This window comes from Struthio camelus, chromosome 19 (genome assembly GCF_040807025.1).
Source record: "Struthio camelus isolate bStrCam1 chromosome 19, bStrCam1.hap1, whole genome shotgun sequence".
NCBI lineage: Eukaryota > Metazoa > Chordata > Aves > Struthioniformes > Struthionidae > Struthio > Struthio camelus.
The window spans coordinates 10,339,017-10,407,998 of record NC_090960.1 but is presented as its reverse complement, the minus strand read 5'-3'; the positions used below and the strand labels follow the sequence as shown (position 1 = coordinate 10,407,998).

Below are 68,982 nucleotides of genomic sequence, written 5' to 3'. Positions count from 1 at the left end.
TTTCCCCTACCCAGCTTACTCAGGTCTGAGGGGCTCTGGTGGGGCCAGGCCAGCCCCTGCCCCCCAGGGGAGCTGGTCAGGTTGAGACCAGCCCCCGATGCCCACCACTGCCCTTAAAGGCAAGGTTTAGAGGCTTTCACAGGCTTAAACTCTCTGGGCATGCTTAAGGTTAACTTTGAGTTACTTAATTTCTTCCTAAGTAACTCAAAGCTAGGCTGAGTTCCTTAGGTCATTCTTAAAGAACTTTACTTAAAGAGTCTTAAAGTCTCTAAACCTTGCCTTTCAGGCAGTGGTGGGTGTCGGGGGCAGGCCTCAACACGATTGGTTCCCTTGGGGGCTGTGGCCCAATCAGGCTAGCGAGCAGAGAGGCCTCATGAGCCCTAAGTGAGTTGTGTGGGGACAAAAAAGCCTTGCAGAATTTCTGTCCCCACACAACTCACTTAGGCTAGGAAGCAGAGAGGCCTCACGAGCCCTGATTGGCTCCCCTGGGGGGTGTGGCCCAATCGTGTTGAGGCCTGCCCCCGATGCCCACCACTGCCCTTAAAGGCAAAGCTCAGAGATTTTAAGTAGCTTTAAGACTCTTAAAGTAACTCTTAAAACTCTTTAACTCTTTAAGAGTTACTCTTAAAGTCTCTGGGTGCTCTTAAAGTTACTCTAAGAATCACCTAAGCAACTCAGCCTACCTTTAAGAACTTCTTAAAGGTAGGCTGAGTTCCTTAGGTGGTTCTTAATTTCTTCCTAAGTAACTCAAAGTTACCTTAAGCATGCCCAGAGACTTTAAGACTCCGAAAGCCTCTAAACCTTGCCTTTAAGGGCAGCAGCGGCAGGCCTCGGCCCAGACCCCTACGCTCCACAGCCTCGGGGCTTTTGTGGGGGCACAAAAAAGCCCTACGTAGTGTCTGCCCCCAGGCAAAGCACTGAGGCCAAGGAGTGCTCGCTGCTTCCTTGTCTTCCTGGCCTTCCCCGCTGCCTCCTGCGCTGAAGTGGGTAGGGCAGGGCTGGAGCTGGGCTGGCAGGGCCTGTGCGAAAATAAAGTGCCAATCTGTGTGGGAGGAGAAACAACCCCTTTGGACACGAGCTCTCACCTACTGCAGCGAGATGGCCATGGCTGCCAGCTGCCCCCTCTTAGCTCCAGTGCTGCAGCAGTGAGCTCTTCCCCGAGGAGGGAGGGAGGGGGAATGCATCCTTCTGCAAGCTGTTAGCAGGGATTAAAGGAGACCACACACAGAATAAAACATATGTCACCTTGTCTCAGCTGTGGCTTGCTCCAATTTTTATTTCCAAGAGCCAAAACACCTTAGTGCAGAGCTACCGTGCCGAAGTCCTGCTTTGCTCTTCCTGGGGAGCAGAATGGGCTGGCAAACGCAGGCTGCGGCTTCTGCAGCAGCTCCTTGAGTGGGGGGTAAATGAAGGCAAAATCCAGTTCTCGCTCCTTCAGGGGAGGGGGGGGGTCTGGAAAAGGTCACTTCCTCATTGCAGCTGGAGTCTGAAATGGTGGCCCCAAAGAGCTGGTGGAGGGTGGGCAAGAGGTGAAATGCCAGTTCTTCCCAGCAACGAGCACGTAGGGAAAAAAAAAAAAAAACATATATATTAATGAAGAGCAGGACCAGGCATTCTCCCTTTCTCAACACTAGGGCCCAACCCAGCATTTCCCCTCTACCTCGTGGAGCAGGCGTGCTGTTCTGTGCACTGGGACTGTGCCCCCAGCCCCAGCAGGGCCCAGGGAGCCCCTTCCCCACACTGGCAGCATCGCTAGTGTTGCACTCACGGCTAACCCAGGGCAGCACAAGTCATGCCCGGATGGCCAGGCCTGGTGCTTCAGCCCGGCCAGCCAAAAGCACTCCCAGTCCTGCCAAAAAGCGCAGGGTGTTGGTGGCAAAACTCTCCCCATCTTGCGGGGGTTGCAGGGTCCCCCAAGCCCCCTCGGCGTTTAGCTTCAGGCACTCACCCGACAGCTCCTCCTACGCAGGGAATCCTCCCTTGCTCCCCATATCTGCAGTGCTGTGCTCCTCCCTGGGGCCTTCTGGCGCTTCAGTGCATCAACAGAGCATTGCTCCTGCTGAAAATAAAACAAAAAACCCACAAAACACCAACCAAAACAAACACATAAAACACCACAAAAACAACAAAAAGGTTTTCACGAATAAACGCGAGCAAAACTGGGACAAGACCATCATGGCTCTCCCCAGTGCCCCACTTCCCAGCTCTGACTCCCGCCCTGCAAACTCCAACCTAACAAATGCTGGCCTGGACCTGGCTCTCTGCCAGCCAGAGGAGGAGCCAGGAATCATAGCAGCTCCCCAAAATGACTTGCCTGGCAGCAGCAGAGGGCTCCGGGGCACCCCGAAAGACAAACTGTGGGCTCCGGGGGAGCGTTTCTCCATCTCCCAACCCTAACCCTAGACCTTGGTCATGCACTGAGTCACAGCCCAGATCTCCCTTCCAAAGCACAGAGGTGAAAGGGTTCAAAGGAGACATCTTTTTTGGCAGCACGCATCCCTTCCTTTGGCAGCTCTGCTCCAACAGGTGCCCCAGCACTGCGCCGCAGGCACGGCCACCGGCTCTGGCGTGCTGGACCTCCAAAGTAGGAGGCCATCAGGCAGCAATCTGCTTTTGCTGAAGGGACTGCATTCCCAGGGCACAGCTCCGCTGGGAAAAGGTGATTCAAGGGGCAGCTTCTGCCATCAACCCTTCCCTGCTCATAGCTGCAGGGAAACTAAAGCGCTAGGAATAACCTACCTAACTTCAGCTGCTGCCAACCAATGAAGGGAACAAGAGGAAGAGCTGAGGTGGAGGTTTGGGGGAGCCTCCTGCTCCTTGGCCAGTGCCCCCCACACACTTGTGGCTGTGGGCACAGAGCTGCAGGGAACCTGGCCTGGTGGAGGGAGGCAGTCCTTGCACAGGCATTTGGCGGGGAGGGGCAGCTTCCAGCGCTGGCCTTTGGATAAGAAGCAGAACGGCTTCGTTTCTTGCCCGGTTTGTTCTTTGCTTACCAGGTTCCCTGGCCTCTAATGCTAGGGTCTGCAGGGAAAGTAAGATTCAGTCGGCTGTTCCTACTGCTGCTGAGTGTCCTCCCTGGGACATGTTGTGAGGGACGAGGAGATGATGGGCAGAAGGGAGGGCTCCAAGGGTTGCGGCAGAGAGGGCCGGAGCCAGGGGAGATGCCTGGAGCCGCCTTCAAGTCCCAGCAACATGACACTGATGTCTGCAGCCTGACAGGGAGGGGAGAGAGCTTAGTTAGAGCAGGACCAAGTCTCCCTCTTCCTCCTCCTGCCACTGGGCCCTCAAGAGCAGCGCTGGCTCTGCACCAGGCTTTTACTGTGGACCAAAAGTCCTTTCACTATATCTTTACGCTGGATCATTAAGTACACTAACACCGCATTACACATTTCCTCACTGAGGAGCAAAACCCTTCACAACAGAGCAGCCCAACACACAGTCTCCGGGATGAATTTGCTCCTTCTCTACTTGCTCGCAGCCAGCCTGACCAGGGATTCCTCCCTTGCCGATTCACACCAACTCAATGGCTAATGGCTTCAAATGACCGCTCCCCATCCGTCCCCACTCTCCCCGCCCTTTCTCAGCTCTGCCACACTCTTTGTGCAAGGCCTCAGGTCCTTCCTCCCACCTCTCTGTTTTGGCTCCTCTCCCATGAGGTGACAACCAGTAACAACTCTTTCGGCCGTGAGCTTCTGCTTGCAAACTCTCCCAAATGGAAAACTCCTATTTGCTGGGACCACAGGAGGGGAAATCGCCTTCCTGCTGGACCCGGCCTCCTTCATTTCCCCCTCTCCTTGCAGAAGGGATACCTTGAATCTCTTTGCCGTTGTCTCCTGCCACCCCACTGCTGGGCGTTTTCAGAAACGGCAGTCAAGCTCCTCAGGCGTCAGCGCCTCCTACAGAAACAAAGAGCACAAGGCAGGACTCAGCACCCCTCTGTCACCTGTACGTTTGCTGTCGCCTCCTCTTATTCCTGTCACCCCAACGGTCACCATGACCCCAACAGTCATTGTCACTTCTCCTCTTCCTCCTTCCCCCCCCCCAGCTCTCCTGGGTATCCCCTGCCACACAGCTCTTACCACGGTCATGGTTCGCAGGCATCGGCCCCCTGCCCCACTACAGCTGGGCAAAGCGCATCCAACATGGGCCTTTCGCAGGGCCCTGACAAGTCCACATCTCCAAAGAGGATGCAAGTCCATCCAGAGCCTATTAAGCTTTGGCAACACCCCGAGCCTGTTGCCATGCAGTTGCTTTTCCACAAACGGTGAGAAATATTATCACTGATTTGCTTGATGGCCTCCTGGGAAGGCGACACAGCTAAGCGTCAAGCTGGAGAGGTGTGCGCACACACACAGGGATGTAGCAGAGGGATGCACCGAGAGATGGGCTGGTGCCCTCGGTCCTCTCGCACCATGACCAAATCCCAGCCTGTCCTGAGCGCAGCTCAGCGCTCCCAGGGGAGCGAGGCCCCTGAGTTCATGGCTTGCTCTCCCCTCCTCTGAGGGAAGGGCCTCCCATATTGAGTCACAGGAAAAAAAACACTCATCCACGAAAACAAAGTGCTGCAGAAGGCAACACGGCAGCTGTGGTACCCGTCCCCCCATCCCTACTCCCTCCCTCCACAGCACACAGTCCTTAAGACCCTGAAACACCCTCTGCAAACGAGCTCACGAAGGCAAGGCCAATGCAGCGACCAGGCTGCCTGAGCAGCAAGGCTGTTTGCTCTGGAGTGCAACAGGCTGGGGCAGGGTGGGACAGCACTGGCATGGGACCCCAGCCTCCCTGTGGTGTCACATGCCAGCCTGGGGATGAGGCAGGGACTGCCAGCCACAACGAACTTTAGGAGAGAGAGAGAAGCTGTTGAGGGGGAAAGCAGAAACTAGGTTGTTCATGCCATATGTTTGGGAGACGCTCATTTTCTACACTGGCAACAGGGGAGGCTTCATCAGAAAAACGTCCCCCTCCAACTCCCTCGAATGTACGTGGTAACTGTGCTACAGCTCACACGCAAGGGCAAGTCAGTAAGCCCCCATCAGACAATATTTTTCCCAGACTACAAGAAAGGGCCACTGCAAAGCCCCAAACAGCCCAATCACACTTCAACCCAGGGCCAGAGGAACGAGACTTTATTCTGAAAACGGAGTCAGTCTCAAATCAAAATCATTCCAATAGAGGGAAGAGACAAACAGCAGGAGCAGCGCAAACTAGTCCTGGAACAACTACACCAGAATCACTGCATTCCCAAACCCTTTGGCAATGGATTCCCTTCAAACATCTGGTTCATTTTCCCACCTACTAGTTGCCCCAAATGTAAAAAAACAACAACATCAACAACAACAACAAAAATCAAAAATAAAGCTGTAGCTTGTCTGGCACCTACCTCAAAAGTTATAGTAAGGATCCTGAGTGCTGCTGGTCTCTGCGTGGTGCCAGTGATATGAAAAAAGGCTCTTCCTGCCATAGGGAGCTCAGTACTATTTCTCCTTCTTCTTCATGTGCAAGAAGACAATGCTGAACATGAAGAGGTCTACCATCACGGAGAAGGCACCGGCATAGTACGGATATGCCGAGAGGATAAAACGTTCAGACGGCGTGTGCTGGAGGGGACACACAGACACCTAGAAAAGGAGAGAACATCTCTTGAGTTTGGCACTACCCCAGAACAGATGAAGATAATCTCTCGCACGCAGCTAACTCCCTCTGCTCTCTAGTGTCTGTTGCTTCCCCTTGCATGATAAATTCCCACTGTACTTACCTGCATAGAAGAGTACAGGTGCATATAACCCAGTCTGTTATAATCTACTTTACATTGAAACACTCCATAGACATCTGGCAGCTTGAACTGCATGCTCTATTTGCTCCCTAAGACAGACAAAGCAGCCACGTTTAACTGACACAGAAAAACAGGAGGAGAGAAGCTGTGGAAATCTCCTCTTTGCAACAGCTCTTCCCTCCTACAAATACTGCCATGCCAAGAGGCAAGAACATGTAAATCCGAGGCTGGAGAGGCGAGAGAAACTTACCACTTCTCTTCAAGAAAGTCTGGACAAATGGATCAATGCGGACAAATTCCAGCTGAATATCGCCTCCATCAAAAGGGACCCACTTCCCACCAGAGAGCTTTCCAATAACGATGCTGCACTCCTGCAACAAACCCACAATGCATTAATATTGCATAAGACTAATACCCGAAAAACGGACATTAAAGACAAACAAGGCCGGAGCATGATGCTATAGAAGTCAGAAATTTCAAGGTGGCGAGGGAATTCTCCCAAATTTCTTTTTCCAAAGCAGATTAGGTATGTTTGCCCTCTTAGAAACACAACTGAGCTATCAACGATCAAATCGGCTCTCAGTGGCCAAAAAGCAAGCAGACATAGACTTTAGAGACATGAAACAGCTCCAACTATACTTTTCAGCTCCCTAGGCAGCTGAAGCCGGAAATTATCCTCTCCAGTAAAACAAGTTTTATAGTTACAATCTTCAAAGGCAATAAGATGTTTGTTCCAGCTTGCCACATGATACGCCCCGATTTTACTTTCTACAGCAAAGTCTGAAATCTCGGTACTGAAAGACAGACAAGTAATGACCAAGTAAAAGCTCCAGAGCATGCCCAGCCACCAGGCTCAAGTTTTTTGCACAAGGGTTACTGAGAAAAAAAGAAATCACTATTGAACATCAGCAACATTTAACAAAGAGGTCACAAGCTTCTCCAGACCAAGACACTTAATGTGTGACTGCAACCACTGCCAGCTCTCTCAGCACCGACTCATGAAGGCACCATCCAATGGAAATGATAGAGTTCATTCAAAGATCTAGCTCTCCAATTTTTAATGGGTGAAGCAAAGACAAACCTGCTTCCATGTTTCTTGCTGACCAAAGAACAGGAGCATGTTCCAACCCCATCATCTGTGGCCTTACCACAAGATCAGTGACAGTGCAGGCGTTTTCCCTGGCCTGGCTCCAATATATCGTAGTTATGCTGGTCTATGACAGCTGTCCTTTCCTCATCAAGCTCTGTCCCACACTCGCTACCCAGTTCGCACAGGGGGTACCCGGCAGGACAAAACAAATCCTCAGTTATGCAGCGTGCTCAGAAGGACGCAATGTCGATCTGAACAGTCAGCATCAAAAGCAAGTACAGCCTGCAGACATGCGCTCAGCACCCTATTAGCCAAACCGCTCGCTTTCACAACCTCCCTCAGCTAAATTCCCATCAACAATGTCGCTGAGGCAGTTTTGTTGTCTTATCCCAAGTCTGTCACTCATGCCCTCCAAGAAGTTTCAGTACAACCCTGAGATTCACAACAAGAAACTGAATGCACAGAGGACCATCCAGTTAAGGTTCCCTTTCACAATATTATAGTCAGTACTTTAATGGTTTTGATGACACAGAAAAAGTTCTCTTTTCCTCTCCAGGTGTGAATTCCTACAGCGCATCTGTAAAACACAAAGCTAAATGGCTCTGGGCTACAGACCAACGAGGTAGCATGTTTTTTTGTCATCAGCTTTCTTGCAGTAGCTCAAAGAAGGGGGAATAAGCTATCCACTCACTGCAGGAGATAAGCATGCAAAGGTACCTGTTACACAAAGTAGCTGACGCACACTGATTTGTTCATGACACTGGCTTATCTGACATGACACTACTTCATCTGACAAGCATTTGTACTCGCCAATGTCTGAGCTGGCAGCTACGAGGACACTGCCACCACTGTCAATGAAAGCAGTCATGGTCTCCATATTGATGTTTCTGCCAAAATCTGAAAACGCAGACATTCACCCCTCTATCATCTGCTGCAGCCCACATCTCAGAAATAAGCCTAAGCTTCCACAACTAACACCACAGCCGCATATCAAATCGCTTTTATCATGGCTAGAAGAACCATTAGTACAGCAAAGGCCTGCCAGGAAGCTCAGTTAATCTTAACTGTACCCACAGCATCATTTCATCTTGGAGAGCTGCTACCAGCTATAAGAAAGGCAGAACAACAGCAACAATGCATAACTTTATCAATATTCATAAAACGCTCTGAAATCCCTTTTCAAAAACGCCACTAGGCTGCAACAGAGCTCAAACAGAGCTTTTTCCAGAGCTTTTCCTTCACCTATTTACCTTGCACAGATGGCAAGAAGACGATCAAGTTATCATACAAAAACTCTCCGTATTTTATAAGGGACAGGCCAGCCTCATCAGCCACCCAGAAGGGGAGATCAAAGTCGCGCTCTGCATCAGCAAGACAACGTTGACCACTGTAAACATGTCACAGGCCAAAAGAGAAAAATCACCCCAGTGTCACAGCAGGCGCCACATCCCGAGTTCTCCATGGGTTGGAGGCAGAAGGATCTTCTGGGAGCGTCACGGAGGCGCCCACGGAGGAGACGACATGGGCATCAAGCACCCGAAAAGCCCCTTTGTTGCCATCTCTGTCCCCCTCACCTTCTGCTCACGCCATCGGGCCCGGCCTGGGCACCCCGACCGCCTCCCCGGGCCCAGCCCGGCCACCCCGAGCCCTACCTGCCAGGCTGCACAAGAAGAGCGAGTGCGTGTCCCGCAGGCTGCCACTCTCCAGCAGCGCGAGGGTGCGGGACCTCCCTCTGCCCCGGCAGAGACCACGCCAGAGCCAGCGCGACGACCGCCATCTTCACCACCGATCGCAAGCTTCTCCCCGGAAAGAGGCAGGTGCAGGGCATCAATCAGGGGCGGGCAGAGGGCAGGCGCCGTCCAATCGCCGAGGGCTAGCTCACACTGCCGACCAATCAGCGCTGGAGGAGGGAGGGAGGGAGGGAGGGAGGCGGGCCGGACGCGGTAAAGAGGGAAGCGGGAGGAGATCCCGTGTCCCAGCAACTGTAGGAGCTGTGGAGTGGCCACGCCACGCCGCGCCGCGCCGCCTCTCCGCCGAGCTGCGGCACCTGGCGGGGGAAGGGAGCAAAGGGAGAGCCGGGTGTCGCGTGAAAATGCTGTTTATTGGGGTGGCGGGAGTGATAACCCCAGGTTTTGAGAGCAAAAGCTGCCCCGGCTGCTCGGGCGCGGTGCAGGGCTGCGGCCTCGGCTCCCCTTGGTCGCTGCTTGGTGGAAGAGCCGTGCAGGGGCAGCCACGGCAGAAACCTTTATTACAGCGGAGGGTGAGGCCAGGATGTTCTGTACAGGGCACGAATGCGGCACGAACGTGACACTGAAAAAGCAAATGTGCAGGGAGATACTGGGTTACAGGGTTTCTTCCCCTCCCCAGAGGTTACAATAAGAGCAGGACGGTTTGCTGTCCCTTGCCGCAGAGGCGGAAAGGGGATGGATGGCAGGCAGCATGTGCTGACCGGACAGAGACACCGTGCAGGGGATGGAGAGACTTGCGGGCCCTCATATGACTCTGGAGTTGTTGGCACGGAATTAAAAGTCCTGGAAGCAGGTTCAGCTCTTTCCACGGTCCTTAAAAAGCAAGGTAGGAGTGTTCCTTGCGGAGGATTGCTGCCACCGACAACCTGCCATCTACTGAAACGCCAGAGGTGGTTCGCTACGAAAGTCTCCAAAAGCCACTAGTTGGGGGCCTTATGTGCAGCCACCACAGTCAGAAAGGGTCACTACCAAAGCTGCCTTTCCTTTTTTTACACTGGGTTTTGGCAAACAGCATGGTGAAGTTGACCGATTGGAGGCGGAAAGGACGTGCCAGGGGAATCTAGAGAGCAAATGCCAGAGAGGGTGACAACATGCTGGAGGTGCTGATCTTGTTTGAAGGGATATTCAGGCCAGAGGTGGGATTATGGTATGCTAGAAAGGAAAGGAACAGCTTGTCGTTACCTGTCTAATTAGTTTGGATATAGAAATGCTTTTTGGTGTTCCCTGCTCCATTCAGACTTTGCCTTGGCCTGAGCCTTACGGGCTCTGTGGCCTTGGGCTGAGGTCTGTGGGCTCGGGTGGCTTTGCACGAGTCTATGCTGGGTGAAACATCTTTGTGCAGAGCTCTGTGGGCCTGGATGGACCTGTACTGGTCTCTGGCAGCTTGGAGAGCCCTGAGCCAGGCTTGGCGGCCTCGTTTTGGGCTTGGAAGCCTTGTTTTGGGTTCTGCGGACTGGGGTAGCATCAATCCGGGCTCTGCGGCCTCGTTGTGGGCTCTGTGCGGCCTCGCACGGCCTCGTTGTGGGCTGGGGCAGAGTCGTTCCGGGCTCTGGGGCCTCGTGCAGAGTCGTTCCGGGCTCTGGGGCCTGGGGTGGCCTCGCTGTGGGCTCTGGGGCCTCGGGCAGAGTCGTTCTGGGCTCTGGGGCCTCGTGCAGAGTCGTTCCGGGCTCTGGGGCCTGTGGCGGCCTCGCTGTGGGCTCTGGGGCCTCGTGCAGAGTCGTTCCGGGCTCTGGGGCCTCGGGCGGAGTCGTTCCGGGCTCTGGGGCCTCGGGCGGAGTCGTTCCAGGCTCTGGGGCCTGGGGCGGCCTCGCTGTGGGCTCTGGGGCCTGTGGCGGCCTCGCTGTGGGCTCTGGGGCCTCGGGCGGAGTCGTTCCGGGCTCTGGGGCCTGTGGTGGCCTCGCTGTGGGCTCTGGGGCCTCGTGCAGAGTCGTTCTGGGCTCTGGGGCCTGGGGCAGAGTCGTTCCGGGCTCTGGGGCCTGTGGCGGCCTCGCTGTGGGCTCTGGGGCCTCGGGCAGAGTCGTTCCAGGCTCTGGGGCCTCGGGCAGAGTCGTTCCGGGCTCTGGGGCCTGTGGCGGCCTCGCTGTGGGCTCTGGGGCCTGGGGCGGAGTCGTTCCGGGCTCTGGGCCCTGTGGCAGCCTCGCTGTGGGCTCTGGGGCCTGTGGCGGCCTCGCTGTGGGCTCTGGGGCCTGGGGCGGAGTCGTTCCGGGCTCTGGGGCCTGTGGCGGCCTCGCTGTGGGCTCTGGGGCCTGGGGCGGAGTCGTTCCGGGCTCTGGGGCCTGTGGCGGCCTCGCTGTGGGCTCTGGGGCCTCGGGCGGAGTCGTTCCAGGCTCTGGGGCCTGGGGCGGAGTCGTTCCAGGCTCTGGGGCCTGTGGCGGAGTCGTTCCGGGCTCTGGGGCCTGGGGCGGCCTCGCTGTGGGCTCTGGGGCCTCGGGCGGAGTCGTTCCGGGCTCTGGGGCCTGTGGCGGCCTCGCTGTGGGCTCTGGGGCCTGTGGCGGCCTCGCTGTGGGCTCTGGGGCCTGTGGCGGCCTCGCTGTGGGCTCTGGGGCCTGTGGCGGCCTCGCTGTGGGCTCTGGGGCCTGTGGCGGCCTCGCTGTGGGCTCTGGGGCCTGTGGCGGCCTCGCTGTGGGCTCTGGGGCCTGTGGCGGCCTTGCTGTGGGCTCTGGGGCCTGGGGCGGAGTCGTTCCGGGCTCTGGGGCCTGGGGCGGAGTTGTTCCGGGCTCTGGGGCCTGGGGTGGCCTCGCTGTGGGCTCTGGGGCCTCGTGCAGAGTCGTTCCGGGCTCTGGGGCCTGTGGCGGCCTCGCTGTGGGCTCTGGGGCCTGGGGCGGAGTCGTTCCGGGCTCTGGGCCCTGTGGCGGCCTCGCTGTGAGCTCTGGGGCCTGTGGCGGAGTTGTTCTGGGCTCTGGGGCCTGGGGCGGCCTCGCTGTGGGCTCTGGGGCCTCGGGCGGAGTCGTTCCGGGCTCTGGGGCCTGTGGCGGCCTCGCTGTGGGCTCTGGGGCCTCGGGCGGAGTCGTTCCAGGCTCTGGGGCCTGTGGCGGAGTCGTTCCAGGCTCTGGGGCCTGGGGCGGAGTCGTTCCGGGCTCTGGGGCCTGGGGCGGCCTCGCTGTGGGCTCTGGGGCCTCGGGCGGAGTCGTTCCGGGCTCTGGGGCCTGTGGCGGCCTCGCTGTGGGCTCTGGGGCCTGTGGCGGCCTCGCTGTGGGCTCTGGGGCCTGTGGCGGAGTCGTTCCGGGCTCTGGGGCCTCGGGCGGAGTCGTTCCGGGCTCTGGGGCCTCGGGCGGAGTCGTTCTGGGCTCTGGGGCCTGGGGCGGAGTTGTTCCGGGCTCTGGGGCCTGTGGCGGCCTCGCTGTGGGCTCTGGGGCCTGTGGCGGCCTCGCTGTGGGCTCTGGGGCCTGTGGCGGCCTCGCTGTGGGCTCTGGGGCCTCGGGCGGAGTCGTTCCGGGCTCTGGGGCCTGTGGCGGCCTCGCTGTGGGCTCTGGGGCCTGGGGCGGAGTCGTTCCGGGCTCTGGGGCCTGTGGCGGCCTCGCTGTGGGCTCTGGGGCCTCGGGCGGAGTCGTTCCGGGCTCTGGGGCCTGTGGCGGCCTCGCTGTGGGCTCTGGGGCCTGGGGCGGCCTTGCTGTGGGCTCTGGGACCTGTGGCGGAGTCGTTCCAGGCTCTGGGGCCTGTGGCGGCCTCGCTGTGGGCTCTGGGGCCTCGGGCAGATTCGTTCCGGGCTCTGGGGCCTCGGGCGGAGTTGTTCCGGGCTCTGGGGCCTGGGGCGAGCTCGTTGTGGGCTCTGGGGCCTGGGGCGGAGTCGTTCCGGGCTCTGGGGCCTGGGGCGGCCTCGCTGTGGGCTCTGGGGCCTGGGGCGGAGTCGTTCCAGGCTCTGGGGCCTCGGGCGGAGTCGTTCCAGGCTCTGGGGCCTGTGGCGGAGTCGTTCCGGGCTCTGGGGCCTGGGGCAGCCTCGCTGTGGGCTCTGGGGCCTGGGGCGGAGTCGTTCCGGGCTCTGGGGCCTGTGGCGGCCTCGCTGTGGGCTCTGGGGCCTGTGGCGGAGTCGTTCCGGGCTCTGGGGCCTGGGGCGGCCTCGCTGTGGGCTCTGCGGCCTCGGGCAGAGTCGTTCCGGGCTCTGGGGCCTGGGGCGGAGTCGTTCCGGGCTCTGGGGCCTGTGGCGGCCTCGCTGTGGGCTCTGGGGCCTCGGGCAGAGTCGTTCCGGGCTCTGGGGCCTGGGGCAGCCTCGCTGTGGGCTCTGGGGCCTGTGGCGGCCTCGCTGTGGGCTCTGGGGCCTCGGGCGGAGTTGTTCCGGGCTCTGGGGCCTGTGGCGGCCTCGCTGTGGGCTCTGGGGCCTGTGGCGGCCTCGCTGTGGGCTCTGGGGCCTGGGGCGGAGTTGTTCCGGGCTCTGGGGCCTCGGGCGGAGTCGTTCCGGGCTCTGGGGCCTGGGGCGGCCTCGCTGTGGGCTCTGGGGCCTGTGGCGGAGTCGTTCCGGGCTCTGGGGCCTGGGGCGGCCTCGCTGTGGGCTCTGGGGCCTGGGGCGGAGTCGTTCCGGGCTCTGGGCCCTGTGGCAGCCTCGCTGTGGGCTCTGGGGCCTGGGGCGGAGTCGTTCCGGGCTCTGGGGCCTGTGGCGGCCTCGCTGTGGGCTCTGGGGCCTGGGGCGGAGTCGTTCCGGGCTCTGGGGCCTGGGGCGGAGTCGTTCCGGGCTCTGGGGCCTGGGGCGGCCTCGCTGTGGGCTCTGGGGCCTCGGGCGGAGTCGTTCCGGGCTCTGGGGCCTGGGGCGGCCTCGCTGTGGGCTCTGGGGCCTCGGGCGGAGTCGTTCCGGGCTCTGGGGCCTGTGGCGGCCTCGCTGTGGGCTCTGGGGCCTGTGGCGGCCTCGCTGTGGGCTCTGGGGCCTGTGGCGGCCTCGCTGTGGGCTCTGGGGCCTCGGGCGGAGTCGTTCCGGGCTCTGGGGCCTGTGGCAGAGTTGTTCCGGGCTCTGGGGCCTGTGGCGGCCTCGCTGTGGGCTCTGGGGCCTTGGCCGGAGTCGTTCCGGGCTCTGGGGCCTGTGGCGGCCTCGCTGTGGGCTCTGGGGCCTGGGGCGGAGTCGTTCCGGGCTCTGGGGCCTCGGGCGGCCTCGCTGTGGGCTCTGGGGCCTCGGGCGGAGTCGTTCCAGGCTCTGGGGCCTGTGGCGGAGTCGTTCCAGGCTCTGGGGCCTGTGGCGGAGTCGTTCCGGGCTCTGGGGCCTGTGGCGGCCTTGCTGTGGGCTCTGGGGCCTCGGGCGGAGTTGTTCCGGGCTCTGGGGCCTGGGGCGGCCTCGCTGTGGGCTCTGGGGCCTCGGGCGGAGTCGTTCCGGGCTCTGGGGCCTGGGGCGGCCTCGCTGTGGGCTCTGGGGCCTGTGGCGGCCTCGCTGTGGGCTCTGGGGCCTGGGGCGGAGTCGTTCCAGGCTCTGGGGCCTCGGGCGGAGTCATTCCGGTCTCTGGGGCCTGTGGCGGCCTCGCTGTGGGCTCTGGGGCCTCGTGCAGAGTCGTTCCGGGCTCTGGGGCCTGTGGCGGCCTCGCTGTGGGCTCTGGGGCCTCGGGCAGAGTCGTTCTGGGCTCTGGGGCCTCGTGCAGAGTCGTTCCGGGCTCTGGGGCCTGGGGCGGCCTCGCTGTGGGCTCTGGGGCCTGGGGCGGAGTCGTTCCGGGCTCTGGGGCCTGGGGCGGAGTCGTTCCGGGCTCTGGGGCCTCGGGCGGAGTCGTTCCGGGCTCTGGGGCCTGTGGCGGAGTCGTTCCGGGCTCTGGGGCCTGTGGCGGCCTCGCTGTGGGCTCTGGGGCCTCGGGCGGAGTCGTTCCGGGCTCTGGGGCCTGTGGCGGCCTCGCTGTGGGCTCTGGGGCCTGGGGCGGAGTCGTTCCGGGCTCTGGGGCCTGTGGCGGCCTCGCTGTGGGCTCTGGGGCCTGGGGCGGAGTCGTTCCAGGCTCTGGGGCCTGTGGCGGAGTCGTTCCGGGCTCTGGGGCCTGTGGCGGCCTCGCTGTGGGCTCTGGGGCCTCGGGCGGAGTCGTTCCGGGCTCTGGGGCCTGTGGCGGCCTCGCTGTGGGCTCTGCGGCCTCGGGCAGAGTCGTTCCGGGCTCTGGGGCCTGTGGCGGAGTCGTTCCGGGCTCTGGGGCCTGTGGCGGCCTCGCTGTGGGCTCTGGGGCCTCGGGCGGAGTCGTTCCGGGCTCTGGGGCCTGTGGCGGCCTCGCTGTGGGCTCTGGGGCCTCGGGCGGAGTCGTTCCAGGCTCTGGGGCCTGTGGCGGAGTCGTTCCAGGCTCTGGGGCCTCGGGCGGAGTCGTTCCGGGCTCTGGGGCCTGTGGCGGCCTTGCTGTAGGCTCTGGGGCCTGGGGCGGAGTCGTTCCGGGCTCTGGGGCCTGGGGTGGCCTCGCTGTGGGCTCTGGGGCCTCGGGCGGAGTCGTTCCAGGCTCTGGGGCCTGGGGCGGCCTCGCTGTGGGCTCTGGGGCCTGTGGCGGCCTCGCTGTGGGCTCTGGGGCCTGGGGCGGAGTCGTTCCAGGCTCTGGGGCCTCGGGCGGAGTCATTCCGGTCTCTGGGGCCTGTGGCGGCCTCGCTGTGGGCTCTGGGGCCTCGTGCAGAGTCGTTCCGGGCTCTGGGGCCTGGGGCGGCCTCGCTGTGGGCTCTGGGGCCTCGGGCAGAGTCGTTCTGGGCTCTGGGGCCTCGTGCAGAGTCGTTCCGGGCTCTGGGGCCTGTGGCGGCCTCGCTGTGGGCTCTGGGGCCTCGTGCAGAGTTGTTCCGGGCTCTGGGGCCTGTGGCGGCCTCGCTGTGGGCTCTGGGGCCTGGGGCGGAGTCGTTCCGGGCTCTGGGGCCTGGGGCGGAGTCGTTCCGGGCTCTGGGGCCTGTGGCGGCCTCGCTGTGGGCTCTGGGGCCTCGGGCGGAGTCGTTCCGGGCTCTGGGGCCTGTGGCGGCCTCGCTGTGGGCTCTGGGGCCTCGGGCGGAGTCGTTCCGGGCTCTGGGGCCTGGGGCGGCCTCGCTGTGGGCTCTGGGGCCTCGGGCGGAGTCGTTCCAGGCTCTGGGGCCTGGGGCGGAGTCGTTCCGGGCTCTGGGGCCTGTGGCGGCCTCGCTGTGGGCTCTGGGGCCTCGGGCGGAGTCGTTCCGGGCTCTGGGGCCTGTGGCGGAGTCGTTCCGGGCTCTGGGGCCTGGGGCGGCCTCGCTGTGGGCTCTGGGGCCTCGGGCGGAGTCGTTCCGGGCTCTGGGGTCTGTGGTGGAGTCGTTCCAGGCTCTGGGGCCTGTGGCGGCCTCGCTCTGGGCTCTGGGGCCTGGGGCGGAGTCGTTCCTGGCTCTGGGGCCTGTGGCGGCCTCGCTGTGGGCTCTGGGGCCTGGGGCGGAGTCGTTCCGGGCTCTGGGGCCTGTGGCGGAGTCGTTCCGGGCTCTGGGGCCTGGGGTGGCCTCGCTGTGGGCTCTGGGGCCTCGTGCAGAGTCGTTCCGGGCTCTGGGGCCTGTGGCGGCCTCGCTGTGGGCTCTGGGGCCTCGGGCGGAGTCGTTCCGGGCTCTGGGGCCTGTGGCGGCCTCGCTGTGGGCTCTGGGGCCTCGTGCAGAGTTGTTCCGGGCTCTGGGGCCTGGGGCAGCCTTGTTTTGGGCTCTGGGGCCTCGGTTAGCCACATTTTCGGCTTTGCAGCCTCGTTTTGGCCTTGTTGTGGGTTCTGTGTTTTGGGGCAGCCTCATTTTGGGCTCTGCGGCCTCGTTTTGGCCTCTGCTGTTTTCAACAACCGTTTCACAGAATCACATAATTGTTTAGGTTGGAAGGGACCTCTGGAGATCATCTAGTCCAACCTCCCTGCTCAAGCAGGGTCCTCTAGAGCATATTGCCCAGGATCACATCCAGGCGGGTTTTGAATATCTGCAGCGAAGGAGACTCCACTACCTCTCTGGGCAACCTGCTCCAATGCTCTGTCACCCTCACAGTGAAGAAGTTTTTTCTCAGGTTCAGATGGAACTTCCTGTGGTTCAGTTTCTGCCCATTGCCTCTTGTCCTGTTGCTGGACACCACAGAGAAGAGATTGGCCTCATCCTCTTGACACTCCCCCTTCAGATACTTGTACACATTGATGAGATCGCCTCTCAGTCTTCTCTTCTCCAGGCTGAACAGGCCCAGCTCTTGCAGTCTTTCTTCCTAGGAGAGGTGCTCCGGCCCTCTAATCATCTTTGTAGCCCTCCACTGGACTCTCTCCAGGAGTGCCATGTCTCTCTTGTCCTGGGGAGCCCAGAACTGGACACAGTACTCCAGGTGAGGCCTCACCAGGGCTGAGTAGAGGGGCAGGATCACCTCCCTTGACCTGCTGGCAACACTCTGCCTAATGCACCCCAGGATACCCTTGGCCTTCTTGGCCACAAGGGCACACTGCTGGCTCATGGTCAACTTGTTGTCCACCAGCACTCCCAGGTCCTTCTCTGCAGAGCTACTTTCCAGCACTTCAACCCCTAGCCTGTACTGGTGCATGGGATTATTCCTGCCTAGGTGCAGGACCCTGCACTAGTCTTTGTTGAAGTTCATGAGGTTCCTCTCCGCCCAGCTCTCCAGCCTGTCCAGGTCCCTCTGAATGGCAGCACAGTCTTCTGGTGTGTTAGCCTCTCCCCCCAGTTTAGTCTCATCAGCAAACTTGCTGAGGGTGCACTCTGTCCCTTCCTCAAGGTCATTGATGAATACATTGAACAAGACTGGACCCAGGACTGACCCCTGGGGGACACCACTAGCTACAGGCCTCCAACTTGACTCTATGCTGCTGATCACAACCCTCTGAGCTGTGCCATCCAGCCAGTTCCCAATCCACCTCACTGTCCACTCGTCTAGCCTACACTTCCTGAGCTTGCCTATAAGGATGTGATGGGAGACGGTGCCCAAAGCCTTGCTGAAGTCCAGGGAGACAACATCCACTGCTCTCCCCTCATCTACCCAGCCAGTCATTCCGTCATAGAAGGCTACCAGATTGGTCAAGCATGATTTCCCTTTGGTGAATCCATGCTGACTACTCCTGATCACCTTCTTGTCCTCCACATGCTTAGAGATGACCTCCAGGAGGAGCTGTTCCACCACCATTCCAGGGATGGAGGTGAGGCTGACAGGCCTGTAGTTTCCTGGCTCCTCCTTCTTGCTCTTTTTGAAGACTGGCGTGACGTTGCCTTTCTTCCAGTCCTCAGGCACCTCTCCTGATCTCCAGGACCTTTCAAAGAGGAAGGAGAGTGGCCTAGCGATAACATCCACCAGCTCCCTCAGCACTCGTGGGTACATCCCATCAGGGCCCATGGATTTATGGATGTCAAGTTTGGACAAAAGATCTCTAACCTGATCCTCCTCAACCAAGGGAGAGTCTTCCTTTCTCCAGCCTTCCTCTCTTGTCCCCAAGGTCTGGAATTCTTGAGGACTAGCCTTAGCAGTGAAGACTGAAGCAAAGAAGGCATTCAATAACTCTGCCTTCTCTATATCCTTTGTTACCAGGGCACCTGCCCCATTCAGCAGCGGGCCCACGTTTTCCCTAGTCTTCCTTTTGCTATTGATGTATTTGAAGAACCACACACCTTTTCCACATTCTGTGTACTTCCTTCTTCTGTTGGAGTTTTGCCAGGAGTTCCTTGCTCATCCATGCAGGTCTCTTGCCCGCTTTGCTGGACTTCTTCCTCAGAGGGATGCACTGCTCTTGAGCCTGGAGGAGGTGATGCTTGAATATTAACCAGCTCTCTTGAACCCCTCTTCCTTCTAGGGCCCTACCCCATGAGATTCCCCTAAGTAGGTCCCTCAAGAGGCCAAAGTTAGCTCTCCTGAAGTCCAGCGTTGCAATCCTACTCATTGCCCTGCTCCTTCCTCGCAGGATCCTGAACTCCACCATCTCATGGTCACTGCAGCCAAGGCTGCCCCCAACCTTCACATCTCCAACTAGACCTTCTTCGTTCGTTAGTACAAGGTCTAGCATTGCACCTCTCCTCATTGGCATCTCCACCACCTGGGTCAAGAAATTATTATCAATGCTTTGCAGGAACCTCTTTGACTGTTTGTGCCTAGCTGTGCTGTCTTGCCAACAGATGTCAGGGTGGTTGAAGTTTCCCATGAGAACCAGGGCCTGTGATTGTGAGGCTACTTCCAGCTGTCGGTAGAAGGCCTCATCGATGACTTCCTCCTGGTCAGGTGGCCTGTAGTAAACCCCCACAACAGTGTCACCCATGTTAGCCTGCCCTTTAATCCTTACCCATAGGCTCTCAACTTGCTCTTCATCCACTCCGAGGCAGAGCTCCATACATTCTAGGTGCTCCCTCACATAAAGAGCAACTCCACCACCTCGCCTTCCTGGCCTGTCTTTCCTAAAAAGCACCTAGCCATCCATGACAGCATCCCAGTCATGTGAACTATCCCACCATGTCTCTGTAACTGCAATGAGATCATGGCCCAGCGATTGCACACAGGTCTCTAACTCTTCCTGTTTATTCCCCATGCTGCGTGCATTGGTATACAGGCATTTCAGAGAGCTGGTCAAGCATGCAAGCTTCCCAGGAGAGGTGCTAGAGGATCCTCCATAGCCATGTCCCATGCTGTCTCCCCTGGTTGTATGCACCCGCTGGAGGCATCCTGACTTGAGCGGTGTTTTACTGACTCCCCTGCCACTACACCACTCCCCTTCCCCCATCTTGCCTAGTTTAAAGCCCTCCTTACCAGGCTGGCCAATCTGTTGTCAAAGACTCGCGTGCCCCGCTTGGTAAGGTGGATCCCATCGCTCCCCATCAGCTGTTGATCTTCAAACAGGGTCCCATGGTCATAGAAACCAAAGCCCTGTTGCCAACACCAGCGGTGCAGCTTTTCCTTAGCTCTACTGTGTTTTACCTGTCTATACCGGTTTCTGTTTGCTCTTCTGTCCTCATGCCAGGCTCTGTGGGCTCTTGCACACCTTTTCCGGGCTCTCAGAAGTTGTTTTGGGTTGTGTAGCCTTGCATAGGCTTGTGGCCCGCTCTCTGGGCTTGTTTGGCTCGTACTGCTCCCTACATGCTTGTTTCTGGTTCATGTTGTTCTCATATGGGCTCTTCCTGGCCTCTGCTAGCTTTTGCCCTTCTTTACCAGCTCGTACGGTCTCAGACTGGGCTCTAATGGTCATACTGGCTCTTGCCAGGCTCTAAGGTCTTTTATGGGCTCGTGCGGGGCTCTACCAGCTCATACAGGTTCGTTCTAGGTTCTCTGAGCTCCTTCAGGCTTGTAGAGGTCTATATGGACTTCTACTCATCTCTTTAGCATTGTATAGGCCTGTGTCCAGTTTTACTGGCTCGTATGACCTCGTACTGGGCTCTACAGACCCATATGGCCTCCGGACTCTATGGGCTCGTACGGGCATGTGCCAGGCTCTACATGCCCGTATGGTCGTCTGCCAGGCTCTTGAGGCTTGTACATGCCTGTGTCAAACTCTGTAGGCTCGTTCCGGGCTTTATGGGCTCACATATGCTTGTGCTGGGTTTATGAGCTTGTATGGGGCTGTACTGAGCTGTGTGGCCTTGTACAGGCTTGTGTTGGAGTGCACGAGCTTATATAGGTCTGTTCTGTGTTCTGTGGGCTTGTATGGGCCTGTATGGGGCTCTGTGGGATCATCTGTGCTTGTGCTGGGCTCTAAGGGATCGTACCGTCCTGTGCTGGGCTCTACAGGCTTGTATGGTCCTGTACTGAGCTCTGTAGGCTTGTACTGGGCTATACAGGCTCATCTGTGCTTGTGCCAGGCTCTGTGGGATCGAACGTGCTTGTGCAGGGCTCTGTTGGCTCGTATGGTCCTGTGCCAGGCTCAGTAGGCTTGTACGTTCTTGTGCCGGGCTCACACGGGCTCATGTGGGCCTGTGCTAGGCCCTACTAGTTTGTGCCAGTTCTCACCGGGCACTAAGGGCTCATACTGGCCTGCACCAGCCTCTAAGGGGCCATGTGGGCTCATGCTGGTCTCCATGGGCTTGTACGGACATCTGCCAGGTACTGCAGTCCTTTTTTGGCCTGTACCCAGCTCTGTGGTTTTTTAGGGGTCTGTGCTGGGCTCTCGGTTCCTAAGGGTTCATGCCAGACTCTTCGGGCTTGTTTCAGCTTGTGCTGGGCTTTACAGCTTGTACAGGCTTTTGCCACATTCTACAGGTTCATGTGGTTTCGTGCCAGGCTCTACGGAGTTGTACTGATTTGTACAAGGCTCTATAGGCTTATTCGGACTTTTATCGGACTCTGCAGCCTCATATAGACCCAGCTATATGAGGTTGTATGGCCTCCTACTGGGCTCTGTGGGCTCATACAGGCCTGTGCGAGGCTTTACAGGCTTTTGCGGGATTTGTGCAAGGCTCTCCAGGCTCGTGCTAGCTCATGCTGGGCTCTACAGGCTCTTATGAGCTTGTACTGGGCTCATGCTGTGCTCTTCAGGCTTGTATGGGCCTGTACTGGACTCTGCAGGCTCATGCTAGGCTCTGCAGGCTTGTACAGGCTCGGGCCAAGCTCGTGCAGACTTGTGCCAGCTCTACAGGCTCATACCCAGGGAACTACAGGCCAGTCAGTCTCACCTCCATCCCTGGAATGGTGGTGGAACAGCTCCTCCTGGAGGTCATCTCTAAGCATGTGGAGGACAAGAAGGTGATCAGGAGTAGTCAGCATGGATTCACCAAAGGGAAATCATGCTTGACCAATCTGGTAGCCTTCTATGACGGAATGACTGGCTGGGTAGATGAGGGGAGAGCAGTGGATGTTGTCTCCCTGGACTTCAGCAAGGCTTTGGACACTGTCTCCCATCACATCCTTATAGGCAAGCTCAGGAAGTGTGGGCTAGACGAGTGGAGAGTGAGGTGGATTGGGAACTGGCTGGATGGCACAGCTCAGAGGGTTGTGATCAGCAGCATAGAGTCAAGTTGGAGGCCTGTAGCTAGTGGTGTCCCCCAGGGGTCAGTCCTGGGTCCAGTCTTGTTCAATGTATTCATCAATGACCTTGAGGAAGGGACAGAGTGCACCCTCAGCAAGTTTGCTGATGAGACTAAACTGGGGGGAGAGGCTAACACACCAGAAGACTGTGCTGCCATTCAGAGGGACCTGGACAGGCTGGAGAGCTGGGCGGAGAGGAACCTCATGAACTTCAACAAAGGCAAGTACAAGGTCCTGCACCTAGGCAGGAATAATCCCATGCACCAGTACAGGCTGGGGGTTGACCTGCTGGAAAGTAGCTCTGCAGAGAAGGACCTGGGAGTGCTGGTGGATAACAAGTTGACCATGAGCCAGCAGTGTGCCCTTGTGGCCAAGAAGGCCAAGGGTATCCTGGGGTGCATTAGGCAGAGTGTTGCCAGCAGGTCAAGGGAGGTGATCCTGCCCCTCTCCTCAGCCCTGGGGAGGCCACAGCTGGAGTGTTGTGTCCAGTTCTGGGCTCCCCAGTACAAGAGAGCTACTGGAGGAAGCCTAGTGGAGGGCTACTAAAATGATTAGGGGACCGGAGCATCTTGCATCTGAGGAAAAGCTTGAGGGAGCTGGGCCTGTTCAGCCTGGAGAAGAGAAGATTGAGGGGCGAATCTCATCAATGTGTATAAGTATCTAAAGGGAGGGTGTAAAGAGGATGGGGCCAGACTCTTCTCAGTGGTACCCAATGATAGGACGAGAGGCAACGGGCAAAACCTGAAACACAGGAAGCTCCATCTGAACATGAGGAAAAACTTCTTTCCTGTGAGGGTGACAGAGCACTGGAACAGGTTGCCCAGAGAGGTTGTGGAGTCTCCATCCTTGGTGATACTCAAAAGCTGTCTGGACAGGGTCCTGTGCATGTGCCCTAGGTGACCCTGCTGGAGCAGGGGGATTGGATTAGATGATCTCTAGAGGGGGATTGGACTAGATGATCTCTAGAGGTCCCATCCCATCCAATCATATTCTGTGATTCTGTGAAACAATTGGAGCCAGTGCCTCCATGCAGTGCCTGTGCTGTCTTGTGGTGACACTTACCATAATACTTCTTTGCTTGCAAACACTGATTGGCAGGTCTTTACGTTAGCCAGCCTAGGTGGATTTAGAGTAAGGCAAAGAGAATCTGCCAAACTCCAGTGTCCCTTGGCCTTAATTTTCCTTCTGGTGCATTAAATGGGGAGAGTATTCTTGACAATGGCTCTCTTTATTCCATATGCTTTGAAAAATCAATGCTCGTAGTAGGTAATCCTCCCCTTCTCATGTCCACACATACTTACTCATTGTTCAGAGACGGTGAAACAACCTCTTTCATTTTTATGTAGCGAGGTGGTTGTCAAAGGCTCTTTGAAATGGGAGGAAGCAGCCTATCTTTGTCTTCTATGTAATGGCCTATGCTTTGTATGGCCTATCTTCTCCCCTTTAACCTCTCTCTGTAACTGAGGAATATTCCCTTGCACCCATTCAAGGTAAGATAGCATTGCTCTGTCCTGATGTATGAGGTGCATAAGAGAATAGGGGAATTTATCTTACTCCTGAAGTTGCTTATTCCTTGGATAATGACTGGCTGCAAGCTCAGCAGAGATTATTGAGCTTTCTATCCCAAGTATTTAAAAACAAGCAACATTAGTTATTTTGAGCATAAAATTATTATTAAAGTTAGAAAAATTTCAGAAAAGAATTATGGCAGGGCATTTTGGGGTAATGACAGGCACCACACAGGCAAGCGTGGGACTCCAGATGGTGCAGCCCCTGGAAGAGGGGTATGCTCGGGGGGGCTGGAGGGTGGGGTGCTCCCCAAAAGCTAACAAACCCTGGCTGCACCACAGCCCTCACCACCGCATTGTGGGGGTTGCTGCAACCTTGGGGGCACACCTTCCAACTATCCCATGGTTGACAAGACCAGCCAAAGGAGGAGTGACACCGCAGACCCACACCATAAACATCTCGGGCTGTGGAGCCATTCCCAGCAGAACGACCCATTAATGGGCCTGTTGTTGCCCACTGAGCAGTGCTGTGGGCTGAGCAGGAGGTTACCTGGGGATGTGCCCACTGCTATTGCCTAGAGCTGTACAGCTTTTGTATAGCTGTGGGCTGGCATTACTTTGGCTACAAGAGAGAGTAAGCCACATAAGTTTGTGTGCATTCAGATCCACCATCAGCCAGTCTGTAGACCCAAGCACCCACTTGTCAGTGGCTACGCCCATGATGTCAACAGCGTGATGAGGAGAAACCCAGGAAAACTATCCTGGAAGGGTGGCTCCTAAAGGGCAAGAGCAGTCGTTGTACTGTTCACCCATTGTTAGAGAAAGCAGGGAAAACTGTACCAGGCAGGTGGCCTATAAGGGGCAAGCGCGATTGTTGTATCGTGCACCCATGGTTGAACTGTAGAGCTATGACACGTATATATATTTTCAATTCTGTTATATTTCTAACTATACTATACTTTTTGTGTGTGTGTGTATATATATATATACACATACTGCTTTGTTATATAACCTCTTATTTCTAATAAATTCTCATACTTGACAAATCATGATCTCTCGAGTTCGGTGCAACTGACTCTGGAATCTGAAAGAATTCTGGACACCCCTCTAGTGGCAGGTCACAAGTAACCAATCTGAGGCTATGTTTTTCCCAAAAACTGTTGGCAAGAAAGGCCCAATGTCAGGAATATTCATATAATAGGATGCACTTCCATTACTAGTGTAAAATGAAACACCACTGATAATCTGAACTTCTATAGCACTCTTTGAAAGGTCTCCAGGTGCTTTTGTAGCAGTCTTTAAATCTCCTGCTTTAGAGATGAGAATTTAAATGACTTTTTGCCTTGAGTCACAGAAGAAGGTTGTGGCAGAACCAGGTTTAAACTAGTCTGACTGCAGTCCCTGTGCTGTCAGGGGGAGTTTGTACTGGGTGAGAAGTTCTCCCTGAGATGCCTCTTGGTGAGGACTTCTCCCAGGTGAGAAGCAAGGAGGATGAAGGGGAGAGGCATACAGCAGCAGCATGCTTGAAGCTGATGGTGTTTGTTCAGAGCTCATGAGTGATACAGAGCCATTTTTAGCTCATGGAAGTTGTACTGCTTCTTCAGAAGCTAAGAAGTATCCTAAATCTTAAATGTAGTCAACAGGGACCTCATTTAATAACTGCTTAACACACAATATCCTTGTAACAGCATTAGGAGTTATGATCGTCACCAAGCATCTACTATTAAGCTGATGAAAGGGAGCAGAGGCTGCCATAAATGCTGGGGGAGTCAGCCAAAGTCAAGAAACCTCTCTGAAATATCCAGCCAGGACTCCCTCCATCCGGACTGGATCCGTTGCAAGCTGGAGACACTTACTGCTAATTTTGCTGAAAAGCCTCTGTGGCTCCCAACCACCAGCAGCGCTGCTGCAGAAATGAGTGGCCTTCTTGCTGGTTGAGCCAGCAAGCTGTTTTATTAAGGTAAGCATTAGTATTATGTTACACCCCTGCACTTAAACTGTGGATTGCTACTTGCGACTGCCAAAATGTCAGTCTTTGAGGGGAACAGGGGAAGCAAGAAAAATGCCTGAAGTTGTAAAAACCAAAGCACCAAACGCAGAATCACATTCAGCCTGGCTTGAGAGCTCTGTTTGTCTTTAGAGTCTCTTAGAAAAACCTTTAGAAAACAGACAAGGCAAGGAAACAAACTTAAAAACAAAATGAATTGTTTGATCCCTAGTGATTATCTAAACTGAAGAATTCCCTTTTTGTGGTTAAACTGTGTTCCCAGTACAGAGCCTTCAGGCTGGAGAGATGCAAAATAAAATCAATGCTGGTTAGGACATAGTGGCTCGTATTTCCTTTAGTGGCCATTTCTAATTTCTCCTCCTGTTTTCCCTGGAAAGCAAGTAGAATCTTGTTTCTTTGGGCTCTAACAGGCTTCAGGGATGCCTGAACGTTTTTCATTTCACAGTTGTCTACAGTTTGTAGATGTGTGAGGAGCAAGCAGCACTGGCTGCTGGGAGGGAGAGACTCCATCGTTCCAGCAGACAACTGAAGACCATCAGACCCGATGAGCTATGGCAGTGTTTTCAGCTCTGCTGTTGATTTGCTGCCTGAGGTGGACTCATGCATTGGAAAGAAATCTTGGGTCATAAATGAGCTATGACCCTGGTAGGGAGACCCAGGATTTGTGAGCCCTGTCTTAGGGCACTGGCATGTGGATCCAGATGCAAACTGACGGGCTGCAGTGTCACAAGTGTTGGTGAGCTCCTGATGGGGTGTGGGCTCATGATTATATTCCTCCCAATCAAAGATAGATGATACTGAGCAGAAAGCCTTCTGATTCAAAGACAACCTCTCAAAACTATCATACTAAAAAAAAGCGCTCTGTGTCTTCTAGCCACAGTGTTTTAAAGTGGTTCTGGGATTTACCACATGGTCAAAATCAGTCTCCCACTCCTGTCTAGTTTATCCTACCTGCACCTCTGCAGGTCATTGGAGGGGGACAAGGGAAATAGGAAGCATGAGGCAAATTCTTCACCCAAAGGAACTGGAAAGATTTTTGACCTGCCTTTTGAGAGGAGGAGGAAATCACCCTGGCCTAGAGGGATGAGTCTGTGTGTAAATTATCCTGCAGGATCCAGGGGATAATTAGACCGGTAGTTAGCTATTGGAAGGAGATGAATGACACCTTTTTCTGCCTCTTGCTGCACATCTGCTCTGTCCTAAGGATATTTTTTTTTTGCTGTTCCAGTTGATTTTTGAACAATCCTCACTATACACCAAATCACTGTCCTATGCAGAGTGGGTGCAGAGGTAGAAGTCAGGCGGTCCATGAGTCAAGGACCCTCGCAGCCCTTGTTGGGAGGGTCATGGGTGGTAGCATTTGACAGAGATGGAAACTTCCTCCAGAAGTCAGTTGATTTGGAAGAATACTACTATTTTAAAATTCCTGTTTCCTTTGGGAAACATCCTTTATTTGTCTTGAGCTGCAAAAGGAGTACCTGTATTAATGTCACTCAGCTATTTCCCAGCCAGATCTTGCTGCATGGTTCCTTGACTCAGTCTCTTTGCCAAGACTGTGGAAGGTTTCCTGCCTTTTTTTTTTTTTTATTTCCTCCCGGTATATGACCAGCTTCCAGGTACACCCAATAAATCGGCTCTCACTGGTACTGTCATTATTAAGTGGGGAAAGCTTCTGGAAAAGTTTAACTGAGCAAAATATTTTTTTTCATGAGTGTGATTCCAGGAAACAGCCAAACTACATAGCCTAACAGAGAGATGCAGACAATAAAACATTTCAGCCAGACACTCTGAAGCCTGGCAAAACTGTAAGCAGTGGGTGAGAAGCTCATGCTGAGCACTGGCCCAAGCTCCCAGCAGCGCCTGCGAGGAGGCGAGCGCAGGGCAGTGCTTCAGCGCTGCAGCAGTTTCCTCCTTTGCCTCCTCTGCTGTTTCTGCCCGTTTTCTTCACCCCGATCCTGCAGCTTCTTCCAGACAGTCCTTGTCCCTTGGAGGTGCCCCAGATGCCATGGTCCAGGACTTGGGTTAGGGTGAGCCCCCTTCCCGGGGCTGGGGACCTCGCCAAACAAGAAGTGACAAAGTCACCCATGCTCTGTCCCTGCTGTGGCAGGGATGCCACCGTCCAATGCATCCAGCACGTTTGTCACTTTTGTGCCTCTGGCTTGGGATTCGACTGTGCAAGCACTGGAGATGACCTCAAGAATCTGCAAAGTCGGATGGAGCCCTGTGTAGGGAATATTTGCTTCAGGCTGGGGCTGATGACATCTCTTGGTGCTAACAAGTCCTCAGAACAAGGGTGGCTTCCTCGCATTGCGTTGCAGCCCGCGGCATTTAGACCAGCTGGCGTGCCAAATGCATTCAGATTGCAGCTGGTTCCAATTCAGACAAATTTTGTAATACATTAAATTTATTCTCTTGCTAGCCCCGGGGTAAAGTGCATGTCCTGGCCCTCTGCAAAGTGGTGCTGTGTGAATGAGTGAGGCAATGAGTGCATAAGGCAGAGCATGCAGGCTTGCATTTGTGGGGGCACAGGAACACTCAGGGGCTGCCAGCCCTCCTATGCCCCAGTTGCCGCACCTCGCCGGTCGAGATGTGGCAGGCGACAGCCTGCAAAGATCCGTGTGCCAGGTTTGCTCTATTGAAATCACTGCAGTGAGAGGAAGGATTAGCGTTAACAACCTTGACTTCTGTCAGTGATTGATTTTAATCTTAAAAATTGACAGAGTCTGATTGGTTTGCTCTCCAGGCAAACAGAACAGTGACTAGTGAACAACACCAGAAGGACACTGCAAGCACAAACATGGGGCCCTTCTTGAGCAAACAACCAGGTAAGTAGATCCAGAAATGATTGTTCCAGCCCCCATTTCCCTCCTGCCTATCTGCTGAGCTGCTTTTGTCTCCCCCTGGAGTTCAGCGTCCCATTAGTCACCTAACTGTTGTGCTCATACTAAACGAGGCTTGTAGGGCTACCTCCTGCTCCCCTTCTGCCTCTGGCTGGACCACACTGCTGGGCCAGTTAATGGTTAACCCAGTTATCACCTCTTTGATATCAGGGTTTTTTGTTATATGCATAACGCGGCAGTCATTCAGAGCTTGAGACTGTGGGTGCTGCTGTACTCTAGGAACATGCAATTTACTTGAAAAAGCCCTTATTACGGGAAATACAGAGCTGGAATCGTGTTACTTTAAGTATCTGACAGCATTGGCAGTTGTGACTCTGACCTCTGTCATGAGTTCCTTTGTGTTAGACTCAACTTTGCCAAGAATTTAGGAGGATAAAACACTAATAAGAATCACTGTTGCTCTAGCGGATTAGAATATTATTACAGGAAATAGCTACTCTGCAAAAGTGAAAGGGTACGGCTTTGATATCCCTGAAAGAGCTTTGGGAGGGCCTTCACTTTTGTTGTTTGTAGCTTGTGGTGTGATTTATGGCTGATGAGAAAAGCCCCCCCCCCCCCCCCTCCCATGGGCAGCTCTGGTGTGTGTTCAGAGTTGAGCTCCTGATGTTTTCCAGCCTTGCTGTGGATGCTGCCTGGGCACATGGGCCCTCTTTAGTGGTTTTCTTCTGCGCCATGGTTCAGCAATGTCCAGAAATGGCACCTGGCTCTGCATTTCTCGGGCCCTGGGATATGTCAGTTTTGGGGAGGAGACCTGGCTCCCATCCTGGGTATCGCTTTTAGAAGAGCGCATCAGAATTAAAAGGTTCTGGTGCAGATGCTATTGGGGCTGTTAATGAGCCCTTCTCTTAAAGAAAAAGCTATCTCTTTCCTCCTCCTTCCTTGAAACAAAATATTGAGAGATGTAACTTTTCCACAGTGGGATGGGTAATTTTAGATCATATTGGACTCAACTTGGAAGTAAAGCTTACAGCTGCCCAAGGAGCCATCATCCCCCTGGAGCGACAGAGCAAGGAAATAGGGGTTCAGGGAGCTGATTGAAACAGCTGAAAACGGAGTTGCAGGAAGGGAGATATCCCAACTTTTGATGGGACAAATCTGAAACTTGCCTCTGCTCTTAGCAGCACGTGGTCTTGGGGTCTCTCGCCCAGCTGTCCCGGCTGAAAGCACATTGTTTTACGCAACAAAGCTCTTCCCTTGATTCCTCTCCTTAATGATGGGCTTGAACTTTGGGAAACCGCTGAGAGAGATCGAACCTCTCCCGCTGCCACTTCTGCCTGGTGGGAGGAAGCGCCAAGGCCACGAAAGGTGGGAATTGCAGGGAGGCTGTGCAGGGCAGGGGCTCCCTTTGCTTTCCTGCCTGCAAAATCTGGCTCCGGCTGTGTCTGGCCCACCTCTCCTGTGGCAGATGTGGAGTTTTCCTGCCCAGCTTCGGCACCTCGGCTCCTCTAACCAACCTGCATCTGTAGTTTCCTCCTCTCATTCCTACAGCAAACGATAAGCTCTTAATTCCTGAGCGAATACATAGTTCATGATTTTTCATAAAAGCCAAGCGCAACTCTCTAAAATGACAGAATAAAGGCAGTTGTGTGACCTAGATTCTCCTATGTATTTTTGGAGACTTTGTTACGTCAAAAATATTTGATTTCCTGCTGTTTGACCATGTCAAAATGTTTATTTTTCTCTCTGCTTTTATTATTTTAGAATAAACTGAAAGAACAAGTAGTGCTTGTACTGAGGTTTTTGTATCGTCTTTTCTGTGACATGAGGCCAGACAAAGTACAAAGTCACTTGGTAGTCTGCTCTCCAGAGCTTTCCATCGGCTCTTTCTCAGCTGAGAGTGGGTGCTTCTCGATTGCGACTGGTTGCTTTACTGTTGGATTTCAGTCTCACTGCCAGAGCCACAGCTCAGTCAACTTCTTCTAGCGGGGGAGAGAACGCATTACGTGATCATCTCTTGATTGTTGTTGTTGGTGGTGGTGGCAGTATTTCTTTCCTAAGCCTACAAAGATAGAAATTCATCATAAAAACTTCACAATGCTGTGTAAATGTTTCAGTAACCAGGCCCTGCAGCCGCTCGTTCTCGCTCGTGCCCTGAAAACGTCAGATCTGTGGCAGGCCTAGACCTGGCTGCTCCTGCAGCACGCTGAAGCTGCCGGCGCCTGTGTCGTGCTTGGGGAAGTGACGCCAGCAGGACTGTGGAAACAAGAGTTTCGCGACCGAGTGGCACAAGATAGGCATGCAGAGAACCGTACTTACATGTAACCCCCTTGAGAAACAGCAGACTGTGAGCCAGATTGATCCGAGTGCCATGCCGAGGCCGGCGCGCGCGCAGGATCCTGGCTGCAGGAGTGGGGTCAGCTGAACCTGCCGTGCCACCAGGCTGCTCAGATCTGTCCCAGGCAGTCTGGGTTGGAGAAGGCTGAAAGACGAACCTGAGCAAAGTTGTTTTCCATTTCCTCACCTGAATGCCGGTGGAAGGCGGCTGTAGAGGCTGGTATCCAAAGATTTCTGCCCTTTCCAGGTCCTCTCACAGCTCAACTTCCCTTAGTTTAACAAAGCAAAGCCTGGGAGACAGTGTAATTGTCATCTCTTTTACTCTGAGTAAAAGAAAAAATGAGGAAAATAGGCGCTCAAGTTTAAGAACAATGTTGGCATCAGAACAAAATTCGGTAAAAATACTAACGTTTTGCCAGCTCTCCCTATTCCTGTGCTGCAAGGAGTGGCTGCGAGGCCGGGCGCGTAGCTGGGGCTTAATGCTCCTTTGCAGTGACTATTGGGAGTACCTGGTTTTGTGATGCCGGTCTCTAGAGCTGTTCCCACCCCTGTAGCTGAGAGGGACTGTTTCATGTTCACCTGGAGGCAGTGCTGAGCCCCACTACGCATCCTTGGCCTCTGAGTTTTCCTGAGTTCACTTACCGTTGTGAGGCCGGCAGGGGAAGGCCTCTTGCGTTTTTTCCGTTATCTCTAGGTGAGTGACTTTGTTTGCGTGTTTGGTTTGACAGACTGGGGAGAAAAAAAGCCTGTGTTAGGAGCCGAGGGGTTTATTCCTGGGCGGTGTATGGGTATATTGAGCATAGAGAAGAGATCCCTTTTATTATGAAATTATTTCCTGGATCTTCCTATTTCCTGGATCTTCCCCTTTAAGATGCTGTCATGGAAGAGCAGCTCTTACCTGGGTGATGTCCACAGAAGCTCTGAGTTGTGTGAGTGGATCGGAGAGGTCAGCAAAGAGTCCCTAAGGAGGATTGAATGTAGGCCAATAGAAATGTGCACATGATTTTGGGGAATGGAATGAAAGGCAATGGGAACTTTGGCCTGGCGCAGTTCCTGATCAAATACATGTGTTGCCTATGTTGTGCTGCAGTTTTGTGGTGTGTCTGAGTTGGTTCAAGCGCAGAAATCATTGAAATTCAGTATTGAAATAAGTGAATCCCGCATATAGTTTGCATATTTCGCACTGGTTTTAATTACACTCTAATTATGTGGTATTAAATAGCATAATTATTTGTCTGTTTTTAAGTGTGAAAAAATCTAAATACAATGCCTTTTGGCTAACCCCGTTTGCCCCTTCTTTCTCGTCTTTCAAAACTGTGGGACCGTTTGGATTCAATACTTGCCTGGGTCAGCTATTTAAGCCCATTTTTCCCTGCGGCACTTAAACGTCAACTTCCCTTTGTGCTGTAGCGAAGGGCTCTTCTTTTAATTGCTTTCAGCACGCAGCACAAGGATGGCTTTGTGAACCCCACTTTCCTGCACTGCAGGGACAGGTGAGGTGACATTCCCTGGCTGGTTTCTCAGCACCATTCAGCGGGTCATGGAGATCTTGCAGGTCTCTGTTGCTTTTCCGGGCGCTTCCTCCTGCAGCTCATGTTTCATCTTTGTTGCTCCTCTTTGCATTTTTTCAAGTATTATTCTATCTTTTTGAAATGTGTGATGATCTGCACATAGATGTGAGTACACTGTGGTTTTGCACAGCAGCATAATGCTGTTACTTTGTTCCCTATCTCCTTCCTAGTACTTCCTGATGTTTGGTTTCATTTTGTGACTGCAGGTAGCACTTAGCTACTAATTTTTGGCATGTGCACTCTAACCGCAACACCTCTGTGTCGAAGGGGTAATTGTAAATTTAGACCTCATTGCTGCGCCAAGGGATGGTCAGATATTGTGTCAAGAGTCCTTGCTCCCTCCCTTCAGCTTTCTTTAGGCAAAAGTCCTCTTCTCCTACCCCTGTCACACACGTGCATCTGGAAAATGGGTATCTTGCCATATTAATACTACTACTAACAGAGAGGCAATAATGGTTGTTATAGGAGTATGTCTGTTTTCAGAGCAGGAAGGGAAAGTTGAATGGTTTCAATTCATCTTTTTCGTTTGTTCAGCTCCTGATTGGCAAGCTGTCTTGAGGAATAATGAGGTTGTGAATTGCCAAGCTTGTAGTGCCCAAAGTTTCCAACTGTAGATCTGCCAGGTAGCTAAGCTGGCAAAGGGCTCTGGAAACAGCTCATTGCTTGGGATGTAGCTGTAAGAGAGATTCTCTTATTGGCAAACTTGCCACACTTGAAATGGGGGCCAACTTTTACTAGGATTCAAGTCTCTCACCCTCGTGGCATGGAGATCTGCCCTGAAGCTTGAGTAGCAGTGGTGGCATCTACATAGCGATGACAAGGGCCTGGTGCACTGTGAGGCAAGAGTGCTTTGCAGCTGGAAAGGAGACGCTGGAAGGGTACATTGGTTCGGTTGCAGCTGGAGAGCAGGGAGCCAGCGCAGCAGAGCACTCCGGAGAGGGAAACTTGGTGCAAAGAGAATTTCTTTTCAGTTTTTCTGCCTGGCTTGGAAGTGAGCTCAGCCAAACCTCGCTGTAGGTCAGTGTCTGCAAGGGAAGTGTGTTGGAGGGAACGTGCGAGTGCCTAGCGGTGCCAGAGCACACTACGACCCATTGTTCCCCCCTTGCCTCCCAAGGCCAGAGTGTGAAACAACCTTGGGGGGGCTGTGGTTGGGCTGGAGCCCAGTGGCAAGCGCCAGGACGCGGCCTTGTACCTAACAAGGGATCCAGCCTCAAGCTTGCAGGTTTGCAGTGCAAATGGCTGGAGGCTTGAGGACAGCAAAGACACTGCCGTAGTTGCCAGGTTCTTCACTGCATGGGTTTTTAGTACAAATATCTGATATTTTAATTGTCCTGTCTGGGGATTTTTCACCCTCCTGTACGGGCTTCCTTGCCCACCCCCCCCCCCCCCCCCAAAAAGAGGAAAACTAGCTTTTCCAGTATTGCCGATAATCACTGCATTTTACACGGTAGCACTGCCCCTATCTCCTCAATGCACAGTAAACGTAATGATATAGGCTTGTGATTATACATCCCTTTCAAAGAGAACAAAAAAAAGTTGAAAATCTACAGATTCTTGGTACTTTGGAACCTGCATCTGGGTAGCAGGGGGCAAAGGCTGGCCTCAGCTGCATCAGAAGATAAGACATATAGGACGTTAAATCTGTGTGTATATGTCCTCTGAAACACAGATATGAGAAGGGAAATGTTAACTCAGTCTTTATTTCCTGAGGAAAGTGTTAAAAATTTCACAGTGAAGTGTAGCAGTTCTTCAGCTGATTGGAATCCCTTGCAAGGTGGGAGGTCAATGGAGTAGCACAAAATTCCCTCTTTTGTACCAGAGCTGAAATAATTTCTTCTCTGAGAATGAAATTCACATCACAAATAAACCTCTTTGTTATAACGGGCTGAATTAAGAGCAATGGAGTCAGATGTGGATTATGAGTCACCCAAGTAAGGGTTATGAAGGATGCAGCATTGCTGCAGGTGGCTCTTGTCAGTAGTGATGTTGGTGCTGTCTCCAGGGGCCACCAGAGAGATTTCTCAGAGCAGAATACGATGCTGGAGGGGCAATAGCCCCTCTCTCACCCCCGAGTTTCCCCCAAGACAGCTGTGCAACCAGCAAGCCTTAATCCCTGGCCTGAGTTGGTGGAGCAAATAGCTGAGCTGGTAACTGGAGAGCTAGAAGGCATGGCTTGTTTATGGGAGGTATTTTTTTTTTTTTAGTCACATCCTCTATTCTTCCATGCTTTTTTCACTGTTATTAATTTAATTTCTTTTCCTGGTATATTGGCCTACCTGTGTGTTCTTGTTTCTGGTTTTTGCCTGTGAGAGCAAAAGGTAGCATGCAAACAGCATATTGCAAGCCTTATGAGATCAGAAAAGTATCTTGCAGGCTCTCTCTTTGTGGCATGTGATGCTGGTGATTGCCTGCTACCTACCACCCCTGCTTGCTTCTGCAGACGGTGACTCCCACCAGCAGGTCCAACTGGTGCTGCTGAGCAGTATGTGTGGCTGTGACCTCTTGGGACTCATGTTGAATTGCATCATGAGAAAAAGTCTCACTTCGTGCTGCCATACTGAGCTCCTTGGGCTTCCTGGGGTCATGGCTCGGGATTGCAAGCTATTGCCTGAGCTGGCCCGATCAGCCAGCAGCACTGGGAGCTGGTCTAAACTTGCTCTTTGGTCCTGGGACTATATCTCTGGCTCTGCTCTTTGACAGTGCTACAAATGCTCATGCTGCTCTAAGGTTTGGGAACTGCTGGAGCGGAAAGAAGGAGCTGTGGCTAGGGCATTAGCTACTTCTGTGGCAAAAAAGCTGCTCATGAAATCACACCTTTAGTAGAGATTTCTACAGTAATTGTTGGATAAGTGCTATGAATTGTGCAAGTCCTACATATCAGCTTTTAAATGTAGCTTTTGAATCTCTGAAAAGAGATGTTTTGTTTTCTCTGTTAAATTCCTTATTGGCTCAGTATTTTCAGTAATTTCAGAGGGATGTCCGTTTTTGAATTGGCTATGCCTTGTGGAGCCAGAAGTCATCGCAAGAATAACTGCACCTGAAAAGAAGATAGGGACTGTTCTGCATAACCTTTGATCCCTACAAAATTTTATTTAGGGAGTAATCTACTTCTCAGTGTAGTTTGTACTGGTTATATCTAACGGTTGAAATTTTGCTTGCAGTATTTGAAGCCTTTTGGGTTTTGTTATTCTCCAGGCCATATCTATATTTAAAACTTCCCAGAAGGCGCATGAGAGCTGCTCTGTGAGACACCAAGGAATGTGTCAGCAAGGTCACTGCCTTCTAAATACTCAGCCATGTTCTATATTTTAGAGTAGTAATCAATTTTTTTGTGTTTGCCCAAGTGTAATTGTTATGCAATTCCTTCATTATAGGTTTGATAAGAATATGTCAAAAGATGTGGACTCTGCATTTTACAAATGCAGACAGAAACTGGTGAACTTACTGAACACACGCATCTAGAACTGAGTCGTGGCATTCAGTGACCATCTCGAGCAAGCCTTTGCTGGGCAGAGGGCAATCTGTATTCCCCTCTGAAGTCCAGAAGAGCTTTTACGGCAGGTAAACCAGAGTGTGGCAAGGACAGGTTGGTTCAGATCAGAATGCTTGTCTATCTCAGAACTGGGATGAGCTGTTTGGTAGTCCTGGCTTTTAAGCTTGAAGGCCCATCGTGTGCGGTGTATATTTGTTTAAGCAATACAGTCAAGTTTTGAACACATAATATACTAGTATAAATTTTCCATGCCAGCAGTCCCCCCAGCCATGACTGTTCCCAGGGAAATTTACAGCTGGGTGTTTTTGTGTGCTCTGCTGACCAGACAGAGCCATGACAAAGCATGAGGCCAGAACCAGAGCGGCTGCAGCGCCCTGAGAAACTGGCTTTTCCACCTGCTGTAGGAATGATGCTTTCCCGATGGGGTAACGGTAGGCGGAGAGCGCTGGATCTGAGGTTAGCAAGCAGCTGGTGGATGTTTTCAGCCTCCTGATGTTTTTTGAGAAACAGCCCGGAGAGCCGGCGCTTGTGGCCCAGCTGAGCTCAGTTCAGAGGAAAGCAGAGCTGTTGGCCTTCCTGAGATAAGTCAGGCTGAATCTGGAGATGGCTACAATAGCATTAAGGTCGTTGCCAAGCCTGGAGTGCAGCTGACTTTCTGTCACAGTTTTCTTTCTCAGACGTGCTCTTCGTATGCCAGAAAAGAGACAAGGGAAGCATAACAGTGTCATAAAGGAAATGCTGTTCTGCACAAGTATTTCCCCTCCCAGAAGGGAAATCCCTGCTGGTCTTTCCAGGCTGCATTATATTTGCTTGGCCTTTGGCAAGGCAAGATGATGTGTGGATAAGCAGTGATACTGGACAGCAGATGAATCCCTTTGTCCCGGAGAAGGAAAGGATTGCATCACTGTTTCTCAGATGTGGAAAACAATTGGTGAGACCTGGTCTGCCGTGGATACCAGCTCAAGGAAATTCATATTGGGACGGCAAGCGCTCTATAGATGCATATGAGGGTAGCTTTTGTTATATGGCTCCTTGAAAAGAAAAAAAAAAGGGGGGGGGTTGGGGGAGTCACTAATTCTCTTACTTGACATAGCCCTCTGCATTTAGAAGAGAAGTGAGGTCTCTAGTCCTAACAGAAGAGCCTATGCATGCAGGCCCCTTCAGAGATGTTCACAGATTAAACAGGATGTCTTGGCAGGTTGGAATCTAGTGTCAGTCTTAAGTAGACAAATTTTGTCATAGCTTATAAAATATTGCTGTCGATCATGACAGATTTGTACCTTGTGCTACGCTCTTCCTCTTGGTGGAAGAAATGTGCGTGCTATGCAAATAGGATGGTAGACCAGCATCTTGCCCGTGCTTCTGATCTGCTACCAAAAGCCAACCTAGAAGAAGCACAAACAATCTGGAAGTGGGGTAGCAGCAGTTGGGAGCTGACCTCTCCTGCATCCTCATTCTGTTTCACACTGTAAAATCCTTTGCTTTTGAGAACCTACACCTGCTCGTTCCTTAATGAAAGCCCCTTTCTCCCACAGACTGCAGGTGGATCATACGAGATGACACCTGCCTGTCAATTAGTATTTCTTCCTAGTGCATCCAGGGTTAGCCTCATCCCCCTGCCACTCTTTGCTAAAGACTGGAAGTGGTTTCAGTTATGGCCCAAAGTGCATGACTGGAGAATGAAACATGATCTCTCAACTGCTTTTCGTGTGCCGTTGCAGGGTCAGCAGTTCTAGGCAGTTCATGGTAGGGGCACGCTTGTGTCTAGATCCCTCCTAACGTTAGTTAGCTGGGATTCAACTCAATTTGGCCTGCAGCACCTAAATCTAATACACCGTACCTACGACTGCCAATAACTTTTGCTGGTGGATTCATTTCTGGTGGTTACTTTCCATGTCCCTGAAGCAGGAGCTTTGATTTGTGGCAGCAAATGTTTCAGATGTCTGCACTGAGGTTTCCAGGAACTACCCTGGCTTTCTTATGATCCGCCTTGACCACTAATGTCATGTGCTGCACCTGCCCTGTACTTTGCTAAGTTTCATGTAGCTTTTGTAGTGTCAGGTGTTATTTAAAACGGGAGGACTTTAAACTGAAAAACTGCTGCCATAAATAGTAATTGCTGCAGTAATCCCTGTATGGGAATGCACAGTAACATTATGGAAATGAAACCGAAAGCTGTGCCGTGTTGGGCCTGCTGAAGTGAATACCAAATATGACGTTATTCAGATTGCCGTAATGCTTTTATTGTAATGTTTACCAAACCAACGTGCCTTCCCTTGCTGCAGTCGATGACTGTAAAAGCTAACAGATACCGATGGCAGCCCTGAGCACAAACAGCGTGCTGGCCCTCTCCTACCCTGCATCCAAAGGCTGTGCCAACAACCAGACCCGTAAAACTCTGCTAGAGCCATTAACTTGAAAATAATCTAAAGTGTTATTAAAGTGCTGGAGCTGCAACAGCAATCAAATGTTGGAAAGTCATCGAAATGAACTGTGTGGCAGGGAGATGGAGGGAAAATTCAGTAGATTTTTTTTCTGGAGCGCTCCTTGTCTTGTCAAGGCAGGGGCTGTAGCAGTTTAGCTGTAACTCTGCTCCCATACACCTTGTGCTTTGGTGCTGTCAGTCTGCCCCGCTTTCCATTGCTCTGCCCAAGTGGCTTTTGTCCATAATTTGATGTATTTCCACCGCATGGTGCTCCTGCCTCACCCACGAGGCTGGTGTCTGCCAGGGAGGAGCATGATGAATTCCTGCTCCAGCATCTGTCCAGGACACATACATTTTTATTTTCCATCCCGGTGCTGGGGCTGGCATACAGGGCGCTGGGCCAACATGCCCACGATCGCTGGCTGGGGCAGGCACGCTGTCTACCCGTGAGCCACATGTCCCCTCCACAGCAGTGGCTTGTGGCCCTTAACGTTTTATAACCTTTAAGTTTTCTGCATGGGAAAAATTCTCCATTAGTCAGGTGGCTTTGGTCATGGTTGCCAGACCAAATGGCACTGGCAGGCCTTCTCACATGCATTGAACTTCCTCTTCCTTGGCTGACATCGGCGTGCTTATGCTTTACACAAAATGTTCTGAACGCGCTTTGAAGAAACAAGGTGACTCTTTCAGACACTGATACATAAATTCAGGCAGACTGGGTGGCTAGTTTGCAAGCAGCTGGGTGCTTATCTTAAAGGGTGCTAAGCACCCTGTAAGTGTACCTGTGTTTCAGGCCAGGATGGTCAGGGAAGTGTCAGATTTCTTTAACGTTATTTTGAGAGAAGTTGTGAGCCTCAGTTTACAGGCTGCTTGGAGGATATAGTTTTAAAAGTCTTTAAGGCACTTGCTACTGCAATACAAGGTGTATCATTTTGTTTTTGTCAGAGTATGGGCAGCCAAAGCATTTAATAGAACTTTAGTACTAAAGATAGAGAAATATTTTATAGCCCATTGTATGTCTCAATACACCACTGGCTTTTTTAAGAAGTTAAACCAAAGCTTTCTTAGGAAAAAAGTATAAAAACTTGCAACCTGTGTCACCAGTGAGGCACGTATGAGGAAAATATACCAAAATGTTATTTTAAATGAAACCCTAGGCAAGAGCTAGACATTCATTTACCAGCCAGAGAACCGTTAGTCTTTTAACCTTGAGCTGCAAAAGATGAACTGGCAGAACCAGACTTAGAGGTTGAAAATCCTGTAGCCCTCAGGAGAAAGAGAAGTAAAATGGAGCTGATGATAAAACTGGGATGGCCGAATTAATCTAGGTGCAGGGTGGCAGCCTCTCAAAGCTTAGTGTCTGGCCCCGAGCAACATAGTTTGGAAGGCATTTGGAAGAGAAAGCAAAATCTCAAAGTCAAACAAGTAGCAGGCGTTTCTGCATTGTTTTACCTCTGCAGGGCTGTGCCAGGACCTCTGCTTGCAGCTGCAGCTCCTGAGAAGTCCAGCTCTGCACTAGCTGGGTGGTAGGGTTGGTGGAAAAACCTCTCCTGGACAGGAGGAGCTGCTTCAGAGGGTTTTGAAGCCACTCGTGACACTTGTGTTCTTTCATGCAGTAAGGTCTTTAGGTCTTTAATTGGACCATGTGGACAGACTTATAGCTAATCATTTCTAAAATAATTATGAGAACAGGCAAACAGATTTGCAGCTAATGATGGGCGTAGCTTGCTACCAGGGGAAGATATTCCTCAGTAACTACAGGAGAACATTCCTTCTCAGCAGATGTTGAGAGATGGTTCGACTTTTTTGTGTTTGTACCTAGGTTGTAGGTGACCTGCTCACACCCATTTGCTGACCCCTGTAATGCTGCATCCTCTTATCAGGGAGGAACAGTAAGTCTACCCTTATTGAGTGTAACAGACCACATAATTCCCTCTGCGTGAATACTGCAATGACTTTTCCGGCCTTGAAACTGAAATAATCTTACTTTCATTCAGTAAATTTGGGCAGACATGAAAGCCTTGCTCTTTAAAAGCTCCATTTGTGTTGCACAAGCTGTGGTAAACAGCAGAAACCAGCCTAAAGTCTGGCATTTGGGAAAGGATGCAAGAACTGGAAGAGTGGTCATTATTTTACATAAATTTGCAAGTAAGAGAAATATAGTCAGAGTGCTTGGTGCTTATTAGCACTAGCTTCGATAATTAACTTCTGGACAGTTAATGTAGATACTATTTATGTCAAGTAGATGAGTGTTTCAGTGCAGTGAGTTTGCGGAAGCTTTTCACACCAAGTCCAGTCGTCTTTGTAACATAAAACAGGAACAGATAGTTTGTGGTCAGATTCATAGGCTAGAAAAATGTTTTGAGGTACCTTGTAAAGCTACAGTTTTGTTTCTGTACAAAGCACTGTGGATTTTAGGGAAAGTGGATCAGTTTTGCGTGTGTGTAATTGACGGCACTTGCCAGCGCTCTTGCGCGAGGGTGAGCAAAGTACTCTGGGGATGGACTGCAGTCCTTGGAAGGACGGGGAGACTATCCTTTGGGCATCTTTCTGTTCACTGCATTTTCCTTAGCCTCTCCATCCTGAAGTCTCTGACTAGGTGATTTATTTATAAGAAGAAACGGCTCAGGTTCCCCCTAGCCCAAGGGAAGGATCCCTGCTACTTGCACCTCATGGTTAACTGGGGTGGATAGAGGAAAAGGTTGCTTTGGCTGGGACATTAGAGATCGTGGGCCTGGGGTGTGAGCTGCCACCCTCTAACTGAGAGGACAAGGGAGTTTGGGGCAGCGGGAAGCTGGGCTGACCAGGAAAATTCCAAGGAGCCCAGCATTTTGAACAAAGAGCAAATCCTTGTCATCTGGGCAAACAAAGTGTGCCTGCTGCGGGAGAAGCTGGCTCATCTGTTTCTCTAAGTGCTGCAATTTGGATATCAGTATAGGGAAAGGCCTTGTTAAAAGATCTCAGCTCTCTCAAAAAATGTCTGGCTGGGAAGCATGACCATCTGGACACAGTGTACGTGTTCAAAAGAGCCCAAGTCTTATCCTGGTTGAAGGCTGGCTATGTGGGGGCAGACAATGACTCAAAGAGCTTTGGGGCGTAGCGGAGCCAACAGCATGATCTTTGGGAGTCACAGAGGTGCGCTGGGGACCCTTGGGAGCCGTGGCCGTAAGCCTGCTGTCAGAGGAAACTCAGCCGGCCATCAGCATCCAACCTCTGCTAGATCCATGCACCAGAGCTGCCACTGGGACTTTCTGCTCAGGATATAGTAAGCGCGTAACAGCTCCTTGGTAAGACTTTGAATTTTACTTTGATCTAATTATCTCTTGATTAAACTGTTAGGAATCATTCCTTTCATCTCTCATTTTTGATTTTGTAATGTTGCTTTCTGATCAGCCTCATCTGCCTTTCTGATATTTCTTCACAGCTTCTTTGTGGAAGAATAAAACTCTAACATGGCAACATACCTCTCCAGCTGGTATGTAAGCAAACAATTAGAAAGTTGAGAGACAGTGAACACAAAACTAGTTTTTCTGATCAAATAGTCTATTTTCTATTCTTATAAAATTTCTTTGCATAGTCATGGACAGATGTTTTACAGGATGATGTAAAAGAATCTAGTAATGGAATAAACTGCTTCTTGGTGAAATTTATTTCTAACTCCTAGGTTTTTCCAGCTATGTAAAGAATTTATATCCACTAGAAAAAGCTTTTCAATCTAATTACTTTCTCTTATCAGTTTTGAATATGTTGTTTCCTGACCACATCAAATGTTATCATGTTCTTATATTGTAAATAAGTAAGAACATCCATGCCTTTTAATATACTACATATTATTTTGCATACCTGTATTGCATCCTGTGTGTGACCAGTTCAAATTACTTCTTTCCAAAACAATGGGATCACGCTAGGGATGAATTTTGGCCTTTTAATAAAGGCTTAAAAGTCACAGTATGTAACTAAAATTTATAGCTGTCTGAAGCTCACATGATTCTTAGGCTAACCTACAAAACCCCTTTCTGCTAGCAATATTTTTGAGTGTCTCATTGGTTTCTGTTGCAGGAAATCACCACTGCCAAGAGAGATTTGTGACTGCTGTTTTTCATAGCAGCATCTCTTACAGTTTTACCAGGTGAAAATTATTGCATATACTAAATGTTGTAAGGCACATTTCCAGAAAAACTTTCAACTGGTATTTGCAACTGAAGGGTTGAAGCCTGACAGGTGGGTTACTTAGCAATAAAGAACACTTCTATGATACTACACAGATTGTGTTGTAGACAATCACGTTTTGCATTTCTGTGTTTTCTTTTAGCCATAAAGGACTTCATATGCTATTTTGGCGACATTCCAGATTAGCAAAGCAGCCCCTGGCAGGCATAAAAGGATAAGTTATGTAGATAGTTGAGCTTTGGAGAGCAAAAACAGTGGTGAAATACACTGGGACCAGTGCTGTACTGGACCAGTGACTATCAATGCACAGATTTGAGATAGGTCCCTGGGCCTTATTAGAACAGCCCTTTGCCTTCTTGATTTTCCAGCACATGGAATAAGGTATGCAAAAAACAGATAACAGCCCTTTGAAGGGTAAAGGGACAGGAACCCAGAACACTACCTGGGGTCATAGATATGCCTAAGAAACTCTAGTTTCCTCTGAGTTCATAGCATTTGATTTTCGTCTCTTGTCTTCTGGTCCATTTCTAACGTTGAGGTTCTGGGTAAGTTTCTGGCCAGGGTTAATGTTAGTATTCTGGGCTGGTTTTTTCTGGATTAAAGAAAGAGGTTTTTTAGTGTCAGGGTACATCATACAAAGCAAATTTTTTTTGGCCAAAGGGGAAAATTCATGTTGGAGGTTATATCTCTTGGAAGTTAAAAAGCTGGATTGAAGAGTAGAGTTTCTAGGATTATGGAAGTGTAAATAGTCTAACAAGGATGCTGATATTAGTGACATTGGTAAAACATAATATGACTGTCCTTCTACTTGGTTCTCTGCAAGTTGGGTAGGCTTTAAGGACAATACTGTGTACGCAAATAGGTTTTCTAAACAGTTCAGGTGCCACGGAATATCTTGTGATCTTATTTCCCGAAGCTCTTTTGTCATGGAACACAAGACAAGAAGGTCCTGCAGACTGCAAAGAAAAATAAATTACTAAGGTATCTTTCTGTGCTATAAGAGAAGAGGAAATTCCCCACTGAGGGCATAAATTAATAATATCTTTTTCTACTTATCAGGCACTGAATTTATAGTCAAAGGATGCAGTGCAAGCTATATTTGTAGGAGGCTGAGTGTGAAAGTGTCAGCATGGACATTAAGAGTTTAAATTCTCCAGTCATTTCTTGGATACTGATGTTTGTTGTCTGTTCCTAGAAATGACAGTGTAGGCAGCATGTGTTTCCTCCAGATTTCTGGTTCATGCTTGTAGAAGACAGGCATTTGGGGAAGTAGGTAACCACTCACAAGGAACACTAAGAATGAAAGACCCCATGAGAATGGGGCAAGGGGAACTCAATACTGTGAATCTTGTTCATGCTTGTAGAAGACAGGCATTTGGGGAAGTGGGTAACCACTCACAAGGAACACTAAGAATGAAAGACCCCATGAGAATGGGGCAAGGGGAACTCAATACTGTGAATCTTAAGAAAAGGCTACTATGTGGATCGGTATTACCAACTTCTTGTACTTGGAAAGTAACTTATTTGCTCTGAAAAACCAATAAGGGCAAAAAGGGGTGCGAGAACTTTTTTGAGGCGGATTCTCAGCTAGAATATTGATGTCTTCTGTACTGACGGTTTGCATTAGGACTTGAAGATAGCTACTATTTAGATGGGCTGAACTGAAAAAAAAAAAAAAAAAAAATCATCCTGCCAGCAATTCCCCAAAGGAGATTAGGGCATTATTCAGTTTTTCACAGGAAGTTAACCTAACAAGGCCCTGAAGGAAGGAGCAAGACATCACTGTAAGGCAACCAGATAAGGAAGTACCCAAGTAAGCCTGAAGAGAACTGCTTGAACTACAGGTGAACCATCCTAATCAGCATAATAAAAAACCCACCCACAAGCAGGGAAGCCCCCCTGCTGGTCAAAGCCCCTTCCCCGTAGAGCATGCGAAGTAGAAAAAGAGGATACTGTGGCTTTAAAGGAAGATGAGACCTAGCAGAACCAATGGGAACAAGGACGACTTAATGTAGTTGTAAAGTGTACTGATAACTGTATATGCTTAAACTGCATAAAGCGTAAGCTGTGTAGTAATTAGGTGTGCTAGCTTTGTGGGAATTACCACCTAGCACACACCTCTGCGCAGAAATGAAATAAACGGATATCTCGACTCTGTGTCTTTCTCAGCTCATTGCACACCAGGTGAAAGAACCCTTCTTTGGGACAACAAAAGGACGGAGAAAGCTCACAAGAGTACAACTTTGATCCATGTGTTCCTCTTCCAGATGGCTTCCATAAGGTCTTACCTGAGACAAGTAGCAGAGTGGAAAAATTAACATAGCTGAAAACTATTTTTACTTTAGTATAAAACATAAGGGGGGGTCAGCTCAGAAATAGGAAGGTGGAGAATTTTTCTCCTTTCCTTGTTCTGGTCATTCCTTGAGACCACCTGCAATCTGAAAAGGGGATCAACAAGTGAAATACTAGAACAAGGAAGCTAGTATGGATTTTCAGAGGAGCCAGAAGGACTGTGGTCTCCTAATGGAGACACTGTGTGCAGTAGTACATGTGGCTGAGGCCATATGTTGAAATAGCAGCAATGCAGACTGATGCCACCATTACAACTGTCCTCTGGATGAAGGCAGAGAGTTATCAGGGTGTTCAAGCTCTTTCTCCACCTATCTACATTGTAAAGTGCATCAGGTGCCATGCACACAGGAATTCTTTTAGTTTCTTTATTAACTGATTGAACTGAAGGCTGACTTGTTAGACCTGTTTTTCTTCCGTAATAGCAACTTATTTTTTAATGAGAACTTTCAGATTGTCTCAGCTGCCTGGGAAAACTGCAATGCCTGATGGTTTGGCCCCATGGTGAGCTGAGCAGCTTGACCTTGCTGGAAGCAGTTGACATGGGTGCGTCTTTGAGATTTCTGCTGCTGAGGGAGAGATGCTGCACTCCCTGATCTCAGTGAGCAGGCTGGAGAGGGAAATGTTGAGTTTCCTGGGGGTCCTAAGAGAGCTCTAGCACCCCCTCGTAATAGTGCGTGCATAGTCACACCACATAGTATCAGTGGTAAATTTTGGAGTCTTGCAGTTATTGTGTCTTTTTCTCTTCCTTTAGATAAGGGCTGTGTTCGCCTTTGATCTCCCCTCAAGCAGAAGCACTTACTGTGTTCTCTCTAGAAACATCGAAACCCTTCCAGGAGGTGAGGGGTGGTGGGTGTCGGAGTTGTGCTCTGACTATGCGTTGGACAGAGAAGATGCCTAGCTCTGTTTCGGAGCTTCACAGAGGGGACTACACTGTCTCCCCAGACTGCTCCAGGAGTGTTAGGATAGGCAGTAAAGCACCTCTGGTGACTGCCTTGCAGTGGGCCTCGTTTCAGCTGTTTTCAGATTGTGGCTGGGTCTTCCTTTCTCAGAAATGAATTTGACAAAGTGCTTCTGAACTCATGCAGAAGTGACCCAGAAGTCCTTATTCAATGATCAGAGGTAATAAATAACAGTTGCTCTACTCCAGAGAAACTACAGAGCCATTTTAAAAGTGGTCCACTGAAAAAATTAATGCAGATAGCACTGATCTCCAAGTGCTTTGCCAAGGCCGATGAGCATTATTTGCCATGAGTTGGAATGAGACTTTAGGAATGAGAGTGGTTTCCCTGACTTACCGAGGGATGGGTAGATGATCTCCCCTCCCTCTGGTCCCGACAGGCATGACTGCTCCTGCTGGGGTATGTGAGGGACACCAGTTCAGCTGAAAAGCAGAAGTGCAGCTTGAAGCGTGCCGCTTTCGGTGGGTGTCTTTCAACAGTGATCCCTGCTGGGCATTGAGACAAATTGTCCTGAGTTCAGTTCAGTTGTCTCCTGCTCTGGGACTCCCCTTGCAGCCAGCCAGTTGGTAGCAGGCCTAGGAGCAGATCTCAAATCCAGTCTGTTTTACATCACTAATTGCAACACCTAGAGCATTAGATTTAATACCCAGTTACCCATGAAGGTGGCATACTCAGTAAGCAGGTTCTTCAGGTGCAGCAGGTGGGTGTGATTTCTCCACGGCATCCGGCCGGGGAGTGCTACGCAGCAGTGCTCCATGCCTTGCTCCTTGGCACCAGTGCTCTGAGCTTTGCCAGAAGTGAAAGTGAAAATCCAGTTGCTTTTTAAATAAAGGAAAAGGTGGCATTGTTCCTTTTTCCCTCAGAAAGCCCAACAGCTTGCACGGCTCATGAGCAGGGCTCTGAAAGGGGAGGAAATGCTTTAGAAGCTGGACAGCTCGCTTGTTCATGGAGTCCCCTGCTGCAGGGCTCGCTCCGTTGGAAACACATCACCCTTGAGGTACTCGTACTGTGTTATTCTTTGCAAAGTCTTATCTTACAGCCAGTCTTTTCTCTTACAACGTGTTCCTGTTTCCTCTACTTAAGCAGGAGTTTAGGAATGTGCAGAAAACTTTCTGTGGGAGGAGGGAAATGAACTATGTAGTCTATGTTTTCTGTGTGGAAGAACGTCTGCTGCGTAGTGCACACGAGCTCTCTAAGTGAGTGATACAGCTCTTTACAATCCTGATTCTTTTTCCAAAGATTTGAATCCTGAAGGGTCTGTGACGAGGGAGAGGGATCTATCTTTACGCATGGCTTTTCATGTTCTTGTGGCTAATTCAATAAGTTATCAGGTTTCTTTCTGGATTTATAGTCTCTCTTGTAAACATGAGCCAGCTTTTAGCTTTTGAGTGCCTTTAGGAATGCAAAATCTGAGCTTCATCAGCATGTTTTACTCATAGGTAAATTGCTAGGGAAACTGGTTTGCAGTAAAGACTTAGGCTATGGGTAGTGAGTGGAAAATACTGTAGTTTTGAGTGCTGGGCTGCTAGCTTTCCTGTGGCTCTGCGCTGCTTTCACAATGTTGACATGAATGCAAACCAAACAGTACAATTCTGTACAATTGTGAGTGACCACAGAAGTTGTAAAACATATCTGTTAGAACATTTTCATTTTCATGTAATTCTTAAATAATTTTCCCTACATCCAGTTAACCATTATTATTTTTAATTACCTTTACTTTTCACTATCTTTACTTTGTTTCACTTAACATTTGAAGACAAAGGATAATTCGTCAGGAGGGTTGCAGTAAAAATCTTTGTAAGCCTCTTCCTTTTGGATGGGGAGCTATCACCAAATCTGGAACTGATGGTCTGCTGCATTCTTTGTTGCTATGGCTAAGCTTCCAAATGGGATTTGTGGGAACTTCCATCTCCTTTGATTCAAAAAAACCCACAAAAACCAAAAGAGAAAGCATCAGTCAGTAAGGATATTGGTTTTAAAATAAAAGAAAGAAAACCAGTGAAGGAGTTGATTCTACTTGCCTTAATATGCTGCGAACTCGAAACAAACACCTCAGTAACATTTTCCAGTGGTTCTGGGGAAATAGGTTTCCCCAGAAACCTATGGAGGTTTCTCTCCTCTTTCTACGGAGGAACCTCTCTATGGAGGTGGTGCAGTTTGCCCACTGGAGTTTTGCAGGTTTTTTGCAGCTCAAGGACAGTGTCAGTCCTATCAGTCACTCTGTTCCCTGGCTTGCTGGAAATGTTGAAACAAAGTATGCTCACAGGCTCACTGTGGAAATGGCTGTTTTGTCCTTTTCTGTGGTTTTTGTATTTATTTTTTATTGCAAAAGCTTAATGAAAGTTGTATTCAGCAGATTGGCAAAGTGAAACTGATTCTGAAAATAATACTAGAACTAACACATATGTAAACTCTGTTCCTTTTCTCGGAAAGAACTTACAGTGAAAAACAAAACTTGTAGGCTCTTCTGAAGCTCTTCTTATTTTATTTTGTTGCTTCCTTACTTCATTCAATAGCATCCTTTTCCTCAAGCTGTTTGAGACTTAAGTCCTGTCCATAGGATACTCAGGGTATCAGATAAGCCTTTCCTCAAAGTTCATTGCATTATTCCACAAATACAATTTTACCTCACCATATCAGCCATATACTAACATGCTCATAAAGCTGCAAAGCCTTGGGATGTGTGCTTAGGAGAAACAGCCGCCCCTCCTGAGCCGTGCTGTGGTCAGAGTTGGGAGGCTGGATAGCGTACGCTGGCAGAAGCTGTGGGCCAGTTTAATTTGTGATGGAGTTAGAAAATTCGAGTGGCTAATCAAAATTCGGCATCCTGTTACCCTCTGTTTTTGAGGTAGGAATCCAATTAGCCTGGGCCCTTCCTCCAGGGGAAACAAAGTCGTTGCCTTAATGTGCGTGGATAAATACTGGAAGTGTTTGTGTGTTGCAATGTATTTGCTATGAAGTTATAGGAAAATGAAAAGGAGAGTTTCAGATAGTGATCAAGATTTGTACTTCTAAAGCCTCTTCCCCCCCCCCCCCAAAAAAAAAAAAAAAGCCTTCTTAGGGCTCTACAGCCTTCCCTTTTCAGTTAAATTCCCTTCCTTTCTGCTAGTTATCTCAAATAGGTCAGTTTGTGGCATCAGGTCTCTTTGGATGAAAGCTCATTCATCATCTACTTATGATGTATCTTTGGTAAAGGAGGTCCAGGTCCTTGTGGTTGTTACTTTACTTGTCTGTTGCTGGCAGCTGACCCCCTGCTAGGGTCTGGCAAGGTTTCGTTAGAGCTGTAGATAACTTGCTTCAGTAGCTCTCCAAACTGAAAGTTTGTATTGCCTTGAAATTAAAGGCAAACTGGCAAAAACCTTTATGGGAAGGTTTTTCTGTCCTAAGTGAGTGTTTTCATTTTAGATTTGAGTGTTCTATTTTTAAAAATAGGCTTAAAACTGATGGTAGAAGATGGCCTAGACAACTTAAGGTTCGCAGGAACCTGCCAAAAACAGAGGCTTGTGAGGCAGACCGGTGGAAGAGGAAATATGCGATCGTGGGGACGAGACAAAGGAAGGCAGGGATTTGGCAGACAGGGCTGTGGCTTTTGAAAAAGCAGAGAAGAGAAAGACGACGACTGTCACCATGGGAAAGAGGAGGGGAGGTGTCCTGTGAGCAGAACTGAAGGAGGAGCAAGGCTGATGCACAAAGCATCAGAAAGCAGAACGCACAAGGACAGAAGATGTGGATCTGAGGCTGAAAGCTGCTGGGAAAAGTCCATTTATTGTCCTTAACCTGTGAATGCTGCTAGATGCACTGATGCTGGCCTGTGAGGTCTGTATCCAGCCAGCGAACGTACTCCAAGAAGGATAAGTGCCAAGTGGCACTCCTTTGGCTGGCCCGCAGGGGAGCGGGGGGACAGTTGTAACCAGCCTGCCTTTTGGAGAACAGCAAACAGAAGGCTAAACCCAAAAAAGGAAATATCCTTAGGTGTACAGAAAGAGGACAAAAAAAGCAGCTGTGCTCATTTGAAAGCCTATCTGTTGTTAACACGCTGCGGGCGCAGGATGAAAACTTGCCGGGTTGTGTAGATGAGAAGGAAAACACGTCGAATGGAAGAACTGGTCCCTCGTGTGGTGTGAAGTGGAAACGGACGGATTGCACCGCCGTGGTGTCGCGTGAATCAGAAAAGCAGATTTCGGCGGCGCTGCCAGGCTCGGGCCCTGCGTGGAGGTGCCAAGAGCTCCAGCCTCTTGGGAAGGGCCGGAGATTTTATTCCAGGGGAAATATTGCAGCCAGTCTCCACCGTTTCCTGTGCCTTTTGGAAGCTAGAAAGGACTGGGTTTGCTGGTGTTGATCCTCCTGTCTAATCTGCTTCGGTGCATCAGAGTAGGACTCTAGAAATAATAATTTATTTTTTTATTTTTTATTTGAAGGGCTATTTCATACCAGTTCATTTTAATTAAAAGTAAAATTTAATCTGAGACTTAATGTTTGGTGTTGAGGCAAACAAAACATTCATTCAGTGCAAGATATTTTTATTGTTTTGGTTTTTTATGTGTGTTTTGGCGGTGTCAGCAAATCAGGAACTTATTGTTTGCATGTGCTACTAAGTGATGTGTGTGGGGCCACTGCCTTGAGCAACCTGGAGGACTTGGACCTGGAGCCCCCTGCCAACCAGGAGAGGGAGGGATTTCCCATTCTCTGCAGAAAGAATATGTGGTTTCTACTGCACAGGTGCATCCACAGCTGGAAAGGGCGGGTGGGTTTGGCATTTGCAGGATGTCTCTCGGCCCCCGAAAATCAGATTCTGTCTTCTGACCCCCAGGGTGCAAACTCAGGGTGCAAAAGCAGCTGAGCATCATGTGATTTTTTCTTTGCCTTTATTCCAGGTTCCTTGAACAGGAGCTTTGCAGCACTTGGCCTGAGAATCCTTTTCTTCTTGACTGGAGAAAAGGAAAAAGGTAATGAATGCTAAACCTTGTATTTAATGTCCTAGCAGAGACATGACTGTGACGAGAGCCTGGTGAGCCTGCCCAGAGATTGTGGAGGGTTGAGGAGCGTGTCCAACCCCACCGGAGCCCAGCACCCAGGACAGCCTGATGGATTCTCTCCCCTTTGCGCATTTATGTTTCCTGCTTCTGACCGTTTCATCTCCCTTTCTAAGTGAGTCTCCTTGTTTGATCTCATGAGCAGATCCCCAGAGCCCCGCATACTTCTGGGCACTTCAGCCAGGCTGCTTGTGCCTTTTGGCTTGTCCATAAACCTGTTGTCTGTGGGAATACCGAACTGAACTCGGCAGCAGTGACCTGGACGCTACTCCCAGCTGGAGTCTGGGAGCTTTCGCTTGTCCTGGGGTCTGGATATCTGCTGGAGATATACCTGGTAGGATTGTGCCAAGGATTTCTGGAAGGACAGAAAATGAGAAGGGACGATTCCTTTGGGCCTGGCTGGGCGTACCACTTCTTAGCTTGACCAGGGATCCCTTCCCGAGCTGCCAGCTTCCTAGCTCAAACCCCAGCAGCAGCAGTGGCGGGATTATTTCACATTATATTTCTACCCCCAAAATTCTTTTGGGGACCGGGCCCAGTACCTTATAAAAATTGCACATGGGCAGACAACGCCCCCTAAGCTGGGACTAGATTTGTTCCCCCAAACTAGTCCCATTCTCTAACACTAAAATGTGGGGAGAAAAATGCTAGAAAATATTTTTCTTTGTTTTCTCATGTAGATACTGCCACGTCCAGTGGTGACTCTGCTGAGGGGACAAAAGGCTCTTCCTTTAGCAGCACAAAAGTGACAGCCTACGACTGCAAGCATTGTGGTGTCAGCGTATGCGAGTTATCCAATTTCAGTTGCTGTACCATAATTGGTGAAACACAAGACGAGACGTTTTCAAATGAAGTAATTCAGCTGGTGACCAATGAAACGCACATCACTATGTGTTTTCAGCAAGCAAATACTTTTTCGGAACAAATTTACGCCATCATCTGGGCAAAAGCTGGGGGAATAGGAGATTCATGTGGCATCCTGAAGGCTGAAGGTATGCTCAGCTGGAAACCTAGCTTTGATTACGTTTCTAATTATGAAACAAAACTGTTAGATATTTGGGCAGACAGTGAAGTTAATGAGGTAACTAACCTGTTGAGTTTTTTTTATGAAGAAAAGACATAAAGCCATTTACAAAAATAAACAAAACACTTTCAGGTCAAACTCTGCTTAAAAGCACTCTAGTAGAGATCCAGATAAATACACAAGTTACCCTAATTTAATATGTTCAGCCGAACAACCTCTTGTGTGTTTCGTTTCTGACCACCCTAAACTTTTCCCTTGTCTTCATGCTTCCCACTGTAGAATATCTACATGCTATCACTATTATGTAATGTCTGGATATCCCTAAAACATCCCCAGTGAAAACTGCCAATTACTGCAGACATGCATGCCTGCCTTCCTTGAGTGGGTAACACCTGGATGCGCTGTGTGCCAGATGTGTTGGTAGAAAGGAGTTTTCAAGAAAACGGTCTTTACAGTGCATGGAGGAAGAAATATCTGTGATCTGGGCACACTGAGAACAATCCATAAGCAAATGTTTTGCAGAATAAGCTTTATCTTGGAAGTAAACTCCAGCCCTATCTCTTCTCCTCCTCCAAGGGAAAGGACAAAGATGGACCTATTTTCCGCGTCTTAGGCCAAGAATAAGTTATAGAATATGAGAGGGATGCAGGATAGGAGAGAGGTGCACCTTGTGAGACATTTATGCAGCTGCTCCTCTTGCTCGCTTGTGGTGCGTGGTCCCTGTGGCTAAAAGGAGTGTACAAAAACTTTGTCATAATTATGAGTTATTCTAATGGAATTTTAATTACAGAGTGATAATGAAAAGCTTTTTACAAATCTTTTGATGTTCTTAATTAAGTGTAAAAACACTTTTTGCTTTCCTCTAATTTGAAGACTTTCATTATTGGCTCCTAGACCAGTTCATTAGCTGTGGTGAAAACAAAATTTGAACAGTCAAATTGATTGATTTGAACATTTGATGAACGAAGTACAGTTGTAGACCTTTCAACTCCTTTTTTGGTAAAGGAAGAATCCACCTTTTAAAGCTAGAACCCCGATTAAATATTTTATGGGAGATATTTATAGTTAACATTTGTTTCATCTTCCAGCTTCCCCAGAGAATAGGGGGGAAACAGTCGTTTCAGAGCAGAAGAAGACTTGCTGTACAGCACAGGTCCAGCTCGCAGTGCCCAGCACCCCCTTAAATTGCTACGCTGACAAGGACAAAAGCCCCCAGCTCGGCAGCCCTGAGGATGGAAATGATGTCGGTTAGTCCTTCCGCGTGTTCATGTGGCATTAGCTCTGAGAGGGTTTTGCCCAGACAGCTTACTGTAAACACAGTTTATGTGGTTTTTGGGGGTGTACTGTACATTCGCTCCTTGGACCCACATGTGCTGATCCATCCAAGCTCAGAGACGTCACCAGAGCCCGTGTACGTGCTGAGTCCTGGCCTGGGCGTGGGTATAGGCTGCAGTGTATATTTCCCCCTGCATCCTATAGGACACAAAGACATTGAGGAAAGGGGCAGAGAAGGTATTTGTTGGGCATGCAACAAGTTCCAAACCATTCCGTTTACCAGTAAGTGATAAATGAGGCTTTTCCTCCAGACTAAGAGGACATTTGTCACACGTGTTTGTTTTTATACCCAGATTTGTTCATTGGTAGAAATGCTTACCGTTTTTCCTCAGTTATGATCAAACAGGGTGTCTTTGCTTGAGGCAAGTACATTAAACACTATCTGGTCTCTTCTGTGGAGAAACCTTGGTGGATATATATCTCTCCTTTTTTTTTCTGTTTTTTGGGCAATTTTTGCATGCATGCTGGACAATTCTATTAATTATTTGTCTTCCAAATTAGACCACTATTAGAGTGGGGTTTTTTTCTAGTTATTTACATGTTTAAATTCTTTTTTTTTAAGGCTTTGACAAGCTGGTCAAACTTAATTTCTTTAGCGGCCTTTGAATACATCATGAAGGATATATTACCTAGCTGGATGCCTTGACTTTGAGATCCCTGTTCCTGGCACTATCCAGATGCTATCCAGAGCAATGCCATCCTGAAAAGTGTTCTTCCGGCCTTTCTTTTCCACCGATTGCATCTGTTGTTATAGCAAAACACTTGCTTTCAATAATAAGATCACTAAAAGTCTTTGCGGTGCTATTGACTTTCTTCCATTTTCAGGATACAAGGTCTTGCACCTCTTGTCTTTGATCACTTCAGATAAGAGATGAATTCAAAGGTGTCTGTTGTGGGGAGCCAAGAATCAGCCCTGAATGAGGATAGTGTCATTATTTTGTTACAGGTATCTTCATTAAGGCATCTTAAGCCAGAAACTGTTTGTTCTCTACTCTCATTCATCAGTTCCTCGTTATCAGCTTCTGAGAGGTACATTTGCGGAAGCATCAGGCCCAGTTCTGCCTAGCTGGTGTTTATGAGGCAGGCTCATGTCTTGGCACATCTGCTTGATTCACTTGGATTCTTTATTTTCTTCTACCCCACAGGTTACATGTCATCTTCAGTCAGCAAACAAGGCACCATTGGCATCAGCACTACGTTTGTGTCTCTTGTGGCATGTCTTGTAGGTCTGGCGTATTGTGTTCTAAAAAACCGAACCCGTGAAGGTACAGTCTGACAAAATCCATGTTTCCTATGGGTAACCTCCCTTAGAAGCAACACTTGTAGTGAAAAAGAGAGCGTTTTCTTTCTGGATCTCATTTCCATTAAATTGTTTATGAAGTTGCTAAATGATGCTGATTGTGAAGGGGAGATTGGGCTGACAGCTGATCTGAGCTCCACCTCTGCATCTGGCACCATGGCACAGCGCCCAGTCATCTGACTTTGCCATGAAAAAGACACACAGAATAAATTTCCTTCCTGCTAAAATAATAGAGCCAAGTGGTGGCAACTCTCAGCCTCACCTCAACAACCTCTAATTGCTTAGGGTAGTCTCAGGTTGCAACACTGCGACCCAGAAAGCAGCGCACAGGCTATGGCAAACGGTGGAAGTGAGGTGCGCTGTGTTGCAGTAGCAACATATCACTGCCCCGGGGGCAGTTTGTTCTGCAAACTTGTATGCATGTAAAGGGCTGGGTAGGCTCTATGGAGTAAACGTGGAGTTGTGTGGGTAACGTGTTCTGGAAACAACTGCCTTCCTCCATTGTGCCTTCCTCTGCTCTTCCCTCTTCCTCCATGAAACGGAGACTGCAGTATTCTTAAACTGAGTTGATGTTAAACCATCCCTTCCTTTGGAAGCTGTTGTGCCGCACCACAGTATAGAAGTTAGGATGCAGTTGTGGTGTTATCTGGCAAAGTATCATTCCTTCCAAAACGTACCACTTCAGTCAGTCATTTATATCCTGTTTGGTATGGAGCTGGAGAGAAGGCACAAGGCCTGTGGATCTATTAAAATGGATACCAGTGAGTTGCCCAGGAATTCAAGACAAGTGTACATTGGGGAAAAACAACTGCAAGTTTTGTAAGTTAGTTGTAATTCTTCTGAATAAATCCTTGCTGATGCCAATACTTTATTGGTATCTTTCCTAGGATGTCTTTTAGTGCATAATCACATTTTTACAGGTGAGAGAAGAGTTTTCAATATCTAGCTTAGTCATAGTAAATGATGAAATTGCGTTACTATGATGACGTGAGGTGGTTAAATGAAGGACTAGGAGTGTTTACTAAGACCACGTTTAGTGGATGTCCATTTCCTCACTGCAGCGAGGCTGTGCCAGTACGTTTTAATCCCACAGCTCCAGTCCTACGTCCATATATGACTCTGCAGTGGTTCTCATACTCATGTGTTAATCATTTGCATGCTTCTTCAGAGACCCCTTGACCTGGACCTGCAGTTTCCTTCCCTACATCCTGGAGCCAGTTTTTTTGTTTTTGTAATGTCAGGAGCTGAAATATCTCGTCTCAGTTACTAAACTACCCCATCTTTCACCAGAAACGAGTGCTCTTTGTTGCCTTGCCTCTGGTGGTTGGCTTCCTAAGCTGGGAGTCTGAGAATTAAATGTTTGAGTTAGTTTAAGGTTAACTAGTTGGTTAGAAATTAGTTAAGGTCTAAACGTTTTTATCTTAAGCTCCCTTTCTAGTGAGTGGAGAGAAACAGCTGTCTTGAGAAGGCGATTAATTTCATCTTAAGATAGGTTTTAAGAGGGACAGATGAATTACCCTGTGAAGGTGCCTCTTTCCGCTTCCGAATGGTAATAAGCTGAGACCTTTAAACATCTACAGTTAGATGAAACACAAAGCCGTTTGTGAAAAATATGATTTGCACACGTGTTTGCAAAAACTAGTGCAGACAACGCAGCTGTAGTCTCGGTGCAGTTGCACTATTAAGACGTACTGTGTTGCAACAGTTTGGATAACCTCGAGCTTTGGTGAAATAGGTAAAAATTTACAATTAGTAACTTTGCTGCAGTCCTGTCCTGAGATATAACACCCAGTGATGTTCTCGGACCTGTTCTGCCACCCTTCTAATGCAAAGACTTACAGGCCACAGGAAACCAAGGGAGAGTCTTAGCAGAGACACTGGGAACTCCCTGGGCCTAGGAGACTGAAAATCTTTCAGCTTTCAGAGCAGTGCTTGGTCCAGCAGCACATGGACAGTGTTGCTACTCAGAGGACTTCATGCTCCAGATCTCCAAACCCAAGCACAAACTCTTACTGAAATCAGGCTGTGCCTTTGGTAGCTAGATATGTTTCCTTCAATTTTGCAGGTTGGTGATACTGGTGGTGCAGCGGTTCTTGAAATGGAAAACCTCAAAGTTATTTAAAAACCATCTGTAAATGAGGAAAAACCAAGTCTTTATACCAGCAGCATCTTCTTCAGTGATGAAGTGCAGCCCTCAGCTGAAGAAACGGACATTCATTTTGTACCAAATCTCACAGTAATTGTTACAGATGTACTTTTAGTGCTTTCATGCATTCACTGAAGGCTGTGACTGCTGCAGTTACCTGATTCCAGGCCTTCGTGAACAACATGAGAGCTCCTGACATCTCCTGTGACTGAATTGGAGGCTGCACTCACTGCAAGATGTGCAACTGGCTCAATAGCATAGTTTTAAACCAGCTGAATCCTTTCAAAGGTTTTTTGTGGTTCAAACTATCAATTCATCTGAAATTCTTCAGAAAAATGTGCCTATACTCTGGAAGAATGTGTAGACCCCTGAGGCAAATGCTTTGTGCATGTCTTCTATATCGTAACACAATAGCGCTGCCATAGTCTTCATCTTTTGCTTGCCAGGTGGTCTTTAGATTTCCACAAGAAAACAGTTTGTACAGCGGCTGGGTTTGTTTAATTCTTGCAGAGCACTTTGGCCTTTTGAGTAAACATTTGCTCCTGACAGCAGCTGCTCTATCCACTCGGCCCTGCTCAGCGGGCAACAGGAGGGTCATATCCAGCTCCCTCAGAAATGGCATTGGGTGGTGAAACCCATTTGGCAGGTCACAGGCAGCGTGTGATCTTCAGAAGGTTTGTTATTCAGGTTTGATTTGAATAAATCCTCAAAAGCTTGCACTATCCATACACTATCAGACTTTTGAGCAAAAATGAGCAGCTCTACAACTGCAAAAGCAGATCCATGAAACTTGGGGTGAATATTTGCCGACTTGTTTTTGCGCGCTTTACCTAGCCATAAACCTGCGGCTGCAACTTTCAGCAGGAAATCTCAAAGATTTGTGTGGGATTTTGTGAGACTCCTGAGCTTTGCCGCAATTAAACCTAAATTAAACGTTCATACTAGAAGACGGACAAGATGATGTTCTTTATTAATTTTAGAAATACAGAAAAGCCTCCATGTGTGAATTTGGCTGTTTGGCACAGGAGACTGGCGTTTGATCGTTATTTTCCCCCGTGAGTGCTTTGCACTCCTGTTGGCCAAGATAATCTTGAGTATGTCATTTGGACTGATTCAGTTGTGAAGTCTTATATCATGATGCCTGTTATACTATGTTTACTCAGTAAGTCAAAGCTAAGGTTGCCTGTAAAGGGCTCAGATTGTGCAAGGATTTACAGGGAGCCTTTTCTTCCTTATACAGCTGCTTAGCACAACTGCAGTTCCTGTTTTTCTCCAAAACAGAACTGCTGTTAATCCCCCCCCCCCCCCCAAAAAAAAAAAATAAAAGGGTAGGACTGCGTTGAAAAGAGGTGATAAAGAGGCTGTTTTGTGTCAACAGCCACTGTCCTGAGGAACTAGCATGGCTCTGGCTATAGCCTGGGAAAGGAGTGCGCAAATCAGGTATGGGCCTGCCTTTTATTGTGTATTTTGACCTCAGCAGTCTGGAAGGTCTTTCGAAAAAGTAGAGAATTTCCACTGAGATTTGTTCTGTCACAGTGTCCTTTCTCCAGCATGCATTTTTCACTGTAACTACCATGCGTGTTGCTTTTCGTTTTGTTTTTTTTCTGCTGTAAGCCACCACTGTCGGTGCTCTCAGGAAGTACCCGGTGCTCCCTGTTACACAGTCAAGTTGAATGCTATGCTGCAGGAGAGTTAGTGATACATATGTTCTTTTTCCATCCCTAGAAAAATACTATCTTTAAATTTGAAAGCCATAGGAATTCTTTTATGTCTTTTACCTGGAACAATAAATGTGTATATACGTGTGTTTATATATCTGTGGTTAAACAGATGATTACACTATTTTTGTTCATATAAATATGATTTTGCATTTTTTGACAAGGGGGCAAAGTGATAGCTGAGAACTCACATTGTACTAACTTGAGAGAGTCCGCTTTAATGATGTACAGATTTTATTCCTGCTCTCTTCATACCAGGTGGGGCCAAAGAGCTGGTCATGTCTTGGGAACAAAGGACAGTCCAAGCTGGCAAGTCTTCCTGTGTGGCTCACACAGGCACACCTGCCTTAATATCTGTTGTATCATGCAGATCTGGTCACGCTGCGGCGTTGTTGGTGACTATTTCACTTTGCCCCTTCTCCTGAATTGTGTTCTGCAGGTAGAAACCATTCATCCCACATCTCAGGAAAAACTGTCATAAATAGCTTTAAAGACCTGTGTTATTTGCACTAAGCAATTGAATTGTGTTTTATATGAATCTTTGAATAAATATATCCAGTCAAATATTTGCTTGTGGAACAAAAATTAAAGACATCAAGTAGCTTGACTCACTAAACGACATAATTTGACAGTTATTTTAAATCAGTGATTTTTTGCTCTGTGTTGTTATATCCATTAACAACAGAATTCAGGAGCACTGACAGACCGTGGGGAGCATGCCGAGAGCCTACCTTTCCTGCACGGTCACAATCCGGCGGTCGTCACCTGACTCGGGCCCAGGAAGGGCAGTTTTGCACCTACTTGTCCTCAGCTGACTCTAAAGAGAACTTGCATGCTCTGAGCTGACTTTCTAGTTCTGCCTCCAGGGTTCGGGGTAGGAAACTGTGGGCGTTTTAAATGTGAAATGAAAAACAAAATATACTACTCGAGAGAATAACTATCTTCCTCCTTACACACACTCGCTGTGATAGTAAGGCAAGAGAAGCGAGTTGCTGGGGGCAAGGAGCTAACATGTTCTAGCAGAGTAGCTCATGCGGCTGGAAGAAAACAGGCCAACTCTTGGCACCGAACCCTTTCTTCAGGTCTTTTCTCTTTTACCTCGTTGACGGATTAGAGCTAAAAAGATCTTTGAAAATGCTGTGGAGATCACCTCTCCCAACTACAGCTCTCTTCTTTCTGCTTCTCCTGTGTTTCCCAGGCCACAATGGTACGTACAGCAGAGCCGCTATTCCATTTCACAGCTTTCATTTTTTGTTTTTTTTTCTTTTAGTTTGCTGCCTCAAACAGGTTCCCGGCAAAAATCACTGTTAGCTAAACCAGGTAGAGCTTTGAAAAGCATTCTTTGAAACTTTAGATTGCAATTTTTAGGAAAAAAATGTGAAAAGCATTCTTTCCTACTCAGAAATTATTCTCTGTAGAAATAGTAAGAGGAGTTTTCCTAGTAATTCGACACGAAGCCTATCTGTATTGTTAAGGTTGACGTGAGGAGCCCACCGCTGGATACAAACAAATATTGATATTTACTAGGGACTGACTTATTGTAGATGCAATAAAACCTCACTATAAACATCCGTCTGTTGTAGCTATTGATAGAGGACAAGCTGGGGACGTGCTTGTGGGAAGCAATGGGGATCTCTGAGGAGAGCAGTCTGAGGAAAAACATACCTCCAGTCAGCCCTTTTTTCCCCTTTGAGTTCAAATCTCTGTTGGCCTTGATAATACCCGGAAAGGATGGTGACCTGAAAAACAAATAATATATACAAATTGGCATGCCTGAGAAGTAGATGCTGGGAAAACTGTTGGGAATGTTTATTATGAATATTTTTGCCATTCTTTAGTGAGTGGCTGCTCAGGATTTGTTACTGATTTCTGCAAATATAATTGAGTTTTACTCTGATCGTTGGGAGATCAAAAAAAAAAAAAAAAAAAGACCTCCACTAGTTGGGTTCTTCCTTAGATCACCTAAGTGCAGGTCAGCTTAGAAGTACTAATGTGGCAGGGTTGAAGTCCCTGGACTTTTCTCGCCTGCTTGTTAAGGCTGAGCGCGCTGTGCTTCCCCAGCCTTCTCCTCTCCCTGCTCCTCTGCTCCTTCGGGAGGCAATTGCTGACCGCTCTGGGTTCGCTTTAGCTCCTTCCCTAATGTTATACGAGGAGTATCCTCACGGCTGGTCCAGTTGGACTGAACTGCTGCTTGCTGATTCCCATGACCTGGTCTTTCTGTGTTTGACCTCTGCATTTATTACCTTCTTAAAATAACCTGGTAAGGAAGGATGTTACTCAGTTTTGTGAACACTGAGTTATTCAACCCTTTCTATACTTTTTTCTTCCAAGATATACAATGCTCTGTATTGCCTTTTTCTTTTCATACTTATACTGCAATTTCTTGTAGGTGTTTCCCATTTTATCCCTCTATTCCTTAATATTCATCCCATTTATATTTTCTGTTTAGTTTCTTCTCATTTTCAGGTCATTAAAGGACTTTGAGGGTCTCATTATACCTTTTTATACCTTTGTGTCTTAATGTGGACTGAGTATTTATACCTTCTGCAACTTGCTTCCTAACAGACTGTGTCTTCCAGTTTCCTAATGTTGCTAAAACCTTTTTTTTCTTTTTCAAAACTGTAATTTTCTTCCATTTTCTGTCATTTGTGATCACTCTGAACTCCAGATTTAGATCTTTAGCCATTTCCAATTTCTGGACTCAGTTGCATAAAGCTTTTTTTTTGAGAGCTAATAGGATCATACTGGGAAACTACAGACCAGACTAAATTTTTTGCTTGACCGACAGAAGCCTTTTTTTTGCATAGGCCTTTTAAGCTCTGGGGAGATGTTGAGTTGCGCAGGACAATGGGAATGAAAGCAAAAACACTGTAGGACTCAGGTCAGCTAGGAGACTATATATACAGAATAACAGGACTAAGTTTCAGGCTTACAGGGCTATTCTCCTGACTGAGAAGCAGTCATTTTTGCAAGCTACTTTGATATTTATAAATCAAGAAAAACTCTGATACTACAATTTTATTTGCATTTTATTTTCTTCAGGTGAAGAAAATGAATTTCTGGAACATTCACCAGACTTTATCGGTGCTTGGGAAGGAGATTCTGTTAGCATAATTTGCTCTATGAAAAAGTCAGAAAATGAAGAGGGGACGTACTTGAGGACTAGATACAACAATGTGGTGTATCTTTCCAGGCAGAACACTTCATATATCCTTCCCGCTTTAGCTGATCGCGTCAACTATTCAAATGAAGGAAAAAACCTGAGGATAACTCTGCACAACGTCCAGCAAAATGATTCCAATATCTACCTTTGCACTACATTTATAAAAAATAGCCATTACGTAAAGCTGGATGGGAAGAGAACTGTGCTAGTGGTGAGAGGTATTGCAGCACCACTTTTTATATAATGAATGAATAAATACAGGTATATGTTTTAAAGCAAAGATGGATAAAAACATGGTGGGAGAGAGACCGTTATGTATGGCTGTTTTGGTAATGTACTAATTTGAAAGAAAGTGTGGGTTTGTTTTCTGAGAAGATGAAGAAAACACTTTAAATAGAAAAGAACCAAGAAAACCCCTAAAATTCATGACTAATTTGATCCTAGCTACAGATTTCACACGAGTAATTGGTTGTGATAACAGTCTGGAAACTGTGAGAACCCACAGATATTTTCACAACAATCAGTCAAATCTTTATGAATAACAAGCAAAGTAATGAGCCTTTTTCTGGTGGCAGTTTTTTGCAAATCTCTCTTGTTTTTACTATTCCATCTTGAATGACAGATTGATAATACTTGGGGAGCTGGTGCTAGGCAGGATTTGTGAATTAGGCATCAGTGGTTACAGATAATTTTATTTTTTTTAGTAGTTTAGCGTTTAACAGTGTTTACTATTTTTCTTGTTTTTTTAATGAACAGTTAAGAATGGGCCCAGACCAGAATTCTTCCCAAAGGGGAAGAATTTTTCTATCTTGAGATTATTTTTATTTTCTTTTTCTTCTTTCACCTTGGAAGAGGGTTGAGTCTATAACATCCTTTGGCAGCTTACTCCCAGACATGCATACCTTTCTCATGAGACTGTCTAACCTGAAACCTCTTTACTGAAAATTATGGGGTTTTCTTCCTTTCCTGTCCCGCTGGCATACAACAACTAATTTATTGCTAGGTCAGTAATGGTCTTTTACATCTAGGAAGGCTGTGATCATGTCCTCCCTTAGGTTTCTCTTTTTTGAACTTCTTGACTATGTTCTGTCAACCTCTCATCATCCTCCTCATCTTGCTGTGAATTTGTTCCAGTTTGTCTACAACTTTTCAGAGCATGTTAGTCAAATGGAACTCAGTCATCCTGCTGAAGATAGTTTACCATGCTTAGAAGCATCCCTTCTCATACCTCAGAGGTTTCTCTCTTGCTATGCAGCCCAAAATGAGATTTCCCTGTTTTGCCTCACTGAGTTAGATTCAGTAGCTTCAGTAAGCATTGTGTAACAAACCCCAAACATTTTTCTGTTCCTTTCAGCTTATACCGGTCTCCTTTGTTATATTTAGGCATTTGGCTTCTTCCTTTGAAGCTAGCATTTTACATGCATTTTTACTATTTTTCATCTTGTTGATCTCAGAGTGTTTCTCCATATTACTTTTTAAAATTATCATATATCTATATTTGATTCTGATCCTCTTCTCCGAAACGCTCACAACCTTCCCAGAATTATGTTTTGTACAAAGGTGATAAATTCTGTCTTTATTCCCTATCCATGTGTTAGTGACAACGTCAAATAGACCAGGGCATGCCCTCGGAGGAACTTAGTGAAATATCCTCCCTGTTGGATAGCAAGCCAATAATAACTACTTTTTGAAGACCATTTGCAATGTTGATGGCACCCACATGGTATGAGTTCATGCAGACCAGTAATCCCCAGGTCTTTCTATAGCTTAATCTCACTTGGGAAAGCAGGCAATGATCCGTGTCTTACGGGTGAGCTGATGAAACTGTGTTCCTTTAGAAGAGTTCTGTTTTTGTTTGTTTTTTTTTTTTAAGTAGGTCTTCCTTGAGCTTCCCTTGTCCTACTTAGCAAAGCTGTGAGTCTGTGCTTCTCCAGCCTTCTTGCCCTCCTCCTTTGCTTTGGAAGGTAATTGTTGATGTCTCTTGGGTTGCTTCAACCTCTTTAAGTATATTTGGAGAAATACCCTCAGACTTATATTGACCCACTATATCTGGATTTCTGTGGTCTGTTCTTTCTGCCTTTGACGTCTGTATGTAGTTTCTTGTTAAAAGGCACTGTTATGTATGTGGTAACCATTAATCTTTCTTGATTTAGGTAAAAATAATGGAATTGTTGAACAATCACCACATTCTCTCAGTGTTCAGCAAGACCAATCTATCAGCATTACTTGCTCACTGAAAAGCTCACATGAAGAAGAAGGGGTCTTCTTGCTCAGGACTCATATGAAAGCTGAAAGAGTGTTGTATGTCTCAAGGCAAAATATTTCAACTATCTTTCCTGCTTTTGCAAATCGCTTGGAGTACTCAAAGCAAGAGAAGACATTGGTGATAACTCTGCACAACCTACAGAAAAGCGACAGTGACATATACGTATGTGTTGCTGTGTTTAAAAATTCCTCTCTCCTCTCACTGAATGCAAGTGGCACCATGGTGCTGGTTAAAGGTACTGTACTTTTGCTTATTTAGTCAGAGATAACTATAGCCATGCTATAAATCCAAAGGTGGGGAAAAAAAAGCTTGCAGAACTTTAATCGGGCCAGGTGGAGCACTAATCCATGGCTAGACTTCTTCCAGTACTTGAGAAAGTCTGGAGAGAGCGCTCAGGCTCCTGTGTGCTCTGTTGTGCTAGGACACAGAAAGAGGCCCTACGCTTCTATCTGCCTTGTACTATTGGAGGGGAAATTAAAAAGGAAAAAACTTTCTGTAATCCAGTATCTTAAAAAAGAAAATGTCAAAAGCGGACAACAAACACTGTAGTGTGTCTGTGAATAATCTGCCTGTTTCAGGCAATGAATCAATATTTTCAGTATCAGTTCTGTGCCCTTAATGTGACATAAACGTCTTCCAGAAACTATTCACTATAGCAAGGCTTTGTCTATGTTTGAAAATAGATCATGTTAGGGAGCATAGATCAAGTCCTCGGGCATTTGTTGAAGTGCCAGAGATGATAGCAGAGATGATTTCACATACACTTGTTGTTCAGTGAGCATGCTGTAGGATATTTTCCAGAGACAGTTTCCCCCCCCACCCCCCCACCCCGTGTTGTAACTGCTTGCTAAGATGAGGACAAAACCAGCAATATAGTTACTGATTTTGATCTCAGTGGTGCAGCTTAACCTTGTGCAGTGGGCTTTCATGAGATCTTTGAGCAATTCAACCAGGGTTTATGTAGGGCCTAAGAGTTGCAAAGGATTTATTTGCAGTCTGCAAAACAGACTGTGATCTCATTCAGTGCTGCTAGCCTTAACTGGTGCAACAACTCAGCAATGTGAGTCGTGGAAAAGAAAAGCTATAGATCAAAGCAGTGGAGTGATTACCAGATATTATGTTATTCAGATATGGATTAGCTGAGGTTTTAGAGAATTGTAACCCTTTCCATTAGTATTATTCTGTGTAGTGTATATACTCCAGGCCACAACAGCCTCTTACTTTTGTCTGCACTGCTTGCAGCCTTCCAACCCCAGCTGTCATGTAATTCCTACATATTCCTGGCAGAGCGCTCAGTATTGCTATAGTACTGAAGCAAAACATTTTCTGGTTCACTCATGGGTGTGTGGACCTACCCCTGACCTGGTGTACAGAAGCTAGTACCCTCGTAGAGTGCCCCTCAATGATCCTTCGCATGCCACTCACGCCCACCCCCTGCCTCCCGCAGGGCACGGACAGTACTGATGGGATGACAAATGTGGCTGTGTAGCATGCTATTGGGATCTGACTTCCTGTTGACCGAAGCCCCCTGCACACCTAAATATATATATTTTGTTGTAATAAAAATATAATTCTACCTCTCTTGAATATTTATAATAATAATATAATTCTACATGCAGAAGTGGAGCAGACAGAGTGCAGTAGTAATCCCTGGAACTTTTATGGTCTTATCACTGCGGTGGTGCTGCTGCTTTCTGCGCTGACATGCTGCATCTTCTACAATGTCAATGTAAGTGTGCTGTCTCCGTGCCAAAGTGAAACAGAATCTGCATTCAGTGAATAGGAGCCTTTTCAATCACAGCCAAAGATATTGTTTGTAAACAGTGATTGATTCAAGCCAACACCTGACAAATCTAAGCAATCATGGCTTTATACTGTTTCCTCTTAGTCCCATGTTTCATGAACACTCTTGGAGGTGAAGATTGTGTCTTTTTATTCTTCTGTATCTTTTAGTAAACGATGAGCTGTTTGTCTTTCTACAAAGAACTTGCTCAAGTAAGCTTTGCAATCAACAGTGCAGACAGTTTCTGTTCTTATATGTCTTTCCCTAAAGAGACAACTCACCACTCTATTAGGATTCATTTTTTTCAGTCGGAATGGAGCTATGCATAACCATCTTGTAATGGATGTAAAAGAATGCTTTCGGGGGAACTCAAGGACAACACAAAGTCATGAAACAGCCCTGTGTTTGACAGTAGCGCTAGGAGTACATCTCTACCCCTTTCTAGAGAAAAAGGTGACCAAGAAATTTTTCCTTTGCTGGGACTTCTTGCATCCATTTTCCTTAGAAAGTACCCAGAATTATTTGTCTCTGATAGTTCCTTATTCTCCATAAAGGTCACTCAAATTCACAGAACAGGATATGACTGGCTTCTATGCTGTGCCTCTACTGTAGTTTTGGTACTGCCAAAAAGCAGTAGTGTAATATCGTTCTGCAAAGCTAAAGGTCATTGTAGGACTTGATCTCTTACGTTTATCAGCAACAGACTATACTTAAGGATAAGCATTATTTGTGTTGGAGCTGCAGACACTCCGAACCCTTAAAGCAACTTTTAGTGGAAGTACATATGATTGACAGATACAAAATTCAGTGATTAGGTCATCAGTTTCCACCTAGACGTCTAAGACCTCATTGGGAATTTAGAAAATACATTTCAGTCTCCAACATCTGGAATCCTAGAATGTAAGTTGGCTTCTTGGTGGGGGTCTTTTCAAGCTCAGTTCTGAATGGCTATTTGCTTTGTTTTGCAGATAAAGAAATATTTCCAGAAAAGAAAAACAAATGCAGTATATGAAGATATGTCTTATAGTTCTAGACGTAACACCTTGGTCAGAACTAACACTTACTGCAATAACAATTAACCTCTTGCCAGCTGGGACTATGCATGGATCAACAGTTCCTTTCCAGGTCTCTCACAGCTGCCTTAGCAACTTGATGCAGTGGTTGAATTGCAAATGCTTTCATCTGCCTTCATCTGTGAAAAGAAATACCTTCTTCATTGCCAAAGCTCCATTTCTGCTTATTTTGATCACTTGTGAAATACCTTTTGTTTCTTTTTTATGTACAGAAAACATAGAGAGATGCAGGTACCCTGCAGATGTTTGCAGCGTAGTGTGCGCAGCAGTACTGTTGGACTGTAAATTTGGATAGATGCAATCTATGCATTTGTTTCTTTGATTGCTAAATAACCCTTTCAGGGAAGGTGGGGTAGATGGGAAGGTCTGGTGATGAGCTCTGGGAAGTGTTCAGGAAGACCGTGATAAGCCTATTTAATAACATGCACTGGATCTACAGATGAAGGGATTACAGTTCTTTCAAGAATCCATGTGGATCTGCCAAAGGGGTCAGGTGGCTAAAACTTCAAGTATTAAAGCAAAGGAATCTCTTCAGAAGAGAATTCGGAACCTTTGTGACAGAGTGCAGCATTACAGATGAAGTGCTAGATCTGTGTGGATTTAACTATTTGCAGTTCATAAGGGTCCCACAAAAATGGTTAAAATTACTACCCTTGTCAGAGAAATTGGCATGGTTGGTGGAGATCTTGATCTGGCTGATCTGCAAAATGATTAGATCTGGGGGCTAGAGACATAATGTGGAAAAACAGAAATATTTGTGACGTGCTGGCGTTGTCTCAAATTTGAGATGTCTTAAAACTGCACAGCAGGGTGAAGTAGTCTGGAACGAAACCAGTGCCTGAATTCCAACTGGGACACGGGTCAGCCTGATCCAAAAATCACTCTAAAAAGGGAATTGTCAAAAACTCATATGAGTTAAGTAAAAAAAAAAAAAAAAAAAAACAAAAAAAAAACCTACATTTTCTTTGGTAATGGCTTAGAATAGTTTGCTAGGGAAGGCTTTGTTCTCCTCCAGCTAACAGAAAGGCTACAGCTGCCTCCAGGCACATACAGTTTTGCAGAGCTGGGTCAGCTGTGGGAAATCAGCAGCTTACAATCTTGCAGGCCCAGAGGAGTATAAAATTGGCTTGTCATGAGGCCCTACTGCAGGTTTCTGGGGTGAGGTTGAGAGTAGAATTTGTCTTTATTGATGTTTGTTAAGTTTTTAGAGAGAGCAGGGCTGGTCTGTAGCTTGTAAGAGCGTGCAGCTGGGCTTCACCCAGGCGCACGGGAGACTCCCGCTTTGGGAGGTGCACGCAGCCAGCTCTGCTGGGGTCTAGTGATCCAAAGGCTTCCTGCAAATGTTGTGTAACTTGCTCCTAAACAGCACCTCAACAGGCAATATAGCATCCGTTTTTCTCCTTATTTACAGAATCTACTTTTTTTTTAAATTTTAAAATTAATCTCTGATGAAAATACTTTCAGAAATCTTTTCATGGTAACTACAATAAAATTTCTTGAAGAGGGAACAATGCAAAAGGAGGACAGGGAAGAAGTGGGCAGTGCTGTGCAGGCTGGCCCATCCTTTCAACAGCGGCTTGTACCGAGTCACTAGGACGGAGGGTTACTGGCTTTTGCTAGATCTCCTGATGGCACCTCCCTGTTATTGCCTCTGTGTGATGTCAGACGCCGCCGGCGGTGAGAGATTGCACTGGCTTCCTCATCTTGGATGCGGTTTGCTCACTTTGCTTGCTGTACGCAGTCAATAAAGTATTTGGAAGAGTAATGCCATGGTCTGTGTCTTGCTTTGATGTCCTGGGTAAGGGCCCGCGTGCCTTTAACCCCGCGCGAGCGCCCGTGCCTCGCCACCCCGGCGAGACGGGGTTGTCGCAGCCGAGAGGCACACCTGGGAAGAGAGGCGACTGAGACGAAGTTTTTGGAATGAATTTCCTGTAAACATTCCCGTAGTCACCAGCTTACACTCATGACAGTTTTGTGAGCCAAAAATAGCTGCAGACGGGGAAATGCGCCCACTGCTGCTAGCAGCGTTTGCAAGCAGGCGAGCGCGGCCCCGGCGGGGTCCGGCGGCCCCGCTCGCTGCAGCCTTGCAGCCGGCCCCGTTGCCTGCGGCCGGGGGAGGCAGCAGGGCGCCGCGGGGCTGCCCCCGGGCTCCCCGTGCCGGCTCTGGGGCCTTTACCCCAGGAGCTCTCCGCCGGGGGGGACGCGATGCTGCCGTTTGCTTTGGATGCTGCCATGTCTGTTGGGGCAGGGCAGAAGATGCTGTCTCAGTGGGGTCTGTCCGATCGGACCGAATCAAACCCGGAGCGACTGCCAGGGGCTTTCTATCTGCTTCTGAAGCAACCCGTGGAAAGCAGAGTGTCACAGTGCCCGGCCTGCAGGGACCTCGTGAGCTGCCATAATAGCATTTAACAGGGCGCTGCTGAAGGTCGTTTGGTCGATACTAACGATAAGGTTACAATTCTGGTGGTGCCCTGTTCTTTTCCCCGGCGCTGAACGGCCTGTGCTTGGCCCCGTGATGGACCATGGCTCCTGCTCCTATGTGGGGTGACTGGATTAGCCCAGCTACCTGCTCGTCCCCATGTTTGGGGAGTTGGTTGCTATTTGAATGGCAGCTTCCCCCCCCCCCGCCCAATAATGACATTGCCTCCCACCACAAAGTGATTCTGGGGTGACCTTTGCCTCGTGCAATTAAAGTCTTCATCTTTGCAAAAAAGCATAGGTTTAATACAACAGGGCTCTACTCCCAGAGAGAGATTGTATGAAGGCTGAAGATAAACAAGCTGGTAGGTGATGTCAGGTTTCTGCGACGATGCTGATGTGCAAGCATGACCACAACTGTGAGGAAATGAGCTGTGAAAGGAAGTAGTAGTGGAGAAAGTCTCTCTGCTTTTAAAAAATGTAAAGCCTAGCTAAGGAAAATTGCATTTAATGAGCAATCCCTGAGTCGTATCTGTGCGGAGGGGCAGAACGCCAAAACCCAAGATGTTAAGGCAAGCAGCAGTAAATGACCCTCTCGAAGAGGACTGTCAGGGAAAAGAGTTCAACTCAGACCT

At 48.9% G+C, this 68,982-nt stretch overlaps 2 protein-coding genes and 1 long non-coding RNA gene across 23 annotated transcripts; 1 reads left to right on the top strand and 2 right to left on the bottom strand.

Moving 5' to 3' along the window:
* Nucleotides 1–1,344: 1,344 nt before the first annotated feature.
* On the bottom strand, nt 1,345–8,670 carry LOC104143582 (dolichyl-diphosphooligosaccharide--protein glycosyltransferase 48 kDa subunit-like). Of its 8 annotated transcripts, XM_068913512.1 has the most exons (8): nt 8,516–8,670; nt 6,024–6,144; nt 5,756–5,862; nt 5,381–5,618; nt 3,810–3,896; nt 2,994–3,212; nt 1,949–2,059; nt 1,345–1,543 (listed from the first exon to the last, which is right to left on the bottom strand). In XM_068913512.1, exons 3-4 carry the CDS (start codon nt 5,846–5,848, stop codon nt 5,475–5,477), a joined length of 237 nt encoding a protein of 78 aa, XP_068769613.1. In that variant the 5' UTR covers nt 5,849–5,862; nt 6,024–6,144; nt 8,516–8,670; the 3' UTR covers nt 1,345–1,543; nt 1,949–2,059; nt 2,994–3,212; nt 3,810–3,896; nt 5,381–5,474. The 8 variants fall into 8 exon arrangements, 5 of the variants coding, with proteins under 5 accessions (XP_068769613.1, XP_068769612.1, XP_068769616.1 ...); XR_011135454.1 differs by lacking the exon at nt 5,756–5,862 and having other exon boundaries at nt 8,516–8,669; XR_011135455.1 differs by lacking the exon at nt 5,756–5,862 and having other exon boundaries at nt 1,345–1,508; nt 8,516–8,658.
* Nucleotides 8,671–27,715: 19,045 nt separating this feature from the next.
* CD7 (CD7 molecule) lies at nt 27,716–66,882 on the top strand. 13 transcript variants are annotated; one of them, XM_068913499.1, is made up of 10 exons: nt 45,578–45,788; nt 45,952–46,085; nt 50,070–50,236; nt 50,802–51,113; nt 52,234–52,392; nt 53,626–53,745; nt 60,687–61,025; nt 62,961–63,308; nt 64,693–64,802; nt 65,825–66,882. In XM_068913499.1, exons 3-10 carry the CDS (start codon nt 50,173–50,175, stop codon nt 65,933–65,935), a joined length of 1,563 nt encoding a protein of 520 aa, XP_068769600.1. In that variant the 5' UTR covers nt 45,578–45,788; nt 45,952–46,085; nt 50,070–50,172; the 3' UTR covers nt 65,936–66,882. The 13 variants fall into 13 exon arrangements, with proteins under 13 accessions (XP_068769607.1, XP_068769598.1, XP_068769600.1 ...); XM_068913506.1 differs by lacking the exons at nt 45,578–45,788; nt 45,952–46,085 and adding an exon at nt 27,716–27,769; XM_068913497.1 differs by lacking the exons at nt 45,578–45,788; nt 45,952–46,085; nt 50,070–50,236 and adding exons at nt 27,727–27,769; nt 49,963–50,034.
* LOC104139991 (uncharacterized) lies at nt 29,532–31,074 on the bottom strand. 2 transcript variants are annotated; one of them, XR_011135542.1, is made up of 4 exons: nt 31,017–31,074; nt 30,761–30,847; nt 30,101–30,441; nt 29,532–29,843 (listed from the first exon to the last, which is right to left on the bottom strand). It is a non-coding gene; the product is annotated as an uncharacterized lncRNA (long non-coding RNA). The 2 variants fall into 2 exon arrangements; XR_011135543.1 differs by lacking the exon at nt 30,761–30,847 and having other exon boundaries at nt 31,017–31,043.
* Nucleotides 66,883–68,982: the final 2,100 nt, after the last annotated feature.

Excerpts from the sequence above, each read along its gene's own strand:
- CD7 (XM_068913497.1), top strand. The coding sequence starts at position 27,742 with ATGGGGCCCTTCTTGAGCAAACAACCAG. Across the intron at positions 51,114-52,233 it reads TGGCATCCTGAAGGCTGAAG|CTTCCCCAGAGAATAGGGGG; the intron begins GTATGCTCAGCT and ends TTCATCTTCCAG. Across the intron at positions 63,309-64,692 it reads CACCATGGTGCTGGTTAAAG|AAGTGGAGCAGACAGAGTGC; the intron begins GTACTGTACTTT and ends TTCTACATGCAG.
- LOC104143582 (XM_068913512.1), bottom strand. The coding sequence starts at position 5,848 with ATGCAGTTCAAGCTGCCAGATGTCTATGGAGTGTTTCAATGTAAAGTA. Across the intron at positions 5,619-5,755 it reads ACCTGTACTCTTCTATGCAG|GTGTCTGTGTGTCCCCTCCA; the intron begins GTAAGTACAGTG and ends CTCCTTTTCTAG.